This window comes from Engraulis encrasicolus, chromosome 24 (assembly GCF_034702125.1).
Source record: "Engraulis encrasicolus isolate BLACKSEA-1 chromosome 24, IST_EnEncr_1.0, whole genome shotgun sequence".
NCBI classification, from domain to species: domain Eukaryota; kingdom Metazoa; phylum Chordata; class Actinopteri; order Clupeiformes; family Engraulidae; genus Engraulis; species Engraulis encrasicolus.
Genome location: NC_085880.1, coordinates 44,822,731 through 44,884,576, shown reverse-complemented (window position 1 = coordinate 44,884,576; position 61,846 = coordinate 44,822,731). Strand labels below are relative to the sequence as shown.

The window sequence follows — 61,846 nt, the reverse complement described above, 5'->3', positions numbered from 1 at the left end:
ACCCCTCTGCAACTGCATTTATTGTTCTGTAGATCTCCTGTGCACATTGTATTTGCTTGTGATGTTGGCTTGAATATGTCCTCTTTTGAAAGTCGCTTTGGTTATAAAGCGTCTGCCAAATGCAATATAATGTAATGTAATGTAATGTGTGTGTGTGTGTGTGAGGATGGATGGATGTGTATCTGGATATCAATCTGAATTATCCAGAGAAGGCTTTACGTCAGGTCTTTCTTCAAATTCACTGAACTGAGAACAATCTTTATGAAAACTATTTTACAGCATTTTATCTTTCCCTTCAAAGTCCACATTGAGATCTATGCATTTCCTCTGCCATAGATCATGAAGACACAGGCCTACCCTGCCTTCAAAGGAAACGGGTGAAAATTATGATATTATTACAGTTCTTACTGTTGATAGTACAAAGTTACTTATTGGGGAAAATGTATGACAATAACACAATAATTTGTTACTATTGCCTTTATTACGGCTAAGCTTTGAGATGCTAAGTCGAGTAGGCCTACATGCATTACATAACTACTGCAGCAATTAGTGTGACAGCATAGCTGCTGTTATCCTCATTGACCTATGCATATCTGTGTATATGTGAGACATTCAAATGGAGAGAAAGAATTACATTTCGCAAAGAGATGTGTTATTTATTTCTATAAATGATGACAATGAACTTTTGATGTGAACTTGAAATGTATAAAAGACATAGGTATACGTGTCTGCATGCACTGTATGTGTAATGGGCAGCTGATTTCAGGCCATGTTGCCTTTCCTTCAAGATGCACTGTGTAATATTTTTAGTTGTTTATTTTTATTTTTTTATTTTTAGTTGTTAATTTCCAGAATTCATGCTGCCCATTCACTAATGTTACCTTTTTCATGAATATTTACCACCACCATGATATTCTAAGTATTCATTATGACCGGGAAAATTGCACTTTTCATACATGATAAGGGAGATAGTCTCCATGATCCGCCATTTTGAATATCCAGAAATAGACATTTTTAGCTCAATTACTTCCATCGCTGGACTCTCTCATGTTGCGCTTGGCTGCCCGTTTTCCACCCAGTACAGCTCGACACAGCATGACTCGGCCACCACTTGTTGCTTTTCGATTGGGCATGACACAGCTCAACTCAGCTCCATCCAGTGGTGTAGTCTACGTAGAACGCGGCTATACAGAGTATACCCACTTCTAAATTTCAGGGATTTCAGTATACCCACTTAAAATTGATTGATCCATTGTTTTGAATAGCACAAATATATACAATATACTCACTTCAAAAAATGTTTATATATACAGTATACGCACCATAAAAAAGTAGACTACACCGCTGGCTCCATCCCTAGGTCATGCCAAATCAGTCTGATAGGTTGTGACACTAAAGACTTTGCCTGATTATCATCAACTTTCAAATGTTGTACCGAGATGTTGAGGAGCAATGCAGAAGGTGTTGTGTCACTAGGTAGGAGGGCGTGGCCTGGCTAATCTGTAATGGTCTATTGAGGCAGTGTTTACCAACCTTTTTTGTCTCACATACCCTCTAAGCATTTTTGTCATACCTGTACAGATTCAATGAAAGTGAAAGCCCACCTGGGAACCTCCAACTCCCATTGTCATTGTGACACAGCACTCCACAGTACACAAGTACATACTGCGCACAAAGAAATTGCATTCATGGCTCACCCGTGCAAGGCGGCAGCCCCCAAGGAGGAGAATGAGGGAGAGCACTGGTTAATTACTTACCCCACCAACCTGGTGGGTCGGGAATCGAACGGGCAACCTCTGGCATACAAGTCTGATGCCCTAACCGTCCAACTCCTCCCATTGTCATTGTGACACAGCACTCCACAGTACACAAGTGCACACTGCACACAAAGAAATTGCATTTATGGCTCACCCATGCTAGGGGGCAGTCCCCAATGTCACCCCAAGGGAGCAGTGCGGTGGGAGACAGTACCATGCTCAGAGTACCTCAGTCATGGAGGGGAGCACTGGTTAATTACTTCCCCCACCAAACTGGTGGGTCGGGAGTCGAACTGGCAACCTTTGGGATGTAAGTCTGATGCCCTAACCGCTTACCTGACTCACTTATACTCTTCCTCCCAATGTGTATGCGCCATACATTTGTTAAACATTAGTTTTGTTATTTTGTTATAGCATTAGATCAGTTATAACATTAGTTGTAGGCCTACTGTAATATTGCGACAGAATACTGCAATTAGGCTACCGTTTCAATGCAGCTAACAGTGATATGGGCATGGAAATTCTGCATCGGCTGTTGGAAAAATATGGTCTGCTGCATATACAAATAGGCTACCCAAATGAATTTCAGACACATACACACACAGACGCGCGCGCGTCTGACCAGTCTGCAGTAGTTGTATCTGGCAACACTGAGTTGTCTGGCATCATGTGGAGAGCATGGCGGTGTCTGGCTGGCGTCTGGCAACGACAGGGTTAATGGAATGTTGTGAAGGAGGAGCGAGCACATGAACCAGGAAGTATGCATGCTGACAGACAACGATGCAGGTTAAATTGTAACAGATAACGCTGGCCGTGATTTAGTGGTGCAAAATGACTTATTCAGCTTACTGTACAAATAATAAACAATCGGTTTCGATGGTATAACGTAAATGTACCATCTTCAGGCACAATCGGCCTGCAATGTCGTGGCTCAGCTTAGAATAAGGTCGCATTTATGGAAGCAAAGTTATTCTGATTTCAAAAGCACCGGTTGAGGCCACACAAGGTGCATTAACCGAGGGGTTATCCGTCTTTAAATGCAGATTAGACCACCGCATCCGAGTTGTTGGGTAGGCTACACGCGCCCGTGTGCGTCTTTGTTTCATTTTTAGGATTCGGACAAAAGGGTGCCGCCTATGATTTGCTCTGAGATAAAATAATCCGCCTTGAAATAGAATAAGACGGGCTATTTGGTGTGGCCATCTACATATTTTGAGTGGTAGGCTATGTGCTTATAATGCAACTATGTCACTGGGACAGCTGTCTGATATTTGGTTTCCAACGCAAGTGCAAGTGACTGTCATCAGAGCAACAGATTTGCATCCAAAAGGAAAGAACAAGACCAACGACGTTTACACCATCATCCAGATTGGCAAGGAGAAATATTCAACGTCTGTGGCCGAGAAAACCCTGAGCCCGGTATGGAGAGAGGAGGCTTCGTTTGAGCTCCCTGGGCAGCTCCTGGAGGGCAAGACAGAGGTGGTCCAGCTGTGCCTGCTGGTCATGCACAGGTCTCTGGTCGGCTTGGACAAGTTCTTGGGGCAGAAGATCATCAATCTCAGTGAATTCTTTCACAACAAAGAGAAAATGAAAACAATGTAAGTGTTTATTTAACTGAACTTGAAAAAACACACACACAAACACAGTCGATTTTGTTATTAGGCCTCCTGTTGTGACAAAGCAAAATCTCAGCCCTCCAACAGTGGGCTGTTTAATAAAGCCACTGCCAGATTTACTAAGAGGCAGGCTTTCACACTTGATCGGTACAGCGACTGTGTCACTCCTGGTTTTAAAAACCTGTTGGCCTACTTGTCGGAAACCGGTAGGGCTTGGGTAGGCTACAGTAATTCTAGGCAAGGCCTGATGTGAGTCATATGGCTGAATACAATGTTCTATTTTTTACACCATGTTGAAGATGGACTGAACCTGACTGACATTTACAAGTGCTCGTTGTTATACATGTTATCATGGTGAGCAGGAGCAATGAGCATTTAAATGTGTGTATTTGCAATGTTTATGCCTATTTAATTATATATTTATAATAATAATAATAATAATAATATTGTTATAACTATAGTGATTGTAGGGTTGTGTCATATAAATGTGACACACAGTAACTCACTGAGGTCCACATCGTGACCCAATAGATAGGGAGAGCAAGGATGGGATTCGAACCTGTCCTGCAACCCTCTGATCTAAAGCACATCGCTTCAACCAGGCCACGGCTGCCCCCCATTAATGTGAAAGCGGAAGTGAAAGCCCAACTGGGAAACTCCAACTCCCATTGTCATTGTGACACAACACTCCACAGGACCCATATGCACACGATGAAATTGCATTCATGCCTCACCCGTGCAAGCTAGGCAGCCCCCTATGGCGCCCGAAAAGGTAGCAGTACGGTGGTACGGTACCATGCTCAGGGTACCTCAGTCATGGAGGAGTATGGAGGAGAGCACTGGTTAATTACTCCCCCCACCAACCTGGCGGGTCAGGAGTCGAACCAGCAACCTTTGGGTTACACGTCTGACACGTCGCCCTAACCGCTTACCCATGACTACCCACTGCATGGAGCTGATGGGTTTCCCATGTGTACTCAAAGGGCTCTCGCTACTAATGTAATGTAATGTAATGTAATGTATAGAGATGCACCGGATCCAAGATCCGGTTCCGGATCCGGCAGGATAATAGGGTTTTTCACAGGATCCGGATCCGGTTCCAGGATCCAGGATCCGGTAGCCGAGGCTTTTCAGTCAAAATAGTTTGAGCCAACGTGATAAAAAGGGCCCACATGTGTGAGTAGGCTATGTGTTTCAACCCTTTCGTAGGATCCGGTATCCGGGTCCGGATCCGGCAGGATCTTAAGCAGTGGATCCGGTATCCGGCAGGATCCTAAAAATCAGGATCCGGTGCATCACTAGCAATGTAATGGAGGACGGGATTCGAACCTGCAACCCTCTGATCTAAAGCACATCTCCTTAACCATGAAGGGCTCTGCATACTTCACGTGCGCACTTTGGCGCGTGTGGCACGAGAACCATTAATGACGTCATCACTTGCGACAGACTATTCATACTTCAAAAGCGCTTTCGCTCGCATTGTCGGAAGTGCCCTCTGCTGTTCATGAGAGAAACGGCAGTATTTTTCGCAACTCGCAGCGTGAGTTCTACGGATGTATAAAATAGAAAGCCAAACACGGCTGCTGTAGGGCTACTGAACGTCTGACTTGTGACTTACTACATTGAAACATATATTTTTTGTTGTAGCCTACATTGCCAGATCATTCCAAGACCATGTGAGAGCATTGTTCTGGCGGCAGAATTTATAAATAGATCGCCGAACACAACGTGCTTCTGAACAAAGTAAACAATTGTTTCACTGAACAACATTTAAGAGAGAAGATAAAATAACTCTCTAGGACATTTTATTATCCTCAAAATGATACAGGATCCATTCTGTAGTAGCCTACAGTAGTTGTAGCCTCTCTTCGCAACTCCTGCTTTGTCTGCCTACCTACGTGGTCGCTGGTGGCGCACGACAAGTTACAAAAAATGTGGGGTGCACGACGTCGCGACACGGCAGCTCGCGCCACGGCGTGACGTCATTTTGGGTCACGTGACGGCGCGAGTGAGGTCGCGAGTGAGGTCGCGAGTGAAGTATGAAGGAGGGTAGCGCCAGTCACGACAAGTATGAATCCCCCTTTAGACCACGGCTTCCCCCATACATTTAATGTAATGTAATGTAATCTTTGTTCACAACTTGGCAAGTCAGGAGTTGAACCGTCAACAAGTCTGACTGACGCCCTAACCGTTTACCCGTTACCCATGACTTCTAATGTAATATATTATTATAATGTAATCTTTGTCCACAGCTGGTACACGCTGGACTCCAAGCCTGGCAAGAGGAGCAAAGAGCGAGGCCGCATCCAGGTCAGCATCCAGTTCACGCGCACCAGCAAGACCAGCAGCATGTTCGAGCTCTCGGTGCAGTCCAAGCCTCGCTCGCCCTTCTTCAAGCTCAAGGACAAGCTGAAAGGCTGCAAGCAGCATGGCGGCGGCGGCGGCAACTTCTCCGACACCACCTCCTCCGTCGTCTCGCCTTCCTTCGGACTGTCTGGTTCTATTGCCAAGCCGCCACCACAACACCAACACCAACGCCGTGCCTCGGAACAACCCCACCCGACCCAAACCCATCCGGAACCACCCAAGATTATGAGGTCGTTACTGGTCGGCAAACACAAACTCTCGGCCGCCCAGTCGCTGTCAGATCTGCCGGGCTCCAACGTCTGCTCCAAGATGGACCTCAAGACTGGTAATGATGAAGCTCAATCTTGACCTCTTCTGTTTACTGTTTTGACTGTCTTGCACACACACTGAATCAGGGGCGCAACTACTCATTTCTGGGGGGTATGCAAGAACTATTTTGGTGCCCCACCTTCCAAAAAAACAAACAAACAAAAAAGGATTAATAATTATTTGTTATGGGCTTGTGATTACGCCCCTTGTTAAACCCTTGTGACCCTTGAAATATGTATCTGTTTTTGAATCTAACAGTATTCTCCCTCTTTTACCCTCTCTTTTTGGCGCCCCCCTCTCTCTGGCGCCCCCCTGCAAAGCATACGTCGCATATACTGTAGTTGCGCCCCTGACTGCACTGAATAATCTAATAACTGTATTTGTAAAAATTTGTATAGCACCATATCATACAAGACATGCAACTCAGAGTACTTAACAAATGGGAAAAACATCAATGTTAAAGATGGAGTTAAAAAGAGAAGTACAAAAGAAAGACAAAAACAAGAAAGAATAGCAAGGAGACAAAGAAGAAGACATACATAGAGATTGTAGAGGCATAACGGGTCCACATAGGTTGGGCCCAGGGTTCTTAGAGGCATAAGGTCCACAGTGGCTGGGTCCGGGATAAGTGATAGATAGTCACACTGAATTTGGGCGCTCAAAGAGGGCACTGAGAGAGAACACAGTATAGTACACCTCCATCAATATCCCCTCTGCATCCTTTTTCGCCCCGTCCACCATCCACACCCTCCTTGTCGCCTTCACACACACACACACACACACACACACACACACACACACACACACACACACACACACACACACACACACACACACACACACACACACACACACACACACACACACACACTAGAGCATGACACGGGTGTGGATTTTCACTCCCATCCCATTCCTGACTGGAGTAAAAGAAACAAATCCCATCCCGTCCACTCCTGTAAAGAATGTTTCCCAATCCTGCCCACTCCCACTCAAAATCAATCCCGCTCCCGTTTCATCAAAAAAACGAGGGTTTTTTTAATGAAAAAATGAGTGAGCATTCCCGCTCTCGTTCATTTTTATCCCCGCTCCTGCCCGCTCCCGTTCATCTTTGAATTTTGACTCCCATCCCGCAGGAATCCCGCAGGACCCGCAGGACCCACGGGAATTCCCAAAAAATGTCATCCTCTAACACACACACACACACACACACACACACACACACACACACACACACACACACACACACACACACACACACACAGGTTTGTTGTCTACAGGGCTGGCCTGGTAGTAAAGCACGGCCTAGGCATTTTTGACATAGGGTGGCGTTATACAGCATTCCACTGTCTAGTCTACTATAAAAGATGGACTAATGGGCCAGCCCATCTACATTGTTTCCCATAAAGGGGAAACAACAAGACAAAACAAAAGAATTGTCCCTTAGGGAAATGCCTTGTATGCCAGATGACAAGTCCAACCCTGGTTGCCTGACAGCAATGGAAATTTAGCGGCGCTTACGTGCTCAAGCCGAGTTTCAATTAACGGCAGCTTAAACTTGAGGCTGAAGCCATTCTACCACTGGAAATCAGCTGCGCCTTAGCACGGTTCACTGCAGCTGTGCTCATCAAAGCTGCGATTGTGCTCGTGCGCGTTGGGAAGTCCATATCAAAGATTGACGAAAACGTAGAGTTGTGCACGCGTTGTCAAATCAAGTTTTCATCTCAGCTGAGGTGCGAACATCTATAGGTGAGCAGTAACGCAGCTGTGCTTTGCTTATTTTGTCAGAAGTAACACTGATGCTACTAAGTTAGTTGGAGCAGGCCTGTCTGTCTTTATGGTTCCATGAGAAACAACTCAAAACTTCCACCCTGTTAGCTTTCCAACCAGGAGTCTTTTTTCAGGGAAGACTGAAGCACATCCCACTTATTATTTTTTTAAAAAGATTTTTTATGACTCCATTTGACAGGAAGCGAATAGGGAGAGAGATGGGGAGGGGTAGCAAAGGACCCGAGCTGGGAATGGAACCCGGGTCAGCCGCATGGCAGGCGAGTGCCCTACTGGTTGCCCACGGCAGGGCCAAACAGGCCTATCCTAATTGGGTCGTGCTTGTTTTATAGCTTTCCAAACTGGAGTGTTTTTTTTTCAGTGAAGTCTGAAGCACATCCCACTTATTTACCAACACCACTAATACTAAATTTGAAGTTGTACTATCAGATTGGGATTTTCCAGAGGAGCTCAGTTTGCCTTGAATATGGAGATTTCTTCTGCACTGCCATTGCCTGGAGCTTGTCACATGCACATGCGTATCTCCACAGCCAATGGATGACTTCCGGTTGTAACGGAGGCGTATTTCCTCTAACCTAATGTTCAGGCAGCTTTTGAAAGTGAAAACGATTGTGGTCATACAGTACAGTGCATGGACGGAGCGCAACATGAAATTCAGTCTCTACTATCCAGCCAGCTGAAGGGGGGGGGTGGGGGGTGCTGGCTCAGGTGGTAGAGAAGTTTGTTCGGCAACCAGAAGGTTGCAGGTTCGAGCCCCACTCTGCCTGACCCCATCGATGTGTCCATGAGCAAGATGCTTAACCCCAAGTTTCTCCTGGTGGCAGGATGGTCCCCTGCGTGGCAGCCACTGCCACTGGTGTGTGAATTGGTGAATGTGAGGGTGAATGTGAGGAGTGGAGAGGCGCTATATACCGTAAATGCAGTCCATTTACCATTTACCATATCTAGAAGCCCAGGTGAATAGTGTTTGTTTGGGGACGGTGCCATGCTTAGGTTACCTCAGTCACAGTGGAGGATGGAGGATGGAGGATGTAGGTTACTCATTCCCTTCGTCCACCTACTGTATCGTGCTGCAGACCCAGCTTGTTGATCGCCAGCACTTAATGATCTGGGTGCTGAAAGAACAGAATTTTATGTGGCATAGGAGGTAATATCTAATGTACATTGGGTGATAGGTTTCAGACAAAATAAATGTTGACACATTCAGTACTTCCCCTATCTGTAGATTGATAAAAATAAAAAAAATAGGTGCTTGACCTACATCTGAACATATTATGAACGTATATTGCCATGCTTAGGGTCATTATTGCAATGCTTGGGTCATATTGCAATGCTTGGGTCACATTAAGAAAACAAAAACAGAAATGCAATGATGAATACTACAAATATTTAAACTGTCGATTAGCAGATACTGTACGGGTACATACTGATTTCTGTATTTCTGTCCACAGGACAGCACTGGTACTCTCAGAGTCAAGCAGAGGAAGGCTCAGACAGCATGAGCGGAGGAGGAGGAGATCCTGTGTACGGGGCCAGGGACTCCATGCCTCAGAAGTACGCCACACTCCCACGCCCAAGTCACAACAACCCGTTTGAAGCCGACCAAAACGGCTACTGGGAACAGCAGAGCGAGCGAGAGGAGCCCCAGACGCAGAAGATCTGGAAGAAAGGCAACCCTTTTAGGTCCCACCACAAAAGCAGGTGGGTCATTCCACGTCAAATCAACAGGGGCCCGCGCACTTAGGTCTCAAAAAATTATGAAAATATTACCAAGTGCACCCGTGGTACTTCAGAGAAACACTGTAAATTTTACTCTCATGTATACTCTGAATGACCCAGGTACATAATTCCTCTATTTCACATACCTAGGTGAAGCCTGGGCGAAAGCCGACTGTTGACTCCGTCAAACATTCTGCCGAAAGCTAAGAGGAATCTCTTGTGGGATATGGTCTGATCTTATTCTGCCATTGGAGTTCCGAATTCAAATTAAAACCCATATTGTGCTTTATTAGCATGGCTGTTAGGATATAGTGTCGCAAAAGCATGCGAATAACAAAACAAAAGTGTGAATAGTGTTACCCCAATCAGTAACAGACTGCGGGTGAGTTCTGCGTCACCACTCTCAACTGTTTGCTGATTGGCTAAACAGTGAGCGAACCAAGCTAGGAGGGTTTTGCCAGATTATGTGTGAATGGGATGGCGTCGCCAGCCTAACCTAGATGGGTCCATGACATTTTTGTCAGGTGGTACAACCACAGCTAATGACATTAATTAATTAGTTATTGGTAATAATGTACTGCAATGAATATACTTCTTAAATAAATTTGTTTTTGGTTTGGTGGTTTAGCTGTCATACAAAAGTGGCATTAGCTGTGGTTGCGCCACCCTGGCGTGTACTACTAAAACGTTATTGATCCAGGAACACTTTCTTTTATGGATCATTACAATCTTGTCAGTATCTGCGCCAAGGAAATCCTAGATTATGACTGAGCAATATGCACTTCTGTTTTTTTTTTTTTATATCACTCAGAATGACACGATTGAAATTTTCAACCCATTTGTAGTCAAAAAAACTGTTAATGGGCAGGAAATCGTGCTGGAAACGTGCTAATGTTAAAACAAATGTAACTGTTTTAATCAGACAGTTGATGAGCTGTCATCATAAACAGATGATGTTGATTGTTATCATTACTGTGTCTTTCCCATTTGTAGTCAAAAAAACTGTTAATGGGCAGGAAATCATACTGGAAATCTTAAAGGGACACTGTGCAGGAAATGGTCAAAAAAGGTACTGCAACTATGCTGCTCATTGAAACTGTGTCGCCTATTGCCAAATTTGACCTTTTCATGATAGTTTACTAAGTAATAAACTAATGTTTTCTAGTATGGCCCAAGTACAGTCATTTTTGCAGCTAAAAATGGCTATTTCTGGAAATTCAAAATGGCGGACCATGGAGAAGATCCCCCTTTTCATGTATGAAAAGTGCAATTTTTCCTGTCATAATGAATACTCTTCATGGTGGTGGTAAATAATCATGAAAAATGAATTGGCAGCATGAATTCTGGAAATAAACAACTAAAAATCTCACACAGTGTCCTTTTAAAACAAATGTAACTATGTTTTAGGCAGGCAGTTGATGAGCTGTCATCATAGACAGTTGATGTTGATTGTTATCATTGCTGTGTCTTTCTGCAGTGACAATTTGAGAATGCGACTCAGCACCCCTGATCTCACTGCCAAGCAGAGCTTACTCGAGAAGACCGGAGGCAGCCAGAAGCAAGTAAGTAATATTACATGTTGGCTTTCCTTGTTTTGCATCTTCATGGTCTAATACTCGGTGACCATGGATTCAAATAATGTTTTGTTTTGGACTCTATTGTGTTGTACTGCATTTGTCTTCAAAAGGTAAAGCATTTAGAGTTAGTTTCTGAAGCATCAAAAACTTTTAATTGGCCTTTTGTGGCCATGGTATTAAAAGTAGCAGTCAGATATGTTCATATGAAAATGATGTCAGATTGTGTGCTTTTAATTTAACCACAAAAACATAGTTGTTCATTGCCTTTCATCTGCCTGTAATTTGAGATGGTGTGAAATTATTAGTGGTTTTCCATTATTTTATGAGAAGAAACCATAGTATTGTTCTGGCACAGTAATTGCAATGCAGATGCATTAGAGGTGAGATTACAGTTTTTTTTCCCAGAACACCAACCTTTAAGAAAAATCTACGCCGTAATAATAATCATTCATGATACCGCATCACAAGAGAGGCTGTCACTATAATTGTGTATTCAATTCCAAACATACTGCTGCATTTCACAAAATGATCTTTGATGACATTTTTTTGCTCAAGGAAAGAATAATTACACCGGTTTGTCAAGATAATGATGTGTTTGGTACCGTTCTCTACTTAGTGAAAGCTTTCATTAGCGCGCTAATGAGACAGCTGGAAAATACCAAATCATTACCTAATCTGCTGCAGATTGCACACACAATGGCCGTCTTCACTAAAGCGGTTTCACAGCTCAACCGCGGAAAAGTTCTTCACTAAAGAATTCCTCACCCAGTATGTTTGTAACTAAGTCATCTCGTAGTAGATGTGAATGCCTGGTGTTAATAATGGTGGTGAGGTAAAGCCCATGAAATAGCAGCTAGCGGAGTTAGGTGTCACAATTTGAAATCTGCAGGGAATTAAGTGTAGACAGGTTCATTATCTAGCATTATTTGTTGTAATATTGTTATGGTGATTTAAGATGGAAAACTGGGTGATTGGCCTAGTCTTGAAGACTAGCAGTCATCATTAAGTATTCAGCATATATGCCTGCTCAACCCTCTGATTGTCCACAGGACTTGGTCAGTGTCATCCACAATGCATACACCAAACACATGTTCAATCTTTTTTTCCATAATAAGTTAAATTCGGCCATGCTAATTAATGGGTAATTGCATAGCTTGTTTATAGCGGTTAGAAGACCAGTTTGAATCCTGAATGAATTTAATAATTGGCTTGGTATCCCCTCCCAGTATAAAAAAATGAATGGCCACACGTGAAATGGTTGAAGAAATAAGAGAAATGGGCACGTTCTTACGTGACTTAAAAATGGATTTAAAAAAAGTTAATGTAAACAAAGGAATTGGCTGAATGTGCAATCTGCATAATCTCTCTCTCTCTCTCTCTCTCTCTCTCTCTCTCTCTCTCTCTCTCTCTCCCTCTCTCTGTAGGGGGGTGTCATGCACCACAATATGGATTATTTAATATCACAATAGCAAAACATATCACAGTATACCATTTTTACCAGTTTATTCTCCAAAACAAACTATATTTTAAATGTTTTAAATGCACAAGAGTTTCTGAGAAGAAAAACACATTCTTCAAACATGAAAAGGCTTTTTTTTGTAGAAGAGTAATGTACATATCTAGACATGTTTCTGTCAAATGTGTAGGATGAGGGCAAAGAAGACAAGTTGGTCCACTGTGATGAGTTTAAGACATGAACTCTTACATGTGATCAGGGCTCTAAATTAACTTTTTTCACTACCAGCCAAAATGGCTAGTATGAAATCTTACTAGTCAAACACATAGGCTACATTAATGGGTCAAAGTGGCTAGTAAGTTGGTCTTTTCTACCAGCCAAAGTCATGTTTCACCAGCATTTGACCGGTTGGCTGGTGTGTATTTAGAGCCTAGAGCCCTGCATGTGATGATATTCCCTTTTGCACTAAGAGCCCTTTCAGATGAAGAACTAGTAACAGACAACACAGCGTCATACCATAGCGTTAAGATAACATGTTGACTTAGGCCAGTGGTTCTCAAACTTTTTCCATCATTCCCCCTTCAGAGAGTCTGAATGCTTCCGAGCCTCCCCCCCTCCAAGCAACAGCAGTAGGCCTACTCGTGCAGATTAATTTTGTGAACACTGCGCAGAATAAAGGAACAAAGGAAAGGTGACTAGTGGAGGTTAAACAAAGAGGGACTGCAGTCGAATGCAGATGTGTGCCTATGCTATTCAAATTCATGACAATTAATAATATAATGTTGGTGAGGGCTTTAAACTTATTGACTTATTGGCGAGACAGGAAATCATTTCCTTGGGGGGGGGGGGATCAGATGTCACACGCCCCCCCCTGAGATGCCTCCGCCCACTTTGAGAAACACTGACTTAGACTGTCTCGTTTAGGCATCACGACTTTGCATGATAACTCATGCCCCACAATGCCCTTGGTGTGTTCCATTACTCGCCCTGTGTACTGTGTACCTTGTTTAAGAGCAGTGAAGAAGACTTTCCACCCTCCACGATTCACAAGGCGAGTACATTCCGATTCCCGTTCTGTCTGATACACTTGATACACGGAAATGACGGTTGGTTGCATGTCATCAGAGTTAACCAACCGCCAATATACAATTCATTACTGAAGGCCCTATTCGTTATGTTGACACTCAGGCGCGGAGTGGCCATCGGGAGATCGGGGACTTGTCCCGGTGGGCCGCGGCCGCGAAATATATTACAGTGGCCGTATTATGTTCTCAGCCAGCCCCAAAGTATTTGACCGTATTATGTACTTAATCGGCCCCAGAGTGTTTCTACGTCTAATCAAAGGTTAATTAACTACGATTACTTTCTTATTGACAGAGATGTTGACTCACCAGTATATACTGTATACCGTCTACCCGACCGCAATACCTCAGTGACGGTGTCAAACAGTAAATTGGCCACACCCCTTCTCTACTGATAATGTTCATACACCGTAGATCGCGGAAGTTTACTAGATCTTAGTAACATAGTTTCGTTTTCAGTATTTCAAGAACCTGTGATATTTAGATTGGTTACCAAGGAATGGAAATATTTGTAAGTTGTGATTTATTTTTCGATTTCCACATGACTGTTTCAGTTTACGGTCTGCCTCTCCAGATTCACTTGTTCTGTGGTTATTGACTTGGGTTACGAACAGACTCCACCAAGTGGTAAGGAAGTGAACTGCAGCTAAGCAGGAAAACACGTTGTACATGTTTTGATGGCATTGGTTTGTTAGAACTAGCGGTATATCTCCTTACAGTCGAAATAATGTTATATCATACATATATTTATATGTGGCACATTTAGGATGTAGCCTATGTAATGTCTGAAGAAATGGAACAAAATAATTACCACACAAGATTCTGGTGTGAGCAGTGCTGGGTGTGTAGCCTAAACTGTGGATTAAAATGTAATTGCAAGAAACAAAGACATTTGCTGCAACGAAGACAGCGTTTTAAGGTAGGCCTACACCGTTTGGTTATTAATTTTGTTGACTTATGGTTGTGCTTTGAAGTAGCCTAGGTTTGGCTCAGTTGCTGCATGGTGGGTTTATTGCACAATGTAGACAGACTTTTTGTAAGCTATAGCCTACTCTTCTAAAAATCCCCACACTCAAAACTTTGTGCCTGTGCTCATCCTGTCTTCCTTAAACGATATTTCAATAGGCCTACAAACTGTCAAAATGACAGTGGAGTGCACATTTTCATGGAACAGTAGCGTGATGTAGCCTAACCTGCAATGTTCTATGGTGAATGCTTTGGACTGTGATGATGGCTGTGTAGGCCTATTTCATCAAGTGTAGGCTACAATTCTCCACTTCAGGTTGATATTTTGACAACACTAATGTCCACATGTAGTAGACCTACGACTGCAGATTTTGTGTTTTTTGTCTTTTTGGTTAGGGAACCATGTTGTTCGCGTTGTTGGTGGTGGGGGGGTAAAAAGGGCCGCTAAGGGAAAAAATCTCCCGGTGGGAATACTCTTCCCACTCCGCTCCGATTTATTTGCACTTTTTTTAAGTTACCCCTGCCTCTTATACACGTGGCTATTGTCTTTGAAATCCAAACTATGCTGTTATTATGGAGATTCAGCTGTTTGATAGATCTGACACTCAACTATGTAACAAACATGGCGGCCGTTGAGTGCAAAAAGTGTACAGTAACTCCGCACTTAAAAAAATGGCTGTTTTGGGGGCGTTATCCGGGTAATTTACAGTACAGTTCACCGCCACGATTAGAAATGGAACACAGTGTGGAAAGGGCGATAAGTACGAGGAATGGAACACACCACCTGTGACAGGTTAGGTTTAGGCATGGTTTTGGTCAAGGCACAATTTCGCCACAATTTTGACATTTCTGTTGCTTGTTTTCACCTGTTCCTGGCAACATTAAGCATCAGAAACATTGCTTCACTAACGGGTTAGGGTTAGGCATGGTTTTGGTCAGGTCATAACAGAGCATTTTTGCGTTTGGCAAAAGAAATTCACTGCAGCAACAGAAATGTGCCGAAATGACGGGAAAACTGTGCTAACCTGGACGCAACAAAAGTGCTTTCCTGCAGTGTTGAGCACCACAACTTTAGTTGCCTTGACGTGGAATGCACCGGCGTGAAATTAACCCTATCCAGACTGGGGGGGGCTAAAAGTGCCCGCACCAACTTTGATGTTGTATAATTCCTTAACGACTTAAGCTATGACTACGAAACTTTGTGACTTTTCCTAACATTTAGTTGGCTACAGTTAGGTACCGAAAAATTAGGTTTATCATTTTTGCCGTTGCCATGGCAACGGTTTTCTGACAGGTATGTCTGACCAAAAATCACTTTACCATATCTATGACACCATATATGTTCATATTTTTTGTCATTTCCATTAGCTTCAGACAAATTTGTGAGCATTTAAGTGGTTTGAAGCATAAAATCATTAAAATTTAAGTGCATTACCTAAATTTGTTGGAAAATCCATTATGGCGATATTTTGGGCATAATAACATAATGATGTCATAATGACGTCATAATACCAGATAATTACACAAAAATGATGTCATTCATAGATCATCATATGTAGATCATCTCCACCAAGTTTCGTTAAAGATGTCTGTGAAGACATCCTTCAGCTCTTCTGCACAATCCTTCAACACTCGGCCAGGTATGTTGTCTGGGCCAGCTGCTTTGCGTGGGTTGATGGTGGCCAGTGTCCTCTTCACACTGGCAGAGGACAGGTACAGGGGTTGATCATGGGGGGGGGGGAGTTTTCTGTGGATGAGTGTCATTTTGTGCTTCAAAACGGGCAAAGAAACTGTTCAGGTCGTTTAGCAGAGAGGTGTTGTTGTCACAGCTTCGTGGTGCGGGCTTATAGTCCGTGATGGCCTGTATGCCCTGCCACAGGCTCTGTGCATCTCTGCTGTCTTTGAAGTGTGTTGTTATTTTGTCCGAGTATTCCTTTTTTGCTTTCCTGATGCCCTGGGACAGGTTTGCCCTTGCTGCTTTTAGGCCAGCTACGTCTCCTGCTCTGAAGGCTTTGTCTCTGGCCCTCAGCAGTCTGTGAACGTCTCCTGTGAACCATGGCTTCTGATTGGCCCTGGTGGTGATGCGTTTTATTTCTGTAACATCATCAATGCATTTTGTGATGTAGGAGGTCACGGTGTCTGTGTACTCCTCAATGTCAATGTGGTTGCTGTGGGTGGCAGCTGTTTTGAACATGTCCCAATCTGTGGTTTCAAAGCAGTCTTGTAGTCGTGACACGGCTCCCTCTGGCCATTTTCTCACCTCCTTCAGAGCTGGTTTGGTGAGTTTTACCTTTTGTCTGTATGCTGGCAGTAGCAGAATCGTTAGGTGGTCTGATAGGCCGATGTGGGGGATGGGCTTTGCCTTGTATGCTCCTTGTTTTGGGGTATAAACAAAGTCCAGGGTGTTTTTTTGTCCTCTTGTTGGAAAGTTAACATGTTGGTGAAATTTTGGAAGTACTGTTTTGAGATTTCCGTGGTTGAAATCTCCCATGACCACTGTGAAGGCATCTGGGTGTGCATCTTGTTGTTCACTGATTCCCCGATGCAGCTCGTTCAGTGCCTCGCTTCAGTGCCTATTCAGCACTAAGTGATACAGATAAAGGGGAAAAAAAACATGCAGTAAGCTCCGTGCCAAGAGTCTGTCTCCTTTTTTTTTGGTTGGGGGGGGAGACGGACTTTAATGACCCTACTTTGAAGCTCTTAAACACTACTCCATTTGGGATGTCTTGGATGAAGCCATGGCATCCTCTTTCACAGTCGGGGATGCAGAGTAGAACAGGGATAGCGCAATACCAGTCGTCGACTTTTTAAAATGTACCTACTGATACTGATCACGTGATCATCACATCGTCACATCAATTCAGTGTGTATATTGAGCTACAGTAGGCCTAATGTAATGTGACCGGTGTGTCGTTATTAGTGTAACTAATATTCTCTCACAGTAACGGGTCTTTTCCTTTCTCATCATAGGAATCAAGTCAAGCCACGGTTGCATGTTACAGCAACCTGTCATTCGAGGAAGTCGTGCGGGAACTTCTTAAACAGAAAGAGATTGTGAAAAAGAAGGACACGCACATACGGGAGCTTGAAGACTACATCGACAACTTGCTAGTCAGGGTCATGGAGGAGACGCCTAGCATTCTCAGAACACCGTACGAACCAAAGAGGAAAGCTGAGAAGATCCGCAAATGAATTTTAAAAAGGTCAAAGGAATCTGTGGATCTTCTACCCCCACTCTCCTTTCGCATGACAAATGGGTTCTTATTTCAGCACTGTGTACAAAATGAAAATCCTTGAAAGCATAGTGGGAAACATTTGCATCTGATACAAAACACACACTGCAGAAATAATATATGTCATGCACACCGCTATGCACCTGACTCATGGCTATACATGTAAACAGGAGCTTTGGACAAACACATTGTTATGTTGCCAAAGACGGTGGGTATTTCTCAAAGTGAAGAGTCCTAGCCTTGCTGGGACGAGTAACGCCCATTTGCGCCCGGTGTATCCAATTATTAACTACACTAGGGCAGTGGTTCCCAACCTATGGGTCGGGACCCCCCTTATGGGTCGCCAAAGATCCACAGGGGGTGGCGGAGCCCTCTTGATTTTAAGGGGTTTCGTTTTAAATATATATAGCCCATGTTGAATAAAAGACATAGCATTTAACTAATAAATGCATAGACGCAACAAATTGTAAGTGCTACATTAAACATTTATTCTATATTTGACCAAAGACGAATTGAGGAATAAAATAACTAAAATAAGTTTTCGCAGGAAACCGAGGGCATCTTGTGACTCCGTCTTGTGCGAGCGCTCGCGTGGTTGGGTCACCAAAGCATACAATAGTAAAAACATGGGTCCCTTAAGAAAAAGTTTGGGAACCACTGCACTAGGCTACAACTAGCTATTGGATACTCTTTGTTTAAATCTGCGAAAAATGGGCGTTACTCGTCTTAGCAAAGCTAGGACAATTCGCTTTGAGAAATATGCAGTGTTGGTAGTATGAGTCAGAGTCCATTGCTTTTCTGCCATACATACTCACAAGTGGAAAGCAATGAAGCCGTTTGGTTTGTGTAATTTATCCAGTATGTTTACAGATTGTTTCTCTCTGGAGTTACAGAATGTTCAAAAAATGAAGAAACGATATCAATGGTACTGCGTTACTTCTGATCATGTGTGAAAAACAAAATAACGTGCTAATACGCTCATGACAGAATCAAGTTTACAGGACCCCCTCGAATAGAACAATACAGAGCTTTAACTGGAGGTGACAGATCAAAATGTGTGCCATTACGTTGTTGATATATGAAATGTGTAATCCAGATATCAGCAAGGTTGAACTCAGGCCTACTGTAACTACCGTTATGTTTCTTTAGCATGGACAGTCTTTTTACAGTAGCCTAATGGTTTACGATTAATGGTTGGACGATGACGCTAGAGATCCTGAATGAATTACTGTATGTATTATGTGTGATTACGCTGGAGTTGGCCCCTATTCTATATTACGGGTTTAAGGCAATGGGGCACTAGTTCTGTCATTTACCCACCTATCATTGACCAAGTCAAAGGAAAGAGTGGTCTGCTTGATTCGACGTACAGAGTATACAGAGGCATTTGCTAAATATTGGTTAAGCCTACCCGCTGAGAAGTCGCTGGATATAGAAGCTTGGTTAGACTCGAAGTCCGGACGAATGTAGTTGTTGTGTCCACCAAGCTAGAAGCACTAGCAATAGGTCGTTTCTGTGCGAAAATGACCCAAATATGTTTCCATCCTCTGGAAAAGCTGGATAAAGGGTTACAGGTACGGATGATCATTAAAACGTGCAAATTACTGTTTATTTATAATAATTTATGATATTTGTTTTACTGTAACACTAAAGCATCTGTAGAAGTAGGGTATCCTACAAGCAACATCATATGGTCGTTACATTTTTTGCCAATTCAGAGAAATCTGAATGCTGATCTAAATTCATGTACTCAAACAATGAGAATATTAATTGTTTGTGGCTTCTGATGTCACTGTTACATCCAGATGCAAGGAAAGAAGAGTGATGTAATATTTTAACTCTAATTGTTTAAAGGGTCTACAGTAGTAGTTCATGTAGTGCTGCTTTACCATGTCAACCCATATCCTTTATGTGTACTTCATCTGCAATTAATGAATGTAATTTTGACTTGATTTTTCTTTTTTACTTGTACTTTTAAGTTCATTCCAGATACTGATGGTACTGATGGTATCCTATTTATTTGATGACGATTAATAGTGCTCTGAATGTATCCATAGGTGAGTATTCCAGGAACATGGCTCAGCAGTAAACCAGGTTAAGTTAAGTAATTGAGGTAGTGGTAAAAATCACCTAATAAAAGAGGCGGGAGTCCTCATTTTCTTAACTAAATTGCACCTACAGATGTATCTATTAGCAGGTTTACCACTTCCTGTGCGTTAACTTCACCAGGTTTATCACTTAACCATATTCTTGGAATAGTCCACAGATAGGGTATTAACAATGTTCCAAAAAAGTCAAGTGTGGAACACTTGGAATTCTTTCACAGTGTTTGCTCTTTTGGCTTCATAATTGAAGCGTAAAATAATGGTTTTATAAGTTCTGGACACAGCAATATGATATTTGTTTACAGGATGTTGTATTTTCTTTTTAATGCACTATGCTGTTATTTGTTGGTGTCAAACAGCAGTCTGAAGTGATTGGTGATTACTATTTGCCTGAATCGTTTGAAGTGAGGGAGCACCATCCCTAACAATCCAAGCACAGTACTTCCAAGTCTATTGAGTACACTACACAGTAATGAAGGGTGATATGGGTAGGAAACATTTGTGGAACAGATTTTTTTCATCAGTATGTCATAGGGTTGCCAGATGAGACTGATGTGTTCCAGCCCAAATAATGCTCAACACCTGCATGGAAGCACTAAATCCCGCCCAATTTGAACTAAATTCTATTGATATTTTTGGCCAAAAATGTGCAGGAAAACCCACTCAAAATGTCCTTTTTACCCGTAGACAGCCATCCTCAGCAGCCCAATTGGGCGGTAAACATCCCAATCTGGCAACATTCCTTATTACCTGTCTAGCTTACATTCTTTTGTTTTGATGACTACATTTGTGTTTGTAAATAGGAGTAGTATCTTGCCTCTGAATCATTCATAGTTACACATCCATTGAATTGTCTGGCACCTTTCCTTCTTATCACTCTTTTACTCTGTCCATTCACTATACTACTAGAGGTACGGTATGCCTTATTTCCACTGTCAACATTTGTTTATTTCTTATGCCTGCCAAAGCCTTGGGTGTTCTATGCTGTCATCAGTTAACATAATAAAATCACACCAAGTCCAAGTCTGAGTGTGAGTGAGTTTTCCTCCTTTCCCCAAGTGTGGAGTTATGCCTGTATACATTTAGTGAGATATGTGCTGAATTCCTTGGTCATGTTTTGGGTTCTTCCATGTTTAATGCCTTTTACAAAACGACTTTGAGTATCATTAAGTTTTTCAGACCTCTTAACAGTTAATCAGCCCCTTTACAGAGAAACAATGGATTGTTTTCAGTTGTCTATTAAGATTAAATTACTGATTGGATTTATTAAAGATGGGCAAGGACTCTCAAGTAACCCATTTTACCTTTGGGCAAAATAAAGAGCATGTTGTGTAGTTTCAAATGCTTCTTTAGCTGAACCTCAACTTAAGGTTTCCTTTGCTTTCATACATGCTCAATTTATTTTCATCAGGTCTTCTGGCTTTACCCCCCCCTACATTAGTATTAGCCCCGCCTTTAACGATTTTGCAATAAAAGCAGGGTGCACAGCAACATGTTATGCTGGGGGGAAACCGGTAGAGGATTGTGCTTTGTGACTAAGGTGCTGTTTCCACGTAGCTGGATATTTTTATATGTGGATATTTTTTTCTCCTGGTTGCATTGGTTTTGCATTGGTTTTGGTCTTCCGTTTCCACGTAGCAGATATTTAAAATTCAAGTATAAAAAGCAGGAGAAAAAAATATCCTGTTTAGGGGGCTGAAACGCATTTGTTACAATGGAGGATTTCTTTTTATCCACATGTTGCGTTTACACCTCAACAGGAGAAAAAAATACCCTGCTAAAAAAATATCTTGCTACGTGGAAACCACCTAACACTTCGAGAAAAGTGTAATTACTTACACGGATGAAATCTTCCGAACCAAAGTACCATTTTTCACTTGTAATAAATCCATTTGACATTGTCTTGAAATTATAGTTGAGCTGTCTTAACAGTTTGAAAACACACATGAGCTGATTAAAATAGCTACTAATGGAGTAAAAATTACCTAATATCTGCCGGGGATGCATAGTTTTCCAAGTAAGGAACCTATTTGTATGAATCACTTCCTGACCACTGCTTCTCCTGGAGACGTGCAGTTAGTAACTCCTTAAAGTTCCTAGACTTTGTGTAAATTATGCTCTCTGCATTTTTATCAAATCATTTTAACTTCCGTACATAATATTCATCAGTTGAAACATTTTGAAATGTTTTTTTTAGCTTACATATAAGGAATGTTCATTAAAATGTGAATTTAAAAAAAAACACTGTAACTAGTGTTTAAAAATCGGTATGGTGCTCTTAAAATAATCGTTCAAGAAGACGCTTTTGCACACCTCTGTAGGTGGGCAGGTGCATAGGATATTATCCCAGTGGGGTTGTCATTCAAGTGTAAAGAAATCCTGCACACTGTCCATTCCACCAATAAACTTTAATACTTAACCCATTGATGCCTGATGTTGCGTTGCGCAACATTGGCCCTGGCGCCTGGAGCTGCATTACGCAACATTCAGGCTCATGAGATTTGAGACAACTTTATTAAAAATCTCTGTTTGTTTGAGATGAATGACCACATTCTAATGAAAGATGAGGGTATTGACATTTAAATGCAACTTTGTGCATATTTTTTATGTGCTTCAGAAGCTGAGATTTTTAGGTTTTTATAGGCTGAGGGCAGCTTTTCTTGAAAAGGTCTCAGGCATTCAGTACCCTTTTTTGCAGGTGCCTTAGGCGTCAATGGGTTAATAATTGAAGAAGGTCGGATGACCGAAACAATGTATTAAAGTTTGTTGGTGGAATGGACAGTGTGCAGGATTTCTTTGCTCTTAAAATAATGAATTCATAGACAAAACCTTAACAGGTGAGCAGAAAAAAAATCAGCGCACGCTGCACACACACATTTTCTTACTCTGGGGCTAAGCCCCCCCTGTCTCTTAAATCTAGTGACGGGCTGTGAACAAAAAGCCTGTAACTTCTATCTAATTAGGCTACTGATTTAGCCTACTGCTATTTTGTTATTTGTGCTGTTTACAGTAGTGGCCAATTAGCCATCACTGCAGATTTAGTTCCTACAGTAGCATGTGTGGAGGTGGCCTGACCAAGCCACAAGGGGAGAGCCTCACTCAAAGCAAATATCACTTCAACCATATCAGAGGTCAAAAGGTCACACCAGTTCATTTTACTTGCATTACATAACACGTGATGATTCCAGCTTGCGTCCATGGAATGGAATAATGTTATACACCAGTGGCCAAAACAAACATGATACATCAGCTTATAAAGGGAAGACGAGGAATTCCTGGGCTAAGGCTTACACATGGGGAAGACCTAGGTCAGCATAGGCCAGGAAACCACACACGCGCACACACACACACACACACACACACACACACACACACACACACACACACACACACACACACACACACACACACACACACACACACACACACACACACACACACACACAAACACTAACACCTTAATATATTTGTGGGGCCCTCCTGTAGGTAAAGAATGCTTACAGTATTTCTCAATTGGTTTTGTACATTTCTCGAATCTCTCTCGCTATTTGCAAAACATAATATTCATTCTCAAAACAGCTTTAACAAATGGCAAAACACGGTGGATAACCTGCAAAACCGAGTCTCTTGCTCAAAACCCTTATTTGTCTTTCAAAACCAAGTTTTTTTGTGTCAATGAACGTATCAGCGCCAGCAGAATGGTTAGTCATTGTGTCATAGTGTATAGACAAGCTAGTCAAATAAATTTCTCATGTTGTCAATTGAATAGTACACTCTTGAGGATCTTTTCTAAAGCGAAATGCTGTTTAGATTGGATGGGAAATGTTGTAAATTCAGTTTTATATTACATTGATCAGATAAGATTGAGATAGTTTCATGCATTCAGTGACACAGCTTTTTGAGTGATATGACAAAAGCAATTGATAATGTACGAAATCACTGAGAATTGTACACAGCCATGGCATGGTGGACGAGAGCATTTGCTATATGCCGAAAACAATGAAAAACTGATTTGACCATGTGCACAGGTAACACCAGGAAGTCACAATTGAACAAACACTTTTGAGAATCATTATTCTGTTGTGAGAAATGTACAAAACCAATTGAGAAAAACTGTAACTGTGCCCAAACAATCCCTAACCTTAACCTGTCAGTGAGGAAATGTTTTTACACTTTTACTTTTACCAGCAAAACAAAATAAAACTACAAAAAAACTGCTCATGCAAAAGGGGTCAAAACATATGGGGTCCAGGATTTGGGCCTCACATGGAGCGAGGGCCCCACCTTGTTGGTGTGCTCCAGTAGCAGTGGCCTCACGAAGGTAGATTGGTGCAGTACATGCACACACACACACACACACACACACACACACACACACACACACACACACACACACACACACACACACACACACACACACACACACACACACACACACACACACACAAGAAACATTCCCAGGAGCATACAGGAAGATGACAATGTAGGAAGAGCACAGGGCACAACACAGGGTTTAGAATGGGGGTAACACACCGTACATACACCAACACAAGACAACAGTCAACATAGGAATAAACACCAGCCCAGTCATTACAATCCTATGTGATAATCAACCACTGGAAAATACACCTCCAGAGAGTGAATTTTGTATCACTGTCTTTTGAAAAGTAAAAAAGAGTAAAGTGACTCCATGCATCCTCATAGTTATTCCTTTTTAGGAGTGTAACAAGTTAAAAAACAACTTTGGTAATGTAATGAATGAAGTAACATAAGCAATAGATATGCAGTTTATTAATGGTGCTACACAACAGTGACAGGGAGTGGCCTGGGAGTCTGTTTAGTATAAACATGAAAGTGGGTAAAGGGGGCATACATATCTGTTAACCAGCGTAAGATTTAATATGTCACCTTCTCAAGGCATGCTCAAGTTATGAAAAAGCAGCATCATCGCTACAGGCTGGTATTAAGAGGGCGAGTGGGTAATGATAATTATCTAAGTGGCATACTCATTAATTGATCAAAAACAAACACTAACATAAATTTCATGGATATTCCAAATAGTGTTTGTATAAAAGCTTAACCCCAGGGCGATATTTGGTTGGAAAACATCCATATAATTTTCCTTTTTAAAAAGTGTAACAGTTATTAGTGGATAGGTTGGCGCTTTTGAGGTTATAAGCTCCCCTCTAAAAGGTATCATTGTACTGTATTTACGCTGCCGGTATCTTTTAGGTTTCGCTCAAAACAGAGATGTACTGTACGGTACGTATACCGTCTTCTGCAGGCAGGTGCCGCTGACAACTTTGGCTGGGCCCGGGACAAAAGCATCTGAAAGGGCCCCAAACCCCATACATATAATGTAATGAGAATCCAATTCTGGGCCCCCTATCTCCCTGAGCCCCGGGTCAAGTGGCCCCTTTGTCCCCCACAGTCAGCTTCCCTATCTGCATGGGTTTTCAGAGGGAGAGTCCTTTTTTTCTAACCCTCCATGTCAGCATGTAACACTATATCGGAGTAGTCAGGTTAGTATAGTATTGCCTCACATCTCCTTACAGCACTTAATGCACACATCAAAAAGACAAGCGAGATAAAGTTTTGTAATTCTAGAAACAACGGCACAATTAAATTGCTCGGAGGGCTTGCTGGGAGTTAGCATTCTTTTGTGAGTGTCTTGATTTTGAGGAACATCGCGGGCTAATGTAGGCTTGTTGTTTTCCGCTTGTTGTTCTCCCCTCGTGGTGGTGTGCTCCTCCAGGCAGCATTTTCTTTTTTGTTTTTTTTTTTCTTCCAAAATAATTCACCAAGTATCGGGAACACTCGTACACAACAAAGGACTTTGAGTCACGGCATGTCAGAAGGAGAGCATAATTTTGTTCCCCCCCCCTCCACTTCTGCAAGCATATTATTAATTGGATTTAGATATTTGCAAAATGGTCCATTTAATGGGATTACCACTTGTATAATGATCTTATTTGTAAAGGATGCTATCCAGGCTTTGAGGCAGATAGATAACTCGTTTCCAGTTCCTTTGGTAGTTAATGTTGTGTTACGGCGTGCAGATAAAAACTTGAGGCCCGTTCTGGTTCTGCGGGGCCGAGCTAAGCTAAGGTAAGTTACACATGCAGCTGTAATGGGAGCAGTGACAGGTCAGATTGGCTTGAGTGAGTCCCGCTCTCGCATTCCAGGGGCCTGTCATGCCTCACGCGATGCGATGGGCCCCCCTGCCCTGCAACCTCCGACTTTCAATGTAGACAGTCGCAGGGGGGCACAAGCGAGGCAGAAGCTGGGCAGGACGGTGTTGGTTATCCTCGCATAATAGCCCTTTGTTTTATTTTTTTATTTTTTTCATTTTTTTATCCATGCTGATATCAGGCCACAGCTTTTACAGGGCCCATATCCACTTAAAGTGTTTGGATCATATGTTCCTCGTCATTTACGAACAGATACGTTCATCAGTTTTAAATGTGAGGCCTAAGGTTTCTATCACTGACTGCCCAACAAAGGCTGGTACTGATTCCTCATGAGGACAAATGAGAAACGGGCAGATATGTTTACAGACTCGAAGGAATTAGTATTATCGGACCATATGTTAAACCTTTTGGGGATTTTCTTTTCACTGGTGGATGTATGCTTGACTTGTACTCGGAAATAATTGGTGTCTACTTCACAGGAGGGAAAAAAACATATAAATAGATCAAATTTCAGTAAACAGCAGTTGTACAAATACATTTGAGAAATTCTTCCTAATCTTTTCCTTGGTTCATGTGAATGCAGTTAAATGTGATTATGCTAATGGCTTTAATTTGCATAAAGTAGCAGAGACATTAAACCAGATTAAAATGCATCAAATATTTATAGACATTCTGTATACGTTGCATTTATTTGTGAATTATTAAATAAATGCCGTTCCAACACTTAAATTCACGCATTTTGCATTAACAACGGGTTGGTTTTGTCAGTTTGTATTGTCATGGTTACCTGTGAGTGACTCTGTCTCACACATAAAAGACATAAAAGTATATTGACAAAGTTGCGTTGTAGAATACTTTTGTCCATATTTATTATTTGGATCGGTTTCTATTTGAACATTGTGTTGAAGATCACCGTTGCTATTTGCCATTAGGTGATGTGAGCCGGATAAGAGAGTGGGAGATGAGACAAGCTGAAATTAATCTTTAGCCCCTCAGTAGCTTAGGCAAAGGGCATTATGTGAAACCACTGATACCACTGAGCCAAACAGATGGTCTTTTTTTCAGGCAATAATCTACAAACAAATGTTGGTTTGTATCCCAGACATTTTTTTTTATTGCCATTAATTTAGTACCTGCATTAAACCACAGCTCAAGTCATATCGGATTCCGTAGCCTACCATTCCTCCCCCTTTATCTATCCCTCCTCAGTGGTGGTGTTTTTTAAAATCAGGGATTGGATAACTACACCACTTTCTTCCCCAAAGGTCTATTAACATGAAAGTATACATAACTAGAAATGTGCTCAGAGAGTGCAGACCTCCGCCAAGAAAGCTGTTTGATAGATCACTTTGACTATTGACCCCCCCCCCCCAAGTCTTTCTGCCTTGTTTTTGCAGAGTTAGAAACTGTAATGTCAAAATTGGCCCTATCCCGCAATGGTGAACTTCATCCAAAATCGGTACATAACATTTCGAGTTATTCTGCTGACAAACAGACAAAAACCAGCGCCACCGAAAACATAACCTCCTTGGTGGAGGTAACTATACAGCTCTTGTGAAGTAATCACTTTACACTTACCAAGGCAAAATCAAAGAAGCAAAAACATAACAAACATATATACCCCTTCATTACACTGAATCACTTACAGTACATTCAAATGATCTGTAGTAGTAGCCAGTAACAATAAAGGCAAGGTAGACAGAGCAAGGTAATCTAGGGCAGGGATTCTTAACCATAGGGCCGCGGCCCAAAGTTGGGCCACACTCACAACCTCCAGGGCTGCAGTCAACTTTCAGTTTCGCACCATTGGGCCGCTTGGGCTGTGGGACCGCTTATTAAATAGACTACATGCGTCTTTTCCCTCAAACGCAACTCTGTCATAAAGCAATGAAAAAAATACTTCAGTAATAACCTATTTATTTATAATGTATACCAATATTATAAGCCTATATTTTATTATCATACTATAATATAATATAGCCAAGTATGATGTAATATAAAGGGTAAATGGGTACAATGGGCCCCGGGACACTGTGCACTGGAAAAAATGGGCCTCGACGTCAAAAAGGTTAAGAATCCCTGCTCTAGGGCACATGATTTTACCCAAATAATGTGACAAATGATTGACCAGAGGTTTGCATGTCTAGAGGTCTGAATGCTATCAAATGAGTAATTACATAAACCAGGGAGGACGGTTTTATAGACCTCGTCCAATAATCAGAAAACCTCTTAGGACAATAAAATCATCTGCAAAACTCACCACATAACATGTGGCTACAGTACATTTGCCTGGCAAGCAATTAAAGTGACCCCCCCCCCCCCTTCCCTTCCTCTCACCCTCCCCAGTTGTGAATATTATCCCTAAAGGATGTGGAGTCATGCCTACAGCATTTAGCTCCAGAATGGAGATGGACTCCTGTGAGACATGTGATTTGTTTTAAATAGGAGAAAAACTGGGTCACGCCCTTTAGTTTGGCTACTGGAAATTACATGACACAGACTGCATCAATAGCATGTAAACATAACTGAAAACACAACTAACAATGATAATCAACTACAGCACATTGGAAATATCACAGCCGCAACAACTTGATTAAAATTCATATTCACCACTTAAACTAGGTATACTATACTGTGTTACCACAAGAACAACAAACTCTGAAGTAAACCAGATTATTTTTACCTGGAGATAGCTGTAAATCAGCTAATAGAAGAGCCTGGATCCTCATTTTCTTAACTAGATGATGCCGGCACACTAATTCGACGCCCTTTCGGTATCCTAACCTTAAACCTAAACCTAACCTTAACCCTAAACCTAAACCTAAACCTAAACCTAACCCTAACCTTAACCCTAACCCTAACCTTAAATCGCTTGTTTGAAATGTTTGATTACCATTTGATATACCACGTAAGTACCGAGATGGCGTCAAACTAGTGGGTCCCGATGCCGGCAGGCTATCCCTTATGAGTTTCACAACTTCTTGTAGGCCGGGTAACTTAACCAGGTTTATCACTTAATCATGTTCTTCTTTTAATACCCGAGGTAATGATGGAAAGCTCGCACATCCACAGGAACGTCTGACCTGGGAGCAGGACCACAAGTGACTAGATGATTCTGAGAAAAAGTCCGCTGCACGACCAGGATTTCTTTTGCATCTGAAGAAGGGGTAAAACCCGAAACGTCACGTAAAAATAAAATATTGGGAGCAAAAGAAATCCGGGTGGTGCAGCGGACTTTTTCTCAGAATCTTCTTTTAATACCCCACAGGAGTTATAGGCCTTGGTTACAAGTATGGGTCTCCGCACATCAGTTCTAACAGCACTGTGGAGCACTTTCGCTTCCGACACAATTCCGACCCCCAAACCCAATTTCACACGAATATAGCATGGATAGGCAATGGGCAGCTCCGACAAAGAGGCTCTGCCTCTCATACTGTCTTATCGAAGACTACGCTGGTTGATACTTTATTCTGAGGCGAGAATCCAGACCCTAGGTAGGCCTACTCAAAGGCCAAAGTTAAATGTCAATGTCACATTAATACAGATTATGACAATGATCGTTAATGGTGCAGGGGTCACAAGGTTGCTCTGTCCCCTGTCACTGGTGTAGGTTGCGTGGGAGAGTAGGGTAGGGTATCATATGTTGCCCTGATGAGTAAACCGAAGCTGGCATTACGTAGGTGTGTCATCAAGTGTGCCATCAAGTGCTGGATCAAAAGGCGTATCATACAAGGGCTGTGTTCGCAACCGCTAATTTCGCTGCCTTTTTAGTTGGCTAACTGAGCATAGAGTCATCGATTGCCGATCCAAAGGGAAATTGGTTTATTTCCTCTTCGGGTAGATGTCTTCAATAGTTTGTGTGACAGACATATTTGAAGGCAACATCAGTTGGTGACTTACTAGCTGGATTCGTCGATCGATGACAATCTGCCCCACATGAGCGAGAACTCACTGTTATTGCAGACCTCCCATCAACAACACCTAACTCAAGTAGAATACAAATCCTCATGAGACGATGAGCTCACACCAGTTTGATCTATGTAGCACATGACATACGAGGTGTAGGGGGGCAGGAGGACATGAAGAAGGATGCATTGCAAACTTTTTTAGGAGTGTGCCCGTATGCCGACTCTTGCAACAAGCATCAACGGAGATCAGCATTTGCAGGAATTCCACAGCCTGTCTGCAATTGCTTTGATGTGACACGTTGCGACTTTCTGACACCAGGACTAAATTTGGCCAAGTCAAACGCTATTTCTAACCATCATGCAACATTTCCACCCCACAGTGCCTTGCTGACTATCGTCAGAGAGAGTAGAGAGGTTCCATTGGCCCATTGTTTCCGGGTTCTATTATTGCAAGGGGTAGGGGGGGGAAATCCCCCTTTAGGCAGACCTAGGCAGACCTAAGGACTGTTCCATTCAATGCTAGGAGTATTATGACACGGCCCTTTAGGCAGCCCGGAACCTGGTCGCGTTAGGTGCCCATAGCAACCTATTACATTGGCATATCTCTATATACTCTGCTATCGTCGCTGGCAGTCGTTGCACAATTTCAAATACAGCTACTGCTGCCTCCTACCCAGAATGCCATGCGACAGCTCCCCTGCAAAAGTGAATCTGAAAATAAACATGGTGGCCGCCCGAGCTACTACTGAGCAACAGGTAAGCACAGGGAGCAATTCTACATTGTGTCTGTCTGAGTATCTTGAACTTATGGGGCTAGACCTTTACCGGATCTTTTGATCCAAATGGCACCGAACTTTGATTGGAGTAATACCCTAGGATTTGGAAGTTTGATCGCCGGCCAGAGATGTTGAATTGTTTATTATTTGTTTTTGATTGCCCCCCATGTTGAACCTTCTGTATGGAGCCAAAAGCTAATAGCATAGATGGCTACATCTCACATATGGATCAGATAGGCTACACTAAGCATCGGATTACTGGGATTTGTTGGCAGGGTTGTGTGATGGAGTGACCATCACTAGGGTTGTGGGTGTGTTCTGACTGTCATGCCAACGAGCCTGGCTCTTTGGTGTAGCGGTCAGAGCCCCCAGTTTACTACCCCAGAAGGTCTGGGTTCGAGTCCTAGCTGGGCAACTCTACTCCCCTTCGCTACAGATTGTTATGTATTACTTTCGGGACCTGTTTATGAAATGTTTCACCTTCTGCTTGTGTGCAAAGACGCAGGGAGACAGACTTACTGTGTGAAGTTCTGGATCTGGAAGTGAATGATGATATGTCAAACCAGGATAAAAAGATTTTCTTAGTAGAGTAAGATAATTAAAACTCCGCCAACCCAATGCAAAGGAGTGTGCTCAAGTTTGGTCTCCTAAGGGGGCGTTGTCCCTCCTTGTTCTTCTCTTTTCTGTGATGTTTGGTGGTGGCTTGCACAAGATGTGCACTACCGCCATCTACAGTACAGAACTCCATTTATTCTCAACCATAGAGGTAGAACATTAGACTAGAGGTGACACAGCAATTCGGGACAGCACTGGGAAATGGCACATGGTGCCTCCCATCTTCTGTAGGTAGTGTAGGCACCAACGGTCAATGCAAGTCAATGGAGAACATGCCCGTCTTGTCATCGTTCACTCACTAATGAATCGCATAATCATCGGCTGACTCGGGACAGTGATTAATTAAACTTTTAATCCTACCTGGAGTCCCTTTAATACAGTAGACAAATCACTCAGATGAATGTCCTCTACACCCAGAGGTGGTCCTAGGGGCAGGCCGACTAGGGAATTTCCCAGGCTGGCCCACGAGAGGGGGCAGCACCATCACAAACCCCGCACCCACACCCCCTCCCAACGATATCACGAAAAAAGGATGGTCACTAAACAGAATAAATGAAGAAGCACAATGAGGATGTACAGTGAAAATGTGAAAAGTGGTGCAGACTTATTGACAGTGCCCTAAATAAACAGTGCATTAACAAAAGAGACTTATAAACAAAACCAGCACAATGGTTGTTAAACAATAAGCCAACTATAAATGTACACGCTAGGACAAAATGTGAAAAAGTAGATTGAAAAGGATGCAATTACACAAATATACACAAAACAGGGTCTGACAGGTCACTGGTCTACATGTGGGGTCAAATCAATTAAGACATCCTGGCATGGATTACACAGACAGGGATTCCAAAATGCCGGGCTGGGTGTTAACATTGGAAGTCCGATTGGACGTCCTATTGCACCAGTGTGATGAGTGGTTAAAACCTGTTTTCTAGTCGGCTGGATGGTTCCGTGCAGTTTCCGTGTTTTCCGTACTCCTACCGACTACTTTCTGGGAAAACATATGTTAGAGTGTGTATATCAGAATTGTTTTGCATGCTTTGTAAATTAAGTATATTGTATCATGCCAATCACACGTGAGTGCAACATTTGAGTGACAGCAGCCTCCAAACAATCAGAGGCTGCGTCTAGTCCCGAAACCCCGCCTTCTCAGCAGTGGCTAACATCTTGCTACACAATATAGCGTTATTTAGGCAGCAATCCAAAGAATTCTAAGCGACATGGCAATATGTTCTCCGAAACATTGTCATCAAGAGTACAACATTCGGGCAAGTTGATATAACACACTGCTGACAAGACGACAGATTCTTGTCATACACTGTGCAGGACTCCAATGGGACTTCTGATGTTAAACACCTAGCCGCATAGCATTTTGGAATCCCTGAGTGCTCAGCCAATGTTTTTCTAACATTGGAAACCCATGTATAGCACATCTTGGTACCTTCTTGGCAGGTGCTGCCCCCTAGGCTGTGCATTAAAGGTGCACTGTGTAGGATGGTGGCCAGAGTAGGTATTGCAACTATGCTGCATATTGAAACTTTGCAGTCTATAGCCAAATCTTTTCATGAATATTCACCAAATAGTTAAATTATATTTACTAGGTATGACTAAAGTACAGTACGTTTTGAAGCTGAACATTCAAATTCCAGGTGGACAAGATCCACCTTTTCATGTATGAAAAGTGCAATTTACACCTTGTTTAAACATATATGTTTTTTTTAACCTTGCATAATTTCCATATCCATTTGGAGTTGTTGGTTTACACATTTTAACCCACATGGACCTTTCTAAAAACATTAAGTTGTGATTTCGTTTGCTAAGCATGATGGCCACCACATTAGCCACATTAGTTCACCCCATCAGCCATTTTGTTCACAATGCAGACAATTAAATATATGTGTTATTCTAGACAATATCAAATGCCCAAGAGAGACAAATATATTGGAAGAGATTTAGCATACATCTAAAGCAGTTGAAAGTCAAGCAGTCTTGGGGTGACAGTCACACCACATGATATTTTGACACTTCATAGCACATCTAAAATACCTACAGCAGGCTACTAATGTATGAGAAATAGGTTTTTTTTTACGAATACAGGAGTGATACCCCATTTTGTATGGTGTACCTTTTATGCTGTTTCTTGAAACACCTGTTTTTCTTATGTTAATTTAGTATTTTATCATCAAAAATGGATCTGCCACCTTTCTGTGTGACTGCCTTTTAGGGACAATTTTGTGTTTACTTTTTTGCTCTACTCTGTGGTATACGGATTTTCATTTTTTCGTTTTTTGTAATCAATTCACAAGTCAGTCACAGCTTCAAACCACTGGGGCTTGGCTCCATTTTCACACTCAGTTAACATCACTCAAAGAAGATGTATTTCTGACTCCTCTTGTGGGGCTTCTTCAATTAGTGAAAAGGGCCAATGACACTAAAACAACTGCTTTCCTCAAACGCCTTCACATGCTGCTCACCTACAGTATAGGTTTCAGCTGCTCTGAACAACAAACACAGCTAGCTTCTGAGACAATTGAGCTTCACAAATATTCACCGCTTGAACGGGGAGGGGGGTCACTGCATATGACCACCAGCTATGTGGACAGGGCAGGACTGGCCATCTGGCATACCGGGCATTTCCCAGTGGGCCCTGCACCTTTGTGGGCCCCTATTTTCAGAAATATTAAAATATTTTTAAATTTTCTTTGTACATTTCTGACAATAGGGGCCCACAAGGCTGCGGGGCCCACCGGTGAGTCTGCTCTGCCCCGCTAATTATGCGGGGGTGGGGGTATTTAAACCAAAAGTGCCAGGGCCCTATTTCTCCCCCAGTCCAGCCCCTGTGTGTGTCTCCACTCCTTATTCTCCAGTCTCAATGGTCTCCCCTCTCCCAGCAGTCCTCTGTCTGCTTACATTTTCACTTGGTCAAGGGCTGAGGAAAAAAGGCGAGGAAAACCAATTTACCAACACGGCGACATCATCTGCCTTCCCGTTTATCTCTGACGCAGCACTCCTCACTCCTGTGTTGACAGTACATGATATTCCATTAATCTATCTAATGAAAATTTAAGCAGTGTTATAAACAAATAATTGGCCATTATCCTTTCAAAGATCCAGAATAAATTACTTTGGGGGGGATGATGGTATTTTTTTTGTCTGCAAAAAGGGATGAGCCATGCAGACCTTCCACATTGATGTGGAAATAAATGCAGAGTACCCACATCGCTTGTGAGTAGGTCTCGGCTTAGCCTATGATTGACTTAATGAGAGCCTTTGGGGTAAGTAAATGTTCCAAATTGTTCAGTCATTAGCTTTCACACGGCCGTCTGAAGATGCAGGCAGATCTGCAGTGCCTGATTTGTTCCTCTTGTACCATTCCGCCTGCAATTACATTTTCATTTAGAGCCAGCCTCTGAAGTCCGATAGCCAGCACTCTTTTCATTACTCTGGCCTCCTTTTTCTTTTTATCTAAATGGTGTGAAATGTCTCTTCATTTAGACCAATTAAAGTTTAAACGATGGCCCTGTAATGAATTATCATACAAATTATTTATATAATACCATAATCTTCCCTCTGTAGGAAAGGAAAGGGAGGAGGGAGGGGGGAGGGTTAAGGGACAATGGGCATTGCAGTCAGACTAACTGAAGACATAGAACAAAAAAAGACTGCATGTCTTGCTTACTTTTCTTTTTTTAAATGCTTCTTCTACATTTAATTTCAATTTAGTTTTTTTAGAGGGAATAAAAACAACTACCTTCTCACAGAAAAGGTAGAAAACACAGGAAAAAAAGACACGATGTGGCCCAAACCCATTGTGGGAATTACAGTTTAATTTAACCTCCTTTAATTAACAGACTGTTTTCATTAAAACCTCGGCTAATTGCAGGAGCAAGCTTCTCTCACATGTCTCCTTGCAGAGTTTATGGAATAGAATATCGGCGGTCGTACTCGATTTTCTCTCTCTCTCTCTCTCTCTCTCTCTCTCTCTCTCTCTCGTTTCTCTCTCTCTCTCAGTGACACTCCGACTGCCTCTTACATGTGTGTGTATTCTTCTCTCTGTTTCTCTGCTTCAGCCCCGACCAGCTATTTACACCTGTCATATTTGACTTAAAACCCTTTGAGGAGTAAGGAATTTCTAGAGGTTCTTCTAGAATTTTACTGGAACACTCTACAGCTCCCATAGACGTCTGTGTTAAAAATCTTGCAAAGACATTATGACATCATAATAAGAACTCAAAATTTGGGCAAAATTCTAATCACATATTTCACTGGCGACGTTATAAGCTGCACTCGTACCGTTTTTTTTTTTTTTTTTTTTACCGCAGCCGCTGTTTAGACATGATTATGGTAAAAGTAGGGTAAATACAAAAGGAGGGAAATATGCTGAGATGTCTTTGTCCTGTGCCAAGTTGATGCGCTGCCAACTTGTGTTGGTTGTAACTGATGTTGGTTAAGTGGTATGTCACCATGGAGACAGGGTTCTTTTTTTTCCTCGTGGGCCTATAAGACAACAGCGTTGGCTGAGGAGATAGCACTAACGCAGATACTTGCCCTCTGGCTAGGGCTTGTTATAAAAACCTTTTTATGTGTAATTACTCTTCATTTCTCAATGACATAATTACATGCATAATTTAATATATTTATAAAATATTGCACGGGTGAATTTATTGTGATTTTACCCACTTGCAAATATTATTGTTGGAGTTCTGTAGGAAATGTGCTTCACTGACATTTGAGCATTTTGAAATAATATTTTAGGAATCATAAACACAGGATGAAGGTAAAAACAAACTGCCTAGGAAATTGGGCAAATGTTTTCTATAGGCTATATGTACAGTATATCGGCCTAAAAGAATAATCTATGAGACTATGGGACTTTATCTAGTCTTAGCTGGTCTCATTGCCAATACACTACATGATGATGGCCCACGTACAGTGTTTAATCTGAGCATGATTTGTGGCTGTTGACATCTCCTCTAGAACTACCGTATGTCTTTAAACCAGATTTAATATTATATATATACATTAGAGAAAAAAACAGATGACAATTGTTTTATCTTTGAATGAGACAGAGTAGAGTAGAGAGAGTAGAGTCAAATGTATTAATCCTAAAGGAAATGGTGTCCAGTAGCATACACAAATTCATGTGTGTATGTGTGAATGCCTACTTCCATCCAAGCGTCACTCCTGCTAAGATCGGAAGTATTATATGGACTGAAGTATTTTACTGCAGTATTTTACTGCAGTAAATATCAGTAAATTTCATCTCATGATGAAAGTGCAAGTGATGAACGGCAAAGCCCCTGTGCAATTAAATTACATGTATTTGTGAATAACATTAATGTGCTTTACATGTTTAATTCATTCTACATTACCTCAAAGGATAGCATCCTGTCTGTATATGGTTTACTAAATGGCGCGGTGGAGGTGCGTTTGTATTTCTGATGGGCCTTGTATTACTCTCTCCCCAGCCCAGGACCCCTCCTCTGTGTTTGGGGTACTGATGAGAAGGGGAGTGGGTAAGAGACCTTGTTTACATGAACTCCTGGTATGGTGCACGGTGCAGGACCTCCTATGAGGCTCCCTTTATTGGGTCCAGAGAAACAAGACTACTCCTCCTGTGTCACAGTCAGGTCAAGTTCAGTGCAGTGCAGTCAGTAGTAACTAACCCACCACCACCGCCGCCGCCACCACACCGCCAAGAACGTCAAAACCCTGACAACAATAAAGACAGCCTAGAATAGCAACAAAGTCTCTCCCGACCACCACCAACAGCACCACCACCACCACCATCACTCTGTTTTGGGCTTCGAAAGTGGCAAAACAGGTTACTGACATTTATGCTATTCAAAGAAGTGCATGTCACATTGTAAAAGCGCTAATATGATTAAAAGTTAGCTAAAGGACACTCCAAATCTGCCTCATATGCTGTTACAAATATGGTCTTAGATTAAAGAATGCTGTGATGTAGGCCTACAAAGAGACGTGGTGATAGCCTATAAAATAGTCTACGCTTTGCAGGAAAATAACATTATAATTTTATAGTCACATTAGAATTGTCCAACAACACTTTTTGCCACCCCTCTGTACTGTGCAGGCCCGTATTAAGTGTAAGATGATGACAGCATTATCGTTATTGCAGCTTAAGTGTCTCCCTAAATATAAAATCTTTTCAGGATTAGCGCAGCGGAGATTTATTTAATGCACGATTGTGGAATGTAGTCGGAAATCTATTTCAGGAATGTAAGCCTCAAAAACTTTAAACCTCGTAATGTTTGGCCTGCTACAGTTTATCATGTGAGGTCCAAGACCTCATGTTTGAGACTCGTGAGCCAGAGAAAATCAGTCAGTCTAGATGCCGTATTAGCCAGAGCTGCTATAGTATTTCCCCAGAAGAGCATATTCCTCTGCTAAAACAGTGTTTCCCAACCAGGGGTACGTGTACCACTAGGGGTACGCGAGCACACCTCAGGGGGTACGCGGAAAAATGTGATAATGACAATTGAATAGAGTATAGTCATACTGGGATAAAGGAATATATAGAGAGACCATGGGATAGGGGGTCCTCATGGTACAACAAATAGGCTTAGGGGGTACGCGAGTCAAAAAAGGTTAGGATACACTGTGCTAAAACCTCGCCTTCCCCGTCCAGACTTAACTTTTTATTCTCTAGTCTATTCTGCATTATCTAGTGGTCAAAATGTTTTTTCCCCCTCTCTTCATTTGTACACGATGTTTGTAATTAATGTTGTAACTGCTTATGGGGATATGGCATCATATGAAAAGCTCATATCTCATATCTTAATGCTGTTGCTATACAATGTGACATTTGAGTATTAAGTACTTGAATACTAAACCTTTTTCCCCAGATGCCCCAAAACAAGTCCAAATTAATCTGAGTGTTATTTGTAAAGGGTGAGTGCGTGTGTGTGTGTGTGTGTGTGTGTGTGTGTGTGTGTGTGTGTGTGTGTGTGTGTGTGTGTGTGTGTGTGTGTGTGTGTGTGTGTGTGTGTGTGTGTGTGCGCGTGTGTGCGTGTGCGTGCGTGTGTGTGTGTGTGCGTGTGTGGAAGCCATGTTCTGATCTACTGGAGAACATAGGTTACCACAATGAGCATCACTTACGATATTCATCATTTAGAGAGCAAAACACTTGAGAGCAAAGCCAAAATTATTGTGAGAATTATTATAATTATAAAAATATGATTTCAACTTCATGGATTCAGTCATTGATTATTATGAAATATGATTTCAATTTCACATTTGTTAATAATACACATGATTTACGCGTCTATGGTTTACCATGTCCACCATCACGCTTCTAAGGTATTCTCCACTCCGCTAGTCTGGTTTAGCATGGTCCCTATCATGCTTATAAGGTATTCTCCACTCCGCTGCGCCACATTATACAACGCCACACTAGACCAATAAATGCCATTAGCGTCCGCCTCCTCAGTTAAGATAGCGATCAGTACAATAAGGCTGTGTTGTTTGAAGAACCTCGGCCCGGCCCGGGGTTGGAGCTGCGCTATGTAAATGCCTCATCTGAGTCTTCGCCTCAGCATCTCCCTCTCCCATCCCTTTCTTGTCCCCCTCCCCCCCTCCCCTCCCTCCCACTACAGAGCCCAGTGTAAAGCTGTTTTCATATGGCAGTATAATTTTAAGGCACTTGAGGCTCCGGGTTCTGTAAATAGCCTTGAAATAACGTCACTCACTTGGTAAATGTGCACGATAAATACCTATACTGTACAGTATTAGGTCAAACCACTGAGGTGCAGTAGAGCAATCATAAAGAACACGTATGCGAATTCAGTTTTCATTCTAACCATTAAATCAATATTAGCTTTTTATGCATTTTAAACACTTCCCCTGCTCCCATTCCCAATTCTGTTGAAATGGGAGGTGACGACAAAATTGCTTTTTCCCAAAGTAAAGAATTTGGCTTCTATTGTTTCATCCTTAACTGAACTTCCAAACATCACTGTGGTAGAGGATACAGTCCACATGTTAACTTGGCCAGGTCTGGTCTGGGGTAATGCTGCCCGCTGCCCTGGGAATCCAGGCAGAGAGACAGCGAGGAGCCTTAGGGCCAAAACATACCAAGGCGGAACGGAACCAGCACGGGACGAACGCGGCCTTTCTGCTTAGTTTCGACCGGCGTGTTTTTCTCTACCTTTCACACTGACAGCGTCGGCGTGCGCGGCCAGTCCTGTTCAAAACCCTCCCCACAGTGAGCCCTATCTCACGCCTTTCGTAAAGTCTTCACGAAAATAATATATTAATTTTCGTGGTGCATTCACGTTATTGCCCGCCTTTCGTTAAGTCTTCACGAAAATAATAGATCAATTTTCACGCTGCCTATTCACTTGAATTGCCCCACTGCTGCTATGGTTATCCAAACGTCTGCCGGGGTGGGGAGGGGGTGCTGACAGAACACTGCTGATACACTTGGGACTCACTAATTCGACGCCCTTTCGGTACTTACGCCTTATGTCCCCTAAACCTAAACCTAAACCTAAACCTAACCCTAACCTTAACCCTAACCTTAACCCTAACCTTGACCCTAAACCTAACCCTAAATTGCTTGTTTGAAATGTTTGATTACCATGTGACGGTAGGCTACCGAAAGGGCATCAAACTAGTGGGTCGCTAGGCAACAGTCGGGCAATTCAAGTGAATAGGCAGCGTGAAAATTAATCTATTATTTTCGTGAAGACTTTACGAAAGGTGGGCAATAACGTGAATGCACCACGAAAATTAATATATTTTTTTCGTGAATACTTCACGAAATGAGTGAGATACGGTTGCACAGCTAAAGCTAGCATGCTACTTTGCCATTCATTTGAATGAGACACCGCCGGCCGCCGGCGTGAAAAATACGCTCGAGTTCTATTTTCCAAATGCAGCGCGGCGCGGAGCCGGCTCCCGCGCCGCTGACGCCCGACTACCGCCGGTTGGTGTGTAAGGACAGATATGTTTCAATGTATTTTCACCGACGCCGGTAAAAAACGCGGCCGTTCCGCGACGCTTTACCGCCTTGGTGTGTAAGACCCCTTACGGGGAATGGGACCCGTGCTGCCAGGATGCGCTGTGGAAGAACACACAGCAGATAAACATTAATGTTACGCTTTTGTGGCTGTGCTGCTATTCAGTAGAGAAAAAAAACAATGTCTTCAGCAGAACAGCATTTGTAGATATGTTAGGCATGCTTATTCAAATGCAAACAGAAAAATCCATTTACATTTATTTATTTTGAATTGATTGGGGACCTATACAGAGGCCTACATGCAAAACATTGGAATGTGTAGTTTATACATGTAATGCAAGCAAACAGCTCAAAGTGAAAGTACTTTTGCAGTGTTGTACAGCCTAAGAAGGAGTTTTAATGTTATGTAGCCTAATGTTATACAATGGTCTGACAACTTTCAGCTTTCCCTTGTCACCACAAGTCCTGCCACCTCTGCTTTTTGCTACAACTTTGCTCTTGTGCCAAAACGGTTCCCTGTGCATTGCTTGGCATTGCATCACAACCCTTAACTCCACAATTACATGTATTTATTTTGTATACATGGAGATTATTTATGTAAAACATTGGAGTTTGACGCTGTGCTAACAGAAGAGCACTCTAGTGCTACATGGCTGACCCGGGTTCGATTCCAGCCCAGGGCCTTTGCCAACCCTTCCCCGTCTCTCTCTCCCCACTGGCTTTCTGTCATGTCTTCACTGTCCTGTCTCAAATGAAGGCAAAAAGCCCCAAAAAACATTTTTGAAATATATATTTTTAAACCACAACAACTCCCCATCACTCAGGCAGGTGACAACATACTTTGGCACATTATTTTTTGTACTCTTGATAGTATGAAAAACTCTTGAATGTATGGAAAACCTATTTATCTACATTGACCCATTTTAGCCTTGGCCCTTTTTGGGAAAAGGTGCCCTCTCCCTATTAAAACCTAAATATCTTAGCCTCCGAAGCACATAAAAACATGAACTAAGTTGCATTTAAAAGCTAGATTTAAAAGCCTTCATTTTGCACTACAATGTGTTATTTCAGCTCTAACGTACCCACATTTTTAATGAAACAGCTAAAATCTCAAGAACCTGAATGCAGCGTAGGCCTATATGTCGCTCCAGGACACATTAAACAATGTTATGTTTGTCCAGTGTCAATTAGAGAATCAAGAACATCTGTTGCTGCTGCGAAACAATTCTGCTAAACTATAGAAGTATGCCTACCGGTATATTAAAGATCATTTTAAGTTTTCATAGTCATCATATTTCAGTCAGCTGTTGCATTTAACCAAAGCAAATATATTACATTCCAAATATGATCCCGTATCATAGCCGTGTGTGTGTGATCTATGCCTGCAATATCATCAAAGCTATTAGCTTACCCGTATTCTGGAAGGGTTCCTTTAAGTTTGTCAAAATAGGGGGCCCAGCAGTGAGGAAGCACTATAGTCAATCAATTAGTCAGTGATTATTATAACTTGTGTTGTTTTTACTAGTCCAAGCAGTCGCGCTGTTGTGGTAACCCTGTGCACAGCTCAAGACGCTAATCTCTGGCCCTTCCCTCACCCCAACCTTTACTCTCTTAATCAACGTCATATTGAGCAGAGAGGGGCAAAATATTTTCATGTTATTTTGTTTTGTCTTTAGTGAGAACCAGACCTCCTCAGCACATGCCGGGTCCACTGTGCGAGTGAGATACCGTGAGGCAGTCAGTCAGTCGCTCAGACGGTGCCTTTCTTCTTTGCAGTGTGAAACTTTTTTCCTTGGTTTCCGCGGCTAGCAATTAGCTCTTAGCATAGGCTTACAAAGTTCCACAAGTGCTCAATTGTGTGTATGTTCCAAGTGTGTGTGTGTGTGTGTGTGTGTGTGTGTGTGTGTGTGTGTGTGTGTGTGTGTGTGTGTGTGTGTGTGTGTGTGTGTGTGTGTGTGTGTGTGTGTGTGTGTGTGTGTGTGTGTGTGTGTGTGTGTGTGTGTGTGATATTAGTAGCCTCTACTGCCCAACGCTACTAATCATAGCTTTAAAAATAAACAGAGCTGCAGGTGGTGTGACCGCCACATGGTTTTGCCATGTGCTGTGCAAACAGAGTCAAGCACACTAGCAACTGATTGACTGCTAGAGTATGCATTACTCCACTAAAACTTGTATGGTGGATTTGCTGTATATTTCGAAAGATAAAAGATCATGACACTGAATATGGGGCAAAAGTTTGAAAGACCTGCAGAGAATAAACTGACCCACAAATGTCAAGTTGTGTGTTGTTCGTCAAAAGAAAAAAATGAAAGAAAACAATTGCGTAAAAATGTTGACTAATGTTGTTAAAACAAACAAATAAATAAACACATTTCCCATTAAAAATTAAGATATTCGAATGCACCGATTTGAACGACAACATATGTAATGTGGAGTATTACATTGATGAAGAATATTAAAATATTTTAAATTAAAACCAGGGTGGATGGGAAGGAAAATCCATGTTATGTTGATTGGAATTTATGGGCAGCTAGTGTAAAACAAATATCAGCGAATTCCAGTATCAGCAAAAAATGATAAGCTGTTTAAAAATGAAATGGTCTTTTTTGCTTGAATTGCTGATTGGACGCTGAAGATCATAACAGGAAGAGACAGAGAGAGAGAGATGGGTGCTGTAGTCGAACATAGGAACCCATGGCCATGCAAACTCATCAACAATCAGCCGTTTTTTGTTTGTTTGTTTTAACAAAATTATTCAACATTTTTAAGCAATTGAGAGAGCGAGAGGTAGAGTTGGGTCTGTGGGGAGTGCTCATCGTGTTCAGAGGAATAGGCTACATCTAGAGAGCAGAGAGAGGGTCCGAGGCACTCTGAAGTAAAGTTTAAAGTCTTCTATTTTTCCGAGTGGGACATCATAAAGGACTTTTTACTTTACTTCAGAGTGCCTCGGACCCTCTCTCTGCTCTCTACATATTTTAAAGCAATTGTTCATTTTTCTTTCCCAGACGCTACAGTGGGATACTGTGACACTTCAGGAGGAACATGAGGAGAAAGTGATCTGATAGTTGGTGAGTTGGAAAAGTGAAACGTTACGCAAGCAAGGAGAACAGAAGTAAACTGCTGATGGACATTTACAATGTTACTGTACATTTCACGATGGAGCACTTTTGCACATCTCTGTACCCGAACGGCTGTGTTAGATACAATCAAGGCAATTATTCAAAATTGTACGCAAAACATCTACTACTGCAGTTGAATACACTTTTGAAACCACACACACCTACTACAATTGAATACACTCTTTAAATTGACACTGTGTGAGATTTTTAGTTGTTTATTTCCAGAATTCATGCTGCCCATTCACTAATGTTACCTTTTTCATGAATACTTACCACCACCATCAAATTCCAAGTATTCATTATGACTGGAAAAATTGCACTTTTCATACATGAAAAGGGGGATCTTCTCCATGGTCCGCCATTTTGAATTTCCAATAACAGCCATTTTTAGCTGCAAAAATGACTCTACTTGAACCATACTAGAAAATATGTGTTTATTACTTAGTATACTTTCATGTAAAGATCAAATTTGGCAATAGGCAGCACAGTTTCAATGAGCAGCATAGTTGCAGTAGCTTTTTTGACCATTTCCTGCAGTGTCCCTTTAAATGATCCTCAGTAGGCTGAGCTCCTGCCTGGGCTGGGCTGGTCATCTGGCATACAGGGTATTTTCCCAGTGGGCTGAACTGGTCATCTGACATACAGGTGCATTTTCCTAGTGGACTGGACTGGTCATCTGACATACAGGTGCGTTTTCCCAGTGGACTGGACTGGTCATCTGGCATACGGGGCATTTTCCTGGTGGGCTGGACTGGTCATCTGGCATACGGGGCATTTTCCTGGTGGGCTGGACTGGTCATCTGGCATACGGGGTATTTTCCTGGTGGGCTGGACTGGTCATCTGGCATACGGGGCATTTTCCTGGTGGGCTGGACTGGTCATCTGGCATACAGGTGCGTTTTCCCAGTGGGCTGAACTGGTCATCTGGCATACAGGTGCATTTTCCTAGTGGACTGGACTGGTCATCTGACATACAGGTGCATTTTCCCAGTGGACTGGACTGGTCATCTGACATACAGGGCATTTTCCCGGTGGGATGAACTGGTCATCTGGTATACATGGCATTTTCCCAGTGGGCTGAGCTGCTCATCTGGCATACAGGGCATTTTCCCAGTGGGCTGAGCTGCTCATCTGGCATACAGGGCATTTTCCCGGTGGACTGGACTGGTCATCTGGTATACAGGGCATTTTCCCAGTGGGCTGGGCTGGTCATCTGGCATACAGGGTATTTTCCCAGTGGGCTGAACTGGTCATCTGGCATACAGGTGCATTTTCCTAGTGGACTGGACTGGTCATCTGACATACAGGTGCGTTTTCCCAGTGGACTGGACTGGTCATCTGACATACAGGTGCGTTTTCCCAGTGGACTGGACTGGTCACAGGTGCATTTTCCTGGTGGGCTGGACTGGTCATCTGGCATACAGGGCATTTTCCTGGTGGGCTGGACTGGTCATCAGGCCTACAGGTGCATTTTCCCAGTGGGCTGACAGTCCTCAGGGCCAATGCTGTTGCTGTTTTTTTTGTTGTTATTTTGTGTTTATTCGTTTTTTTTCCATAGACACCAGCCCTCAATTTTTCATGGGACGACCCACTGGCCTATCTCAAAATTAGACAGTGGTCTGAGCGAATCATAATCTGGTAGAAAAGCAGGGGGACTGTGTGAGGTGCTGGTCTGTGCCAAAAATGCCCGACCTTGTTTTCAGTCCCAGACCACCCCTGGATCCTGCAAAGTGTCTTTGAGTGTTAAGAAAAGCGCTATAAAAAAGTAAATATGTGTATTGTTATTATTATTATTATTATTATAACTGTAGTATGTTCAGCTTTGGCGTCATTGCTTGGCCCCTTGTTATATGCCGATATGATAATTAAATGGCCTTATCTATCACTGGAATTGTCTTATCAATCATTTTATTAATCTGTGATTAAAAGTTGTGTGAACTTGGGTTATGACATGTTGCTAGTAGGTGTGGTTAGGCAGTGCCACTACTCTTTCAAGTTACAATAATGAAAGAGATTAAATTACATGTAGTTTCTCAGAAATTGACAGAACAACACACAACATTTTTAGGTCAGTTTCTTCTGTGCAGGTCTTTCAAACTATTGCCCCATATACAGTGTCATTATCTTTTATTTTCATTTTATTGGCAACATAACACCCTAAAACCACCACAATTACCATATGGGGTGTATATGATCAAACGTATCGTATTGCATTATTAAGGATCAGCTCAAACACACGTCACATTCAGTAAGAAAATCCTGTACGCCTTTAATAGCCTGTTTACAGGTGGCCAAATGAACTTATTTGGCTTCCAAAAGATGTTCAGTCGCGTTATTGTCAGTGCCTAATTGAAGTGCTTACAGTGCCATTACCATGTTCATCATAAGATAGTGTTTCCATGTAATATGGCTTCCTCTGAATGCAGTATGTCAGGGGGGTCAAAGGCAGTGTTTCAGCCCCACGCCACGGGCTATACAACAATACGCCATATTTGTGTAATATGATCCTTTGTGGCTACACGCGTCAAGTAATGGCACACACACACAGACAGACGCTGTTGGTTCATCATCAAACAGCAGGTTTGTTCAGGCAGAGGGCACGTGTGCAAGCAATGGACCACACACGGGTCACAAGTAGTCGTCATCAATAATGAACGGGTGTCACAGAGGGGGGCGGTGGGGGCGGGAGGATCAGTGTCACCTTGCACGCGTCCATAGATGAAGAAAATGACAAATTTACCAGATGGATGGTTGGGTGGGGCCAGGTGCGTCTGTGACAATAGAGCTTCCTAGCCGCCGCGGCGCGTGGCGTGGCGTGTGCTGTGCTGTAGTAGAACAGGCCATATTAATGAAATATGCGTCAGATGTCACAGTTTTCTCTGACACGCAGTCCCATCTGTTTCCACCTGGGGGACAGTAAGCTAATCTGTTCAAGTACCGTCCTTATGACACCTCGTGGAAGTAGGTGTCAAATGAGCCGCCTCTCTCCCTCTCTCTCTCACAGCAGAGAAAAGCCGGCGCGTGTGTCTCTTTTGTCTGCGCCTGATTGCTGCCACGTGTCGTGTAAGGGATCAAATGAACAATTGCGAAAATGACACCCCACGCTTTGAGGTAAATCTTGCCAATGGGAAAGACACACACACGCGCACACACACAGGGGGGAGAGGGCAATGTGAAAGTCAAAGCTGTTTATTGAAATCCAATTTAAAGTTCAAAGGCAGCACACCTATTTTTCACATTGGAAATATGAAATATATACAGTATAGCCTATGTAGGCTTTGTACTATTAGATGCCGACCTCTATAAATCAAGTACAGTATCATGGAGTTACACTCCCTTCACAGCCCTTCTTACAGATCTTTCAAGTGCAAGGTAACAATGTTTGTAACAGTATGTAACATTATGTGCCTTAACGGCTTTAACAGGCTTAGTGTACATGTTTATGTTTATTCGGTCTTTGTGTACGTCTTGTATCTACAGCATGTCTTGTAGGCCTATCTATGTATGTAATCTGTCAGACACCTGAATTTCCCTCGGGATTCATAAAAGTACTCCACTCTACTCTACTCTACTCTACTCTACTCTACTCTACATATGAACAGTACAGTATGTACAGACGTAGTAGATAAGAGTAGATAGCGTTACATTTATGAGGTGCTACACGGCCGTGTTTGGCTAATTGAAGTGTAATGGGTATGCCGGGGATTAGGGCTAGCAAAGGGATGAAAAACACCAGGGCCATCTCTAGACATACAGTTAGTGCTTAGGGCACCAACCAGTGCTTGGGGCACCAACCACTTTGCCCCCAAAATTGGGGCCTCTTAAATTGAGATTGAGGAAAAAAAGTAATGGAAAAAAATATTGAATTACATCAGAAAGCACATTGTTATTAGTTAGTAGAGTATTATTATTATTATTATTATTATTATTATTATTACTATTACTATTATTATTATTACTATTATTATGTAGCCCCTTAATGCGTGCCGTACCTCCTGTGGCACACTAAATAGACATTGAAAGTTAATTACTATAGTATTACACTACTGTGACAGTGCACCGGGCCTTTAGTAATACATTACGACTTGGTCATTGCCATTCTGGTAACAGCTCATTCATAATGCCGTGTCTTAAGGGGATAATTATGAGGGGGGCCTCCTGACCAGTTATGCTTAGGACCTCCAGTACCTTAGCAGCGGCCCTGAATAACAGCAGCAGAGCCTCTCTCTTGCCCACTACCTCCTACACCAGTGGTTCCCAACCTATGGGTCGGGACCCAACCTATGGGTCCCCAAAGATCCAAAGGGGGTCGCGAAGCCTTCTTGATTTTAAGGGGTTTAATTTTAAATACCATATAAAGCCCATGTTGAATAAATGACAAGCATTTATTTAACTATATGCATAGAGGCAACAAAATGTAAGTGCTACATTAAGCATTGTTCTATATTTGACCAAAGACGAATTGAGGAATAAAATAACTAAAATGAGTTTTCTAAGGAATGTGACTCCCTCTCGTGCGGGCGCTCGCGCAGTTGGATCACCAAACCTTACAATGGTAAAAACATGGGTCCCTGAAGAAAAAGGTTGGGAACCACTGACCTACACCACAGGCGTGGGTGTAATTTTTGGTGTGGATGGTGGGGAAATGTCCTTAGCACTTTTCAGATGAACTTAAGTTATCCCCACCACGTTTTGACAAATATAATGCAAAAATAGCTAACCTGGACCATTTGCCATAGTAATGTCCCCACCACTTTCAAATCCAAACCTACACTTTTGACCACAGGCGTGTACCTTTCACACATTATACTGAGTGGGCAGACAAGTTTCACACGGTGAACAAAAATACAGGCCTCAGTCCTTGTTTTTGAACTTCTAAATGTCCAGTTTAGTGGTTTTCTTTTTAAACTCGCTCTTGCATGAGAAACACATTTGATGGGCATATTCATGCTAGTAATATCACTATATGTTTTCTTATTTATGTATTGTCTCGTTTTCTTTCATATTGATAAATTACACTTAATATTTTATATTTATATTTGTTCTTAAACAAATGTAGGAGCCATGAAAATACAGTATCAGATTACAGCAGAGCAATTTAGCACAGAAAGACATGGCATACAGTACAAAACCCCACCCAAACGAGAAGGACAGGGTAAACTATGCAGTGCCACGTCTCATCAGCATTTGTCTTAAGAACGCATAGTTATACCTATATAGTAGGCTACAATATTGTTATGCACTTTATGTTAGTTTTAGTTCCCATCAGGGAGCATTCATTTTGTATTTCAAAATTCCTTGTCATTCATCTGCCGAAATCTAAACAATAGCTGTTTTGCACTATGCTTTTCCAACATGTCACGCTCTGTTACTTTCTCAAGATACAGTGACAGAAAGAGTACACTCCATGACCTGTACATGCCGTGGGACCAAATTAAATAAATAAATATAATTTTGGTTAGTTTTTTTAAACTTCATGCCAGCTACATTAGGTACAGTACTCTTGGGTGGCTATGGACTGTGTGCTTGCTGAATGGGACACAAGTGTTGGGATTTCATGGCCATTTATTATCTTGTGTCACATTAATAATATTATTCCAAATAGCCTGAGTGAGGTATAGGCTGCGGAAGCTTGATTCTCTCCTCACAGTGGTCATTGTCACAGAGGGGTCCTTAAGCCCTTACTGCAGAGTCTATGTCATACACTTACTGTCACCAACATTGTAATGGCTGTGTGTTCATCTGTTACTTAGGGCTCTCAGTCAGTGGTGTAGTCTACTTTTTTGAAGTGGGTATACTGTATATTCGAGCATTTTTTGAAGTGGGTATACTGTATATATTTATGCTATTCTAAATAATGGATCAATCTATTTTAAGTGGGTATACTGAAGCCCCTAACATTTAGAAGTGGGTATACTCCGTATACCTGTGTTCTACGTAGACTACACCACTGCTCTCAGTAATGTCATGGCAATGTTGTTATGATGTAGTTGAGTATTTTCAGCTAATAGTAAATAGGCTCGCCGGTGACCCCATCTGCACTAAGAAGCTGCTACAGTATTTGCACTTGGGACTGAGCACCCCAAACAAAGGCCCTGGGCCTTTGAAATTGTGGGCCAGTGTCTATGAAAACACAACAAATATGATGACAGCATAAGCTGTGAGCAGAAGCCCCTGATGACTGTGGGCCCACTGGGAAATGCCCTGTATGCCAGAGTTCCAGTCCTGCTTGTAGTCCATGCTGAGCATTAAGACCAGTCTCAGGGCCTGCTGGGCTACTGTGCCGGCGACCCCAGTTCCACTGCGGCATGGGTCATATGCCCCGTCTCTCTCTCCCTACTCCTTCCTGTCTCTCCTCTACTGTCTTGTCATGTAAAAAATAATAAAGGCTTAAAAGCACCCAAAATTACAGTACTTTAAAAAAAGGACTAGTCACAGACACTCTCTGTGTTCAACTCATTATCTTGTGTCCTCCTTGTGCTTGTGGAAATATCCGCATAGGCCCTACCATGACGCTAACAGTTGGGCACTTGTCTGCTACGGCCCAGGTCCTTTGCCGTCCCTTCCCCATCTCTCTCTCTACCAACTCGCTTCCTGTCTCTCCTCCACTATCCTGTCATGTAAAAAATAATAAAGGCTTAAAAGCCCCCCTCAAAATACTTTAAAAATGTAAATAAATAAAAATAAAAAATATCCTCATATGTGTAACCACCACCTGAGTTTGAACACATTAGCTGCCATTAGCTTCCGCTCCAGCGTCTCAGTGCACCCTGCGCTCTTAAAGGGCCACCGCGGCATCCGTCTCATCGCCATGGGAATTCCCACCCTTTGGTAATGAGCCCTCATCATTTGGCTCAGTTCACAAAGGACCGGGCTCTCTCTCCGCTCCCAAGTGGCTTTTCATTTCAACACTTTGCCTTTTATAGCGCAGGGAAATTACACATCACTGATAGTAGCTTGACCCCATATTACGCAGTGGGCATGACTTTTATTCTAAATCCAGTGTCTAAATCTATGTTTTGTGTAAAAAATATACAACATGATAAAATTTCAAGCACTATTGCCTGGCAGCCTGAACTGTAATCATCTAGGGTTTTTTATTTAATTTTCACAGACAGACATACAATACGGTACGTCATGTACATAATATACTACATAAGCTACTGTACACACAGAGCAAAGTTTCTGATGGCACCTTACAATAAATGTGTCCCAGTAGTCATTGTATACACTGCACTGTCTACCAATGGTGTGTGGAAGAAGATCACCCATACTATCCTGCCTTTATTGCATTACATTGAATTTTGTAGACACTTTATAACCAAAGCGACTTACAATCGAGGACATAAGCATAGACAACATCACTAGCAGATACAAAGTGCATAGGAAATACACATATACAGAACGGTGCAGATGCAAAGAAAGGTTCTTTTTTTTCTCTCTTTTTTTCGGTAAAGTAGAGTATTCATGTCAAGAGTCTGGCCTGAGACTAGGGCAGCTCATACATTAGTGCAGTAGATGGTCACGAAAGAGGAGAGTCTTTACTTGCTTCTTGAAGGCTGAAAGAGATGTGCTTAGTCTTGCTGCCTCTGGGAGACTGTTCCACCAGTGAGGAGCAATGACGGAGAACCTTGTATATTGATATAAAAAATGGCTCCCTATCTTATGAGAGCCAACTCCTCCTGCCAGCTCATTTACGGGCAACACATTATTACGTATATTGTGGTAATGTTCTGTCACTAATCCGTCATTACGACCAATCCACCATTGCCGCACCTCGCCACCGCCACCCAACGCCGCCGCACTGGATTGAAGCAGCAAGTGAAACCTATTGAAGCTCAGGAGTCTATTGAGTGCCGAGTGTCTACTCTACTCATGTCTGCTTTGTATTCTGCGTAGCCGTGCATATTTGCATACCAGCACCAGCAGCTACCCAGAGACGATTCCAGGGTCAGATGGGGCCCCAAGCGAAAATGCAAAAAAAAGAGCATTTGAACCAAAATCGCCACTACTGTGGTAAGGTGTGGGCTGTTATTCACTATCTAGTGGCTTGGGGGCCCCAAGCGGCTGCCTGCTTTGCCTGATGGCAAGATGCGCCTCTGCAGCTACCACACGCTGATTGAATTCAGAATAGTAAATCTGATTGGAAAAGGGAATGTGGAGGTAAACGTCTACATGCTATGAGGAGGATGGATGGATCAGTCTTTGTGGATTGGACAAGGATGAATTACTGCAAGGGCCTACCGGGCCCAGGCCCAGGGGCCCAAGAGTCCAGAGGGCCCTGAAGCCCAATCCTCGAATTTCCATTCTCATGTTGTGTAAAATCACACTTTTAACAACTCTATTTTCACATATTTTCAGGGGGAAAACACCTGAATACCCAACAATATAGGGTCTCTAACATCTGGAGGGGGCCCTTTCTTGTTGTCTGGCCCAGGGGCCCATGGACTCATGATCCGTCCATGGGATTGGATTGCCATGTGTTGATTTACATTACAATGTGTCAGGAAAATTGAATTGTTAAAGCGCCTGCATACCTAGCAATAATAGCCATCACTGTACAATGCGTCTGTGGGATTTCAGATGAATCCAGGTAATAGCCTATGTATCATAAAAACAATAGTTTTTCATCCATTTCAAGATCTTTAATGCTGTAGGTCTGAAGCCGTATTCCACATAATGAGGAATGTGATTACGCTGGTAAATTGTCCAGCCATTCAAGTGATTTAATTCAGGTTCATTCTATCGTAAGTCATCATGAAACAGAATTGGTTTCACATACACACTTAGGTGTAATGCGTGTTTGTAGACCTCAGCTCAGGATGTAGAGCCCATTACACTTATCACTAAGGTCACTGACACTGGGCTGAATACATCTCGCTGTAAGGGGATTTCTTTAAATTGCAGACTTCAAGTAAAGAGGTTAAAGAGTTGTAACGCCTCCTTTCTTTGTCAGTGCTGAGCACAACTGATTTCAAAATGATATAGATATTTCTGAAAAGCCACATGTACTGTAGGCCTATGTAGTGAGTGTTTTTAATAGTCACTTATGCCACAGTAGTGGTTAGGTTGAGATTTCAATGAACAATCAATGACATCGCTGCACTGAGCTGGCTTTCCTGGAAGATCTGGATGGGGCTGTCCATTACCACTGTAAAAATGGCGGTTCCTCGAAGAACCCTCATTTGCCATAATAGGAGATGATTCTATATGCTTGGAAACAGGGCTGGACTGGCATCGAAAAAAACCTGAGCATTTTGCCTTAAACCAGCCCATCACACAGCCCCCTGCTTCTCTAAGATATTATTCTACAGTTCACTGTCTATATAAGCCAAAGATACACCAATAGGACGCCCAAAAATGAGGGCCAGCCAAGTTAACAAACAAACAACAACATGTATGCCAGATTACCAGTTCAACCCTGCTTGGAAGAACCCAAAGGTTTTCTAGAGAGTTGCCTAGAGAACATTTTAGGGGTTCCATCATAGTGACTTAAATGGGTTAAAGAACCTCCAGGGTTACTCTGGGAAGTTTGGAGTTCCCCCCACAAACCAACTGAGATTTCTTTGAGGAATCTTTACATTTTTACGTAGCCTACATTGTATACTGTAAACATTTGAAGGACCAACTGGTTCAATGGGTGAACCCAATGGTTCCCTTGGGAAGAGAAACTTCAGTCTGTTTAGCAGTGGTGGAACCCCTAAGAGTCCTCTTTCAAGGTACTGTAGGAGCTTTTTTTTCTGCAATGGTGGCGGCGGTGCTGTATTGGAGGGAACCCCGTCATAGTCTGGACTAGATGGTTATGCTCGAAGCACCTTTTTTTCCCTTTTCTTTAAAGGGTCAGACATTTAGAGCAATTATGGGAAACTGATGACAAGATTTTGTCACCCGGTAAACAATAGCAGAGATAAAATCTTATTAAGTGCTGTGCTGACCTACTACTGTAGTTCATGTGTTCTGTGCACGTGAACGCTGTTTAATGAGGCGTGGAGGCACCTGGGGAGGGAGTGGACAGAGGGGACAACGTACAGTACAGTCAACTTCAAATATCCACAAATAATAAGGAAATGAAGGCATGACTTTTATCTGCCATAATAACATGAAAATGTCAAGACGGTAATACCCCGAATATAAAAATAATAAAAAATAAAACAAATATATTTAAAAAACCATCTACGGTATAGTGGAGATGTGTGTTGCAGTCAATATACAAACAACAGACAAACATGAAACAGCTATGGTGTTGCCCGTCTATTATTACATTAGGCTACATGACATTTTTATCTAAAGTGACAGACATTACAGTTGTTTTGTAGTACAGGGTATTGATTACAGTCCCTAAAGTGCCTTGCTCAAGGGCACTTCAGCCATGGAGTGAGGCAGGGAGTGGAAGAGTTGGATCCCTGTATCTAAAGCCCCTCTCCTTCACCGGTAGGCCTAGACCATGCCTGCCTCACACGGCCTATAACATCATGTGGCAGCCATGGCCTAATGGTTAGGGAAGTGGTCGTAACCGAGTGTGGGTTTTTGAGCATTCTATAAAAAGAATGCGTTCTCCAACAATGCAAGATTATACAATTCTATATTGTATTGAATGACGCCCAGAATTCTATAGAACTTTCACTGCCCGAACTGGTGTCCCGACACTGGTGTGACGGTACACTCTTAAAGGTTAAGATCAGAGCATTGCAGGTTCGTATCCTTTGCATCCCTTACCTCTCCCTACACCTCCCTTGAGCAAGGCACCGACCTAACCCCCCATTGTACCAGATATTGTAACTCATACCTTGTAAATAACTTTAAGTCGCTTAGGATAAAAGCGTCAGCTAAGTGTAATGTAATGTAATGTAAAAAAAAAATGTTCCTACTGACAGATGCTCCCACTGATGCTACGGTGGTTACTGTTGTGTACAGATATTATGCAAATGGTATTCAGTGAAATAGATGTCACAATGTTGCAAATGTAATTGAAAATAAAAACAAACAACAACAAAAAATATTAATTTACTTTACATCCAGGCCTTGCTTCGGTTGCTTAGGTGTGAATACAAGCGTACACAGCGGTGGCAGGAAAGCAGGCTTCTCCACAGCCAGCGTTAATAAGCCTGAGGACATCTTTATAGACTTCAGCCAAATGTTTCTAATGTTTCAAAGCCAGCAAAAGGTTTACTATTCCCTTAGCGTTTATGGCTCTCTGGGGAGACCAGGGAGAGTTGTTAACGTCTTGGTGGTCCGTATTACTGAGGACCTGACAAGGACTAAGCAGCAGCAGCAGCATACTGATTCGCAATGGCCAGGCAGCGAGAGAGCGAGAGAGGGAGAGAGGGAGAGAGGCACACCAGCGTCTTTTCTCCCTTCATCTGAGGTAGCCTCAAGTGCTTTAAGCTACAGGTTCTCACTGGAGACGACGAGAGAGCGTTCTCACTCACAACGGAGCATAATGGAGTATAATAGGCGTCTATGGAAAGCAGCACTCAGCAGAAGACTGTAAAACCCCTGCAGGCGAGGGAAGAGGTTACTGTGAATGACCCACCAGGAGTACACTAGCCAACACTGCAGGACGCTTACACCAGGAGATGTCAGGCCAGAGCCAAGAAAATAATCAGACCAGACAGCAGTCATCCAAGCAACAGCTTCTTTCTCTTCTTTCTTTCTTTCTTTCTTTCTTTCTTTCTTTCTTTCTTTCTTTCTTTCTTTCTTTCTTTCTTTCTTTCTTTCTTTCTTTCTTTCTGTCTGTCTGTCTGTCTGTCTGTCTGTGTCTTTCTTTCTTTCTTTTCCTCTCAGTCTTGGAAGTGCTACGGCGGCTGGCTGACAAGTGGGGTGTGGAGAAGAGGAGAGGAGAGAAGAGAAGAGAAGGGCTTTTTTGTCCTCCGTTTTCTTTCCCGTCATGACTGACTGGGGGGGAGCCTCATGTGTAAATAAACCACACAAGTGATAATCCATCAGCCACTTTAGATTATGCTCCATCAGCTTGTGTTTTGTAATACAACTGTAATTTATTTGACATTTATTCATACTTACTACAGTTACACGTTTATGTATGGTCACACATTTTCAGTGTGCAGACTACACATGCTGTCAGACCAGGCATTTCCTTTGTTATGATACTTACATGATTGGGACAGAATTTTGATTTGATTTCTAACTGCACGGGATGCCATGCGTGAGGCCGTGTGTAATTGCTGTTAACTCTTTCGTTTCAACAGACTACACAAGAAAGGTCTTCTAGCGATCTCTAAAACAGCATCGCAGGTCGCCTCTGAGCGATATTCTTCTGATCTGGCGTAAGTAGAAGATCATGATGATGAGTAGGCTACTTTAGAGCACAGAAGTATTGTCTGCAGTGTGAATTACTGTAGGTACCCTGTTTCTGAACTCATTGGTCTACTTTTTTATGGTGGGTATACTGTATATATTTGTGCTATTCAAAACAATGGATCAATCCATTTTAAGTGGGTATACTGAAATCCCTGAAATTTAGAAGTGGGTATACTCCATACCCGCTTTCTACGTAGACTACACCACTGGCTTACAGTTACAACGCTGATGGAGTTAATAGCATGAACTAACTATGAAGCTTTTTTCCCTAATCATTTGTGCTATAGCTATATGGCATATGCCCCCTCCTTTAGGTGACCCAGGCAGTCAGACTAAACCCAGGTGCACCGTAGGATGCTCTGTAGCACTGTCTGATTTTGTGGATTCCTTCTTCAAAGCAGTATGTCTTGAAACAAATACACGTGCTCTATAACACATATCAACATTAGAATAGAATTGAATAGAATTGAATTGAATTGAATTGAATTGAATTGAATTGAACTGAACACTGTGGGTGTGAGGGAGATGGGGGTGGGGGGGGAGGGGGGGGGTACAACTTATTACCCATTACTTCATCTGTGATTAACTTAACAGATAAGGACAATCAATTAAGACAACTGGCTGCTTTGTTCCGGGACAAAAAAAGCAGAGAAGGAAACATCCAAAATGTAGTTAGCCTACCCCACCATCAGATAATGTACTATACAGTACATAGTACAATCAAAATATTTCCACTTTATTCCTGAAAACTAGGCCTTCAAAACTTGGTTTTGAAAATTGTTCCTTGACATATAGTACAGCATGCCCATAAAGAAAATGCTTCTGTAATCGCAGAATCGTACAATCTAAAACTACCTCCCTGCAGTTAGTTGCCTCCCTCGGAGAGCCTATCAGAGCTGAACCCTGCTGGAACCTCTGGCCATGGCAGTGGTGATTAAGCCAAGCCTACCCAACGCCATGCTCCAACACTCTCCAAGACTCTCCACACCTTAAATGTACCGGTATATTGAAAAAAAAAAACCTGTCAGCGTCCACTGTGGTAAATCCACTGATCCATCTGTTTAAGACATTTTTATGATTTATTTCCCCCCCTACAATATTGAGCTGCTAGCTACCTATTTCCCTGAAGTACGTAATATGCATTTATGGTCTTTGACAATAACATCATTGGTTGGCACCCTAATGGTTTCTAAAGTGGCCTGTGCGGCACAATCTAAACAATCTGTGGAGAGAAAGGGTGGGGGTTATCGTTAAGCGAGGCAGGCGATCTGTCAGTCAGACCAGCAGTAGCCCGACACAACACACAAGCCATTTAATTAGACCCACTGCTGCTCTGCAGTGCGAAAGCAGGGGCGGGTCTAGCCATTTTGGGGCCCTAGGTGAAATATAATCAGGGGGCCCTCAAAAGTCATTGTGTAGATATAAATTCTGTGTTTTGGTGCTATTTTACTGTTTTGTCTCATATATATGATCTCGGATTACCTTACGCAAGTGACAAATTAAGAAAAAGCCTATTTTTGTGTGTGTTTACCGCAACTGGTGTGACAGTTGGGGCCCCTATGGAGGACAGATTTGGTCGGGGCCCTAGGCAACTGCCTAGGTTTGCCTAATGGAAGGTCCTGCTCTGCGGTGCGAAAGGCTCTCAGGCCCTCCCTTTGACGCCCCATCGCTCGCCCAGCAGGAAGTGGATGGTGATAATTGACATAGGATTTCCTTGTTAACCAGCAGTAGACTCAGTGGATTAAAGTGACAGAGATCTATCAGAAGGAGAGAGAGAGAGAGAGAGAGAGAGAGAGAGAGAGAGAGAGAGAGAGCGCAAGAGAGAGAGGCGAACTGATAAGGGGAGGGGTTATTGAAGGTGTGGATAGGGGAGAGAATTGAGGAAGGGGGAAAATTGCGGAAGGGTGTTGAGACGAGAGCAGGTTCTATTTACCACTCGGAAGAACCCAGGCAAGAAAATAGTAATACCAAGTGGGTCATGTAGGCATGCAATGAGTTGTTGCTCTCCACTTATCTTAGTTATTTCAGCTTGGCTGATCAAAGATTAACTTTTTTTTCCCCTTCTTCTCCCGCCCCGGCCCGAATACAACTTAGGGGTCAGGAATTGAGTGCACGGCTTCAGATTTTTTTTTTTACTCCTTTCGAAGTTGTTATTATGGGCTCTTTACATCGGACAAAAATGATCGTTTACTGTATGTATTTTTTTTAACTTGTGTATTTGTGTAATTATTTTCAGCGTATATGTACATGGAATAGATGAACGGGGGCCGTACTACACTACAAATGGTGTTTTCTAACAGCACACCTCCTGGATTATGATGCCTAATGAAAACATGGCCAACCCAAGAGGCTAGAGATTGGGGCGGCCGGGGCCAAACAGCACATCACATCCCATCTAATCCTCTTCATTTATTTCAAACCATTTTCATTTTTTTTTCTCTCCCCAGACAGATCCAGATTAAACGTACACACTCGCACACGAGTTCGCTGCACACACACTCATACACTCAGTCTCACACAACACACACATGCACGAACGCAGGTACGCTCACGCACGCAAGCATGCACGCACGCACGCACGCACGCACACACACACACACACACACACACACACACACACACACACACACACACACACACACACACACACACACACACACACACACACACACACACACACACACACACACACACACACACACACACACACACACACACACATACACACACACACGCACACACACACACACACACACACACTCACAACCTATCTCTATGGATTCCCATTTTATGCTTTGATTTGAAGGGAGAAGATAGCAACTAAAGAAATATCGGTGAATTTGCTACCGCTTGAGGTGTACAATATCATCACCAGAGGTTTGTCTTGCTCCCCAAAGTACATGCTGGGCTGGCATACAGTACCATGTTACACCTGTAGTCAACACGGAGCCTTCGCAGATTTTGGCCCAACGTACATGTGCAGAGGGATCCCATGTTCATTTGCTGTGTGATGATATAAAAAGGCTTATCTTGCATAGCTGATGCCAAGCTAGCATCTGTTTTGTGGCCCTATATAGTGCATGGCTGAATGACAAAGATATTATAAGTGGTTAGGGCGTCAGACTTTCATCCCAGAGGTTGCCGGTTCGACTCCCGATCCGCCAGGTTGGTGGGGGGAGTAATCAACCAGTGCTCTCCCCCATCCTCCTCCATGACTGAGGTACCCTGAGCATGGTACCGTCCCACCGCACTGCTCCCCATGGGGCGCCACTGAGGGCTGCCCCCTTGCACGGGTGAGGCATAAATGCAATTTCATTGTGTGCAGCAGTGTTAATTTTGTCAGCTTTTTTTTATTTAGTCGTAGTCTTAGTCACAATGACGAAAATCAATTTTAGTCTTAGTCATATTTTAGCCATTGCCTTCCCAATTTAGTCTTAGTCTTAGTCTAAATGACGAAAATCAATTTTAGTCTTAGTCAATTTTTAGTCATTTTCGTCATTTTAGTCAACACTGTACATTACAGAACTTCTCCACACACTTTTAACATATATCATTGACTGTAGAGAATAAACCTTCTCCGCACACTGCTTCTCTTTTTAACATATATCACACTGTACAGAATAAAACTTCTGCACACGCTGGTTCTCTTTTTCTCTATTTTATTTAATACCAGTGTTAATTTTGTCAGCTTTTTCAAATTTAGTCTTAGTCTTAGTCACAATGACGAAAATCAATTTTAGTCTTAGTCATATTTTAGTCATTGCCTTCCCAATTTAGTCTTAGTCTTAGTCTAAATGACGAAAATCAAAAAAGGGCATTGACGAAATATTTTAGTCATAGTCATGGTTGACGAAATTAACACTGGTGTGCAGTGTGCAGTGTTCACTTGTGTGCTTTGGAGTGCTGTGTCACAATGACAATGGGAGTTGGAGTTTCCCAATGGGCTTTCACTTTTCACTTTCACTTTCATATTTTATTCTTTAATGCTGTGTCATTAATCTGGTAAGAAAAGATTTGAATAGACATTTGGAAGACTTGACAGACATTGGCTCGGATAGGCACTGACAGGTTGATTTTACATTTTTTACATTTTACATGCAATTGGAAAGAGTATGATCTTGCAATAACTGTACTTGCTTAGGGCGTTTTTTCTTTAGACACTTTACGTCGAGCACTTTCAATGTGTACATTGAAATTTATGTAAAAAATGAATAGGCCTACAGTCATTTAGTGACCTTAACTATTGGTAATACTTAAGATCAGGTTTCACATATTTGTCACTAATATATGGCTCATGTATATGCGACTTATGTCATATGTGCGACGTGTGAAGGGCCTACTAGGTCCTTATTACGATTATATATCAATAGTAAAGGCCTTATTGGCTGTGAACAAGAAGTGTGAATATTGTTCTCGGCTCACCTAACAAGTGATTGATTTTGCATAGCACAGCCTTAAAATGTTAAAAGTGCACAGTGTAATATTTTCAGTCGTATATTTGTAGAATTCATGCTGCCCATTCACAAATGTTACCTTTTTCATGAATACTTACCACCACCATCAAATCCTAAGTATTCGTTATGACTGGGAAAATCGCACTTTACATACATGAAAAGGGGGATCTTCTCCATTGTCCGCCATTTTGACATTTTTAGCTGCAAAACTTACTGTACTTTGGTCATACTAGAAAATATGAATTCATTAATTAGTAAATGTTCATGAAAGAAACATTCAGAGTTGCAATACCTACTCTGTCCACCTTTATTTATTTATTTTCCTCTGTGTGTCAATACGGTATAAAACGGGGAAGTTGAATCTTCCTCCCGCTGCTGCAGCTGCGGCCCTATCAGTGGATATCAGTGATGGCCCCCTCATCCCGTCAGAGCGAGCCTGGAGAGCGCGTCACCACTTTAATGGATGGAGTGGTGTGTCAACAAAAGCCCTTCGATTTGGCGCACTGAAGTGGTTAGGGCCTACAAGCCCTTGAACAAACATTGACATTGTATTTGGGCCAAATACTGCTATAAAAGCACTCTTTACTAAATGATTGATTTTGTTGTCTTATTACAACATCTAAACTCATTTTGCCTGACCTCTGATTGAGGAGGAGGACTACAGAGTAACCTACAAACTGAGCTACTAACAGTACAGTAGCAATGCCAGTGGAAGAAGGTTTGTGGTGTACAGTTTTTCCCAACCTTTTGTCTCACATACCCCCTAAGTCGTTTTGTTTTCCCATGAGTTCCCCCTAACTCATGCTCTTTATATATCTTCCTTCATCCCAATATTAAACCATTCAATTGTCATTATCATGTTTTTCCATGGAGGCCTACTGTACCCCCTGAGGTGTGCTCGTGTACCCATAGTGGTACACATACCCATGATTGGGAAACACTGGTGTAGATCACTACACAGAACAAAGACTAGAAGAATGGTACACACATGAGTAAGATCTGTCATCTTCTTTTCAATGTGCTCTGTCTGCCCTGTCAAAACAGAGAAAGCAAACAAATGAGCTGTTTGCAAACCTTAGTGGCGTATCCACACATGGTGTTGGTATTTGATTTTAACTAGGCCTTCCACAGTATCTATTGTATTTTCAATCTTGTATCTGACTAATTGTGAGACAAATTGATTAGTTGACTAGCGGCCTGTGGGTGCTTAAGTTTTTGGGACAACATTTGAATTTCATCAATGGTAGGCCTACAGCCGAACTATGAAAACATAAGGCTAGATGTAAGGTAATGTTGATTTCTCAACCTTGACATTTGTCGTGGATGGCACGCTAGTGTTTTCCCAAAACAGCCTCTTACTGCTGGTGGGGTCGTCGGCAGGCCTATTCACTATTTGCTGAAAATACTGAACTTGGAGAACTACATGATAAAAACATTGCTACGAGAGTACCGAGAGCATTAAGTAACAGATTAAGACATAGCCATTACAATTATGGTACGGTAAGGTTACAAA

At 42.4% G+C, this 61,846-nt stretch overlaps 1 protein-coding gene across 1 annotated transcript; it reads left to right on the top strand.

Moving 5' to 3' along the window:
* The first annotated feature begins 2,534 nt into the window (after window positions 1-2,534).
* Window positions 2,535-21,088, top strand: LOC134441142 (rab11 family-interacting protein 2). Its single transcript, XM_063191329.1, has 5 exons — window positions 2,535-3,355; window positions 5,626-6,065; window positions 9,286-9,535; window positions 11,031-11,115; window positions 17,605-21,088. The coding sequence occupies exons 1-5, from the start codon at window positions 3,003-3,005 to the stop codon at window positions 17,824-17,826; spliced, it is 1,350 nt and encodes a 449-aa protein (XP_063047399.1). The 5' UTR covers window positions 2,535-3,002; the 3' UTR covers window positions 17,827-21,088.
* The last annotated feature ends 40,758 nt before the right edge of the window (window positions 21,089-61,846 follow it).

Coding starts and splice junctions, on each gene's coding strand:
- LOC134441142 (XM_063191329.1), top strand. CDS start 3,003: ATGTCACTGGGACAGCTGTCTGATATTTGGTTTCCAACGCAAGTGCAA. Junction 3,356..5,625: donor AAAGAGAAAATGAAAACAAT/GTAAGTGTTTAT, acceptor CTTTGTCCACAG/CTGGTACACGCTGGACTCCA. Junction 11,116..17,604: donor CCGGAGGCAGCCAGAAGCAA/GTAAGTAATATT, acceptor TTCTCATCATAG/GAATCAAGTCAAGCCACGGT.